At 46.3% G+C, this 72089-nt stretch overlaps 2 protein-coding genes and 1 pseudogene across 3 annotated transcripts in view; 1 reads left to right on the top strand and 2 right to left on the bottom strand.

Moving 5' to 3' along the window:
- The window catches only part of LOC144480765 (uncharacterized), an 11163-nt gene extending 10863 nt beyond the window's left edge, over positions 1 to 300 (top strand). Inside the window, exon 3 of the mRNA XM_078200341.1 lies at positions 1 to 300. This exon is cut by the window's left edge and continues 583 nt beyond it. The gene's annotated coding sequence lies outside the window, so the exon portion shown is untranslated.
- A 16750-nt stretch (positions 301 to 17050) lies between these two features.
- LOC144480931 (uncharacterized) lies at positions 17051 to 71677 on the bottom strand. Its single transcript, XM_078200555.1, has 2 exons — positions 70587 to 71677; positions 17051 to 18239 (listed from the first exon to the last, which is right to left on the bottom strand). Exons 1-2 carry the CDS (start codon positions 71675 to 71677, stop codon positions 17726 to 17728), a joined length of 1605 nt encoding a protein of 534 aa, XP_078056681.1. The 3' UTR covers positions 17051 to 17725.
- Positions 43739 to 44406, bottom strand: LOC144480849 (zinc finger protein 593 pseudogene; annotated as a pseudogene). The gene has a single exon (XR_013495718.1). The product of XR_013495718.1 is annotated as a zinc finger protein 593 pseudogene (transcript).
- Positions 71678 to 72089: the final 412 nt, after the last annotated feature.

Raw genomic sequence — 72089 nt, 5'->3', positions numbered from 1 at the left:
GAGCCTTAATTGAACTATAGTTAAAGGTTCAATAATGAGTTCGTAGTTATAGTGAAAGACTGAGTTTTATTTGCTGTCAAATGTAAAAGTTTAATTGCTGTGTATAAAGAATGTGCAATGAAGATAAATGTACTGACGAGGGATCTTCAAGCTCTGATTAGCCTCAACATTTGAAACTGTGTGAATAAGGGATTGTATAGAACCAGATAAAGGGATAGTATGGACCAATTCTATTGTATTCCTGATAATGACAGAAAGTGGGGCAAGTAATTGAGGATCCAATTAAAGAAATCTAGCGACAAAACTGCTTTGTTTCTTTATTATAACCATTACTTCTCCCTTTGCCTTTTGTTCCAGGACATTTTTGTTATTTAATCTCGCCCGCCCTCTAACCAATCCCTGACTTTCCCTTTTGTTCTACCTGCCCCTCCCCCCTTTCTCACCAGCATCAAACCCATCACATTTCTCCCTCTCTTTAGCTCTGAAGTAGAGTTACATTGGACATGAGTTACATTGAGGGCAGCATGGGGGCACTGTGGTTAGCACTGCTGCCTCACAGTGCCAGGGGCCCGGGTTTGAATCCTGGCTTGGGTCACTGTGTGGAGTTTGCACATTCTCCCCATGTCTGCGTGGGTTTCCTCCCACCATCCAAAGATGTGCAGGTTAGGTGCATTGGCCAGGCTAAATTCTCCTCCGTGTACCCAAACAGGCGCTGGAGTGTGGCGAGTAGGGGATTTTCGCAGTAACTTCATTGCAGTGTTAATGTAAGCCTACTTGTGACTAATAAATAAACTTTACATGAAATGTTAACTCTGTTTCTCTCTCCACAGATGCTGCCAGACCTGCTGCGTTTTTCCAGTTCTTTCTGTATTTATTTTAGATCTCCCTGCAGTGGTGAAAAACACTATTTACTATCCAGGATAAAATAAATGTCCTTCACCAGCTTTTGTGGGTCATTTCAGTTGAAATGTGCTCTCCCAGGCTCGAAGAGCATCAGCCCACTGGAAGCAAAGTTGTGAGACCAGCCAGTCCAGCAGAAAGAAACCCTCCGACCCTCCCACTTCACCCACTGTCAGAATGAACATGGTTCAGTCCTGGATGTGATTAACAGCAGCAATAACAGCAGAATCCCCAACCCCTGTGATCAGTTTTGAACTCGCTGGTGTGTCAGCAGGCTAGAATCTTAGAATCCCTACAGTACAGAAAGAGACCATTTGGCCCATCGAGTCTGCACCGACCACAATCCCACCCAGGCCCTACCCCCATATCCCTACATATTTACCCACTAATCCCTCTAGCCTACGCATCTCAGGCCACTAAGGGCAATTTTAGCTTGGCCAATCAACCTAACCCGCACATCTTTGGACTGAATGAATCCCTTCCCACACACACAGAGCAGGTGAATGGCCTCTCCCCAGTGTGAACTCGCTGGTGTGTCTGCAGGCTGGATAAGTCAGTGAATCCCTCTCCACAGTCAGAGCAGGTGAATGGCCTCTCCCCAGTGTAAAACGTGCTGGTGTCCCCATAGGTGGTATGACCTTCTAAACCTCTTTGTGCAGTGAGAGCAGCTGAAAAGTCTGTCCTCAGTGTGAATGCGCTGGTGGATCATTAGTTCCCGAGACCTTTTGAAGCTGCTCCCACAGTCAGAGCTTTTAAAGAGTCTCTCAGTGGTGTGAGTAACTTTGTGATCCAACATGTAGAACAACCGAGTGAATCCATTCCCCCACACAGAGCAGGTGAACGGTCTCTCCCCGGTGTGACTGCGTCGATGATTTTCCAGCTCTGATGGGACCCTGAATCCCTTCCCACAGTCCCCACATTTCCACGGTTTCTCCATGGTGGGGGTGTCCTTGTGACTCTCCAGGTTAAACAATCAGTTAAATCTCACACAGAACACGGGTACAGTCTCTCCCCGCTGTGAATGCTGCCATGTATTTTCAGGCTGTGTAACTGGTTAAAGCTGTTTCCGCACTCACTGCACTGGAACACTCTCAGGTGTGTGTGTGTGTCTCAGCACTTTTCCAGTCAAGCTGATGTTTAAAGTGTTCTGAAGCAGAAAGAACACAGAAACATTTCTCCTTCTGGATTCAAAGCCCGATGCTATTCATATCATGATGAATTGAGTGACTCCGTCAGATTTGACATGACATTTGGGTTGGGATTTCTGTCTGTAAATTCTCCCCTTCTGATATCCATAAAAGGAGTTTACAAAAGTCATCAGTGTCAGTCCAGGATAAAAATTCAGAACAGACAATTCTAGTTTCTATGGAACATTCTTTGCCCTCTCATTCCCTAAAAGCTGTGAATCTCCATCCCACACACTCTCCCTCCATTCTCCCTCTGCTGTATCTAATATTCACCCTCCCAATTCTCCTGAAGGTGCTGATTGAGGCTGATTGACAGATCCATGCTCGCTGCTTCCTGTCCTGGAGTGGAGATGCCGGCGTTGGACTGGGGTAAGCACACTAAGAAGTCTCACAACACCAGGTTAAAGTGCAACTGGTTTATTTGGTAGCAAATACCATAAGCTTTCGGAGCGCTGCCCCTTCGTCAGATGGAGTGGAAATCTACTCCATCTGACGAAGGGGCAGCGCTCCGAAAGCTTATGGTATTTGCTACCAAATAAACCTGTTGGACTTTAACCTGGTGTTGTGAGACTTCTTCCTGTCCTGGACACAGAGAGCTGGAAATCTCCATGCAGGCTGCCAGACAGATATATGTCTATCTGACTGGACTAACAATGTGTTTAATGGATAGGATTCCTTCAGTTGGTTAAGATAAAGGGGGTTGTGTTTGATGATGATCTTGAACTTGCTGCCTATGAGGTAGTCAAGCAGAGATGGTCAATAATTTCTAAATGAGATTGGATGGGTGCTGCAGGGTTACAGAATGGGAGCCACTCCAGACTGACAGAATTACTCGACAGAGAGTCAGCAAGGATTCGAGTTGCTGAATGGACTCCTGTGCTGTCTTGACAATGACTAGAAATAAGAGTAAATGTACTTTATTACAAAGCCATGAATAATCTATCTAATCTGTGCCATAAGAACATTAGACACATCTGTCTTCATAAAGTCAGTAAGAAGTCTCACAACATAAAGTCATACAATTTTACAGCATAGCAAGTGGCCCTTTGGCCCATCGCGTCTGTGCCACGTATTAAGCACCTATCCATTCCAATCCCATTTTCCAGCACTTGCTCCATAGCCTGGTGTGCTATCACGTTTCAATTACTCATCTAAATGCTTCTTAAATGTTGTGAAGGTCGTTGCCTCGACCAACCTTTCAGGCAGAGAGTTCCAGATCCCCACCACCCTCTCGGTGAAAATGTTTCTCTTCAAATCCTCTTTTTGTTTCCTGCCCCTTACCTTAAATCTTTGCCCCCTGGTTATGGACACGTCTGCTAAGGGAAAAGTTCCTTCCTATCTATGGCCTTGATTATTTTGGACACCTCAATCAAACCCCTTCCTGAGTCTTCTCTGCTCCAGGGAGAACAACTCCAGCCTGACCATCATCTCCTCATACCTGAAACACTCCAGCCAAGGCAAACACTCCTGGCAAATTTACTCTGCACCTTCTCTTGTTCAATCACATCCTTCCTATCATGTGGTGACCAGATTTGCACACAGTACTCTAGTTGTGTGCAGTTTGCACAACTCCATCATAACCCCCTTGTTCTTATGTTCTATGCCTCAGCTAATACAGGGAAGTATCCCATGTTCCTTCTATAGAAACATAGAAAAACTATAGCACAAAACAGGCCCTTCGGCCCCACAAGTTGTGCCGAACACATCCCTACCTTCTAGACCTACCTATAACCCTCCATCCTATTAAGCTCCATGTACTCATCCAGGAGTCTCTTAAAAGACCCTATTGAGTTTGCCTCCACCACCACTGACGGCAGCCGATTCCACTCGCCCACCACCCTCTGTGTGAAAACGTTACCCCTAACATCTCCCCTGTACATACCCCCCAGCACCCTAAACCTGTGTCCCCTCGTAGCAGACATTTCCACTCTGGAAAAAAGCCTCTGAGAGTCCACCCGATCTATGCCTCTCAACATCTTATACACCTCTATTAGGTCTCCTCTCATCCTTCGTCTCTCCAAGGAGAAAAGACCGAGCTCCCTCAGCCTATCCTCATAAGGCATGCCACTCAATCCAGGCAAGTCCTTGTAAATCTCCTCTGCACCCTTTCAATCTTTTCCACATTCTTCCTGTAATGAGGTGACCAGAACTGAGCACAGTACTCCAAGTGGGATCTGACGAGGTCGGGGTCTTAACCATCTCATCCATCAGTTCTGCTGTCTTCAGCATTCTATGAAGATGCACCCCAAGATCCTTCTGGTCCTCTGTACTTCCTCGGGTCCAACCATTCATTGTATATTTCCTCGTTAGTTCGCCCAAAACAATTACCTCATGCTTTCCAGGGTTAAATTCAATTTGCCATTGCTCTGCCCATCTAACCAGCCCGTACATCCTCCCGTAATCTAAGGCTTTGCTCCTCACTACTTATCACACCACCAATTTTGGTGAAAGCTGCAAAATTACTGATCAAAAGTCTGACGTGCACAATATTAATTTACTGTCCCCTTAAACGTCAGCCATCTCTTGGGGAAAACAGCCCTTTAATTGTGAACATTAGGAAAGAGACCAAATAAATGTGTCAAGCTGAGGGAGCAAAGGATGTCACTGTCTTTAAGAGAGAGAGAGAGACCTGGGCCAACCTTTCCAGAGTCTGCAGCCTCCCTGGATTCACTTCCTTTCCCTTCAGTTGCTGCAAGTCCCCAATTTCCCTCACAATGAGAAAAGAAATGGAAAGGGGGAGAAAAGAAAGTGTTTTATTCACAGCGATCGCAGTATGGTTGAATTTAAAATACAGATGGAGCGTGAGAAGGTAAAATCCAATACCAGTGTCTTGTGCTTAAACAAAGGAGACTATAAAGGGATGAGGGAGGAGTTGGCTAAGGTAGACTGGGAGCAAAAACTTTATGGTGGGACAATTGAGGAACAGTGGAGGATTTTCAAAGCGATCTTTCACAGTGCTCAGCAAAAGTATATACCAGTGATAAGGGAGGACTGTAGAAAAAGAGATCATCAGCCATGGATATCTAAGGAAATAAAGGAGGGTATCAAATTGAAAGAAAATGCACACAAAGTGGCAAAGATTAGTGGGAACCGAGAGGATTGGGAAATCTTTAAAGGTCAGCAGAAAGCCACGAAAAAAGCTATAAAGAAAGGTAAGATGGATTATGGGAGTAAACTAATTCAGAATATAAAAACAGATAGCAAAAGTTTCTATAAAACAAAAAAGAGTGGCTAAAGTAAACATTGGTCCTTTAGAGGATGAGAAGGGGGATGTAATAACTGGAAATGAGAAAATGGCTGAGGCATTGAACAGGTATTTTGTGTCGGTCTTCACAGTGGAAGACACAAATAACATGTCAAAAATTGATGACAGGAAGGCTATGGCAGGTGAGAACCTAGAAACTATCATTATCATGGAAGAGGTAGTGTTGGGCAAGTTAATGGGGGCTAAAGGTAGACAAGTCTCCTGGTCCTGATGGAATGCATCCCGGGGTACTAAAAGAGATGGCGAGAGAAATAGCAAATGCACTAGTGGTAATTTATCAAAATTCGCTGGACTCTGGGGTGGTTCCCGCAGATTGGAAAACAGCAAATGTGACGCCACTGTTTTAAAAAGGAGGTAGACAAAAGGCGGGTAACTATAGGCCGGTTAGCTTAACTTCTGTAGTAGGGAAAATGCTTGAAACTATTATCAAGGAAGAGATAGCGAGACATCTGGATATAAATTGTCCCATTGGTAAGACACAGCATGGGTTCATGAAAGGCAAGTCATGTTTGACTAATTTGGTGGAATTCTTTGAGAACATTACATGTGCAGTGGACAATGGGGAACCTGTGGATGTGGTGTATCTGGATTTCCAGAAGGCATTCGACAAGGTGCCACACCAAAGAATGCTACATAAGATAAAGGTGCACGGTGTTACGGGTAATGTATTAGCATGGATAGAGGATTGGTTAACTAACAGAAAGCAAAGAGTGGGGGTAAATGAGTGTTTTTCTGGTTGGCGATCAGTGACTAGTGGGGTGCCTCAGGGATCAGTGTTGGGACCGCAATTGATTATGATTTACATAGATGATTTGGCGTTGGGGACCAAGTGTAGTGTGTCAAAATTTGCAGATGACACTAAGATGGGTGGAAGAGCAAAGTGTGCAGAGGACGCTGAAAGTCTGCAAAGGGATATAGATAATCTAAGTGAGTGTGCGAGGGTCTGGCAGATGGAGTACAATGTTGGTAAATGTGAGGTCATCCATTTTGATAGGACTAACAGCAAAATGGACTATTATTTAAATGGTAATAAGTTGCAGCATGCTGCTGTCCAGAGGGACCTGGGTGTCCTTGTGCAGGAATCTCAAGGAGTTGGTTTGCAGGTGCAGCAGGTAATTAAGGAGGCAAATGGAATTTTGTCCTTCATTGCGAGAGGGATGGAGTTTAAAAACAGCGAGGTTATGTTGCAGCTGTATAAGGTGCTGGTGAGGCCACACCTGGAGTATTGTGTACAGTCTTGGTCCCCTTACTTGGGAAAGGATATATTGGCACTGGAGGGGGTGCAGAGGAGATTCATTAGGTTGATTCCAGAGTTGAGAGGGTTGGCTTATGAGGAGAGACTGAGTAGACTGGGGCTATCATTGGAATTCAGAAGAATAAGGGGAGATCTTATAGAAACATATAAGATTATGAAGGGAATAGATAAGATAGAAGCAGGGAAGTTGTTTCCACTGGCGGGTGAAACTAGAACTGGGGGGGGGCATAGCCTCAAAATAAGGGGAAGCAGATTTAGGACTGACTTGAGGAGGAACTTCTTCACACAAAGGGTTGTGAATCTGTGGAATTCCCTGCCCAGTGAAGCAGTTAAGGCTGCCTCATTGAATGTTTTTAAGGCAAGGATAGATAAATTTTTGAACAGTAAGGGAATTAAGGGTTCTGGTGAGCGGGAGGGTAAGTGGAGCTGAGTCCACAAAAAGATCAGCCATGATCTTATTGAATGGCGGAGCAGGCTCGAGGGGCCAGATGGCCTATTCCTGCTCCTAGTTCTTATGTTCTTATGTTGGAGGCAGGAGGAAGTTTGAGTCTGTCTGAAGCTCAATCTTTATTCAGACAGAGAGGATCAGCAGGTTTGCTGGGAAAAAATGGAAGCTCCATGCAGCCATTGACACAAGGCCTGGACTCTGATTGGCTGGAGCACCAGTGCCCATCCGGGTGTTGCCATTGGTCAATCTGCCGCATGTAGACAATGAGGGGGCGGAGCCCGGGCCCACGTGGGGGTGGGCGGGGCTTTGACCGCCAGCCGCGCTGAGCTGGTGTCCAATCCGCAGTGTGCTGCTTCTGTAACCAGTGATATTGCTGCCAATGGGACAGTGTGTGCTGGGAACGCCCCTCTGAGTCATTGTGACGGCACAATGGAGCCCTGCCTGAATCAGCCAATAGCAATCACTCTGCTCCGCGGTGACGTCTCCGGGTTCAGGCGCCGGGACCCGGGAGCCCCGCCCCCACCCATTGTTCCCCCAGTCTGTACATTCCACACATTGTTAGTCCAGTCAGACAGACATAGATCTGTCTGGCCGCCTGCATGGAGGTTTCCAGCTCTCTGTGTCCAGGACAGGAAGCAGTGAGCATGGATCTGTCAATCAGCCTCAATCAGCACCTTCAGGAGAATTGGGAGGGTGAATATTAGACACAGCAGAGTGAGAATGGAGGGAGAGTGTGTGGGATGGAGATTTACAGCTTTTGGGGAATGAGAGAGGAAAGAATGTTCATTGGAATCATAGAATTCCTCTATCTTATCAATCGTCCCTGAGCCTTCACAATAAATCCCTCTTCTCAGGACACTCTTATCTCTGACTTGTCTGTGCTACTGGCAGTCTCACAAAGCCGCTGCCTGTGTGCAGATATGAGAGGCCCTGCTCGGCAAGTTTGAAGCTCCATGATTATGGAATCCATAGAATCCCTGCACTGCAGAAGGAGGTAATTCAGTCCATTGAGTCTGCACTGACCACAATCCCACCCAGGCCCCATTCCCATAACCCCACATATTTATCCTGCTAATCCTCCTGACACTCGGGTCAATTTAGCATGGCCAATCAACCTAACCTGCATATCTTTGGACTGTGGGAGGAAACCGGAGCACCCGGAGGAAATCTATGCAGACACAGGGAGAACGTGCAAACTCCACACAGTGACCCGAGGCCAGAGTTGAACCCGGGTCCCTGGCGCTGTGAGGCAGTGCTAACCATTGTGCCACTGTGCCACCCAACTGTGCCTTTAATGACTGCTTCACATAATGGCTCATAACACTCAGTTTTGTTAACATAGTACATAAGGATATATAAATCAGAGTACAGGAATGAAATAGAGAATGTGGTGAACTGGTGGGATGACAATAATCTCTCCCTCAATGTCAACAAAATGAACGAGATTGTTATCGACTTCAGGAAGCGCAGTGGAGAACATACCCCTAGCTACATCAACGGGGACAAAGTAGAAATGGTCGAGAGCTTCAAGTTTTTAGGTGTCCAGATCACCAACAACCTTGGCACTTCGAGGGGGATCTACCGACTAAGGTAATATGGGCTGAAGTTAGAAATAGGAAAGGAGCGGTCACGTTGTTAGGAGTTTACTATAGTAATAGTAATAGAGATGTGGAGGAAGAAATTGCTGAGCAGATTATGGATATGTGTGGGGGTCACAGGGTAGTTGTCATGGGGGACTTTAACTTTCCAAATATTGATTGGAACTTTTGTAGGTCGAATAGTTCGGATGGGGCAGTTTTTGTGCAGTGTGTGCAGGAGGGTTTCCTGACACAATATGTGGATAGGCCGACAAGAGGTGAGGCCACATTGGATTTGGTACTGGGAAATGAACCGGGCCAAGTGTTAGATTTGGTTGTGGGAGAGCACTTTGGAGATAGTGACAACAATTCGGTGTCTTTTGTTATTGCAATGGAGAGGGATAGGGCCATATGGCAGGGCAAGGTTTATAATTGGGGGAGGGGTAATTTTGATGCGATTAGGCAAGAATTAGGGGGCATAAGATGGGAACAGAAACTGTCAGGGAAAGGAACTAATGAAAAGTGGAACTTTTTCAAGGAACAAATACTGTGTGTCCTTGATAAGTATGTCCCTGTCAGGCAGGGAGGAAATGGCCGAGTGAGGGAACCATGGTTCACAAAAGTGGTGGAATGTCTTGTAAAAAGGAAGAGGGAAGCTTATGTAGGGATGAGGAAACAAGGTTCAGATGGCTCGATTGAGGGTTACAAGTTAGCAAGGAATGAGCTGAAAAAGGGGCTTAGGAGAGCTAGGAGGGGACATGAGAAGTCCTTGGCGGGTTGGATCAAGGAAAACCCCAAGGCTTTTTACTCTTATGTGAGGAATAAAAGAATGACCAGGTTGAGGTTAGGGCCGGTCAAGGACAGTAGTGAGAACTTGCGTATGGAGTCAGTAGAGATAGGCGAGGTGATGAATGAATACTTTTCTTCAGTGTTCACCAAGGAGAAGGCCATGTTTTTGAGGAAGGGAAGGTGTTACAGGCTAATAGGCTGGAGGAAGGAGATGTTCGGAGGGAGGATGTACTGGCAGTTTTGAATAAACTTAAGGTCGATAAGTCCCCTGGGCCTGATGAAATATATCCTAGGATTCTTTGGGAGGCAAGGGATGAGATTGCAGAGCCTTTGGCTTTGATCTTTGGGTCCTCACTGTTCACAGGGATGGTCCTAGAGGACTGGAGAGTGGCGAATGTTGTTCCTCTGTTTAAGAAAGGGAATAGAAATGACCCTGGTAATTATAGGCCGGTTAGTCTTACTTTGGTGGTTGGTAAGTTGATGGAAAAGGTCCTTAGGGATGGGATTTACGACCATTTAGAAAGATGCGGATTAATCCGGGATAGTCAGCACGGATTCGTGAAGGGCAAGTCATGCCTCACAAATTTGATAGAATTTTTTGAGGAGGTAACTAAGTGTGTTGATGAAGGTAGGGCAGTTGATGTCATATACATGGATTTTAGTAAGGCGTTTGATAAGGTCCCCCATGGTCGGCTTATGATGAAAGTAAGGAGGTGTGGGATAGAGGAAAAATTGGCCGATTGGATAGGTAACTGGCTATCTGATCGAAGACAGAGGGTGGTGGTGGATGGAAAATTTTCAGACTGGAGGCAGGTTCCTAGCGGAGTGCCACAGGGATCAGTGCTTGGTCCTCAGCTATTTGTGATTTTTATTAATGACCTAGAGGCGGGGGCTGAAGGGTGGATCAGTAAATTTGCTGATGACACCAAGATTGGTGGAGTAGTGGATGAGGTGGAGGGCTGTTGTAGGCTGCAAAGAGACATTGATAGGATGCAGAGCTGAGCTGAAGAATGGCAGATGGAGTTTAACCCTGATAAATGTGAGGTGATTCATTTTGGTAGGACTAATTTAAATGTGGATTACAGGGTCAAAGGTAGGGTTCTGAAGACTGTGGTGGAACAGAGAGATCTTGGGGTCCATATCCACAGATCTCTGAAGGTTGCCACTCAAGTGGATAGAGCTGTGAAGAAGGCCTATCGTGTGTTAGCTTTTATTAACAGGGGGTTGGAGTTTAAGAGCCGTGGGGTTATGCTGCAACTGTACAGGACCTTGGTGAGACCACATTTGGAATATTGTGTGCAGTTCTGGTCACCTCACTATAAGAAGGATGTGGAAGCGCTGGAAAGAGTGCAGAGGAGATTTACCAGGATGCTGCCTGGTTTGGAGGGTAGGTCTTATGAGGAAAGGTTGAGGGAGCTAGGGCTGTTCTCTCTGGAGCGGAGGAGGTTGAGGGGAGACTTAATAGAGGTTTATAAAATGATGAAGGAGATAGATAGAGTGAACGTTCAAAGACTATTTCCTTGGGTGGATGGAGCTATTACAAGGGGGCATAACTATAGGGTTCGTGGTGGGAGATATAGGAAGGATGTCCGAGGTAGGTTCTTTACGCAGAGAGTGGTTGGGGTGTGGAATGGACTGCCTGCAGTGATAGTGGAGTCAGACACTTTAGGAACATTTAAGCGGTTATTGGATAGGCACATGGAGCACACCAGGATGGTAGGGAGTGGGATAGCTTGATCTTGGTTTCAGATAAAGCTCGGCACAACATCGTGGGCCGAAGGGCCTGTTCTGTACTGTACTGTTCTATGTTTTAACCTGTTCTGGTCCCCCCCATGCCGACACAATAGTTAAGAAAGCCCACCAACACCTCTACTTTCACAGAAGACTAAAGAAATTTGGCATGTCAGCTACAACTGTCACCAACTTTTACAAATGCACCAGAGAAAGCATTCTTTCTGGTTGTATCACAGCTTGGTATGGCTCCTGCTCTGCCCAAGACCGCAAGAAACTACAAACAGTCACGAAAGTAGCCCAGTCCCATCACACAAACCAGCCTCCCATCCATTGACTCTGTCTACACTTCCCGCTGCCTCGGCAAAGCAGCCAGCATAATTAAGGACCCCACGCACCCTGGACATTCTCTCTTCCACCTTCTTCCGTAGGCAAAAAGATACAAAAGTCTGAGGTCACGTACCAACCGACTCAAGAACAGCTTCTTACCTGCTAACATCAGACTTTTGAATGGACCTGCTTCATATTAAGTTGATCTTTCTCGACACCCTAGCTATGACTGTAACATTACATTCTGCACTCTCTCCTTTCCTTCTCTATGTACATTATGCTTTGCATAGAATGCAAGAAACAATGCTTTTCACTGTATACTAATACATGTGACAGTAATAAATCAACTTGTTGTGATGAACAAAGCATCGTAGCTGTGAGGGACAGCTCGGTGGATAGGATATTGGTATGTAGATAGGCTGGAAAATTGGGCGGGGATCCTGGATTCAGGATTCAATCCTGGACCGGGGAGCGGTGCGGGCTTGGAGGGCCGAAGGGCCTGTTCCTGTGCTGTATTGTTCTTTGTTCTTTGTTCAAATATACAATTGTGTAACAATGGCTGGCAGGTCAGATAACTGGTCAGAACTTTAAAAGTGGCCAAGAATGACCAAAAGAGTGGCACAGTGGTTAGCACTGCTGCCTCACAGCACCAGGGACCTGGGTTCGATTCCTGGCTTGGATCACTGTCTGTGTGGAGTTTGCATGTTCTCCCCGTGTCTGCGTGGGTTTCCTCCGGGTGCTCCAGTTTCCTCCCACAATCTGAAAGACGTGCTGGTTAGGTGCACTGACCGAACAGGTGCTGGAGTGTGGCGACTAGGGAATTTCACCTCACCTTCATTGCAGTGTTAATGTAAGCCTTACTTGTGACACTGATAAAAAGAACTTCTAAATTGAAGGAATAATTAGAGTATGAGAGAAAGGTGGCTTGAAGTATAAGACTGATAGTGAGAGTAGGTATTTGAAAAAAAGGTTAACAAATGGAGCTCTGGTCTTACAGAAAGTGACTCCAGGAATTAATAATGAAAAATAAGGAGATGGAACAAAGAACAATACAGCACAGGAACAGGCCCTTCGGCCCTCCAAGCCCGTGCCGCTCCCTGGTCCAAACTAGACCATTCTTTTGTATCCCTCCATTCCCACTCCGTTCATATGGCTATCTAGATAAGTCTTAAATGATCCCAGTGTGTCCGCCTCCACCACCTTGCCCGGCAGCGCATTCCAGGCCCCCACCACCCTCTGTGTAAAATACGTCCTTCTGATATCCGTGTTAAACCTCCCCCACCTCACCTTGAACCTATGACCCCTCGTGAACGTCACCACCGACCTGGGAAAAAGCCCACCGTTCACCCTATCTATGCCTTTCATAATTTTATACACCTCTATTAAGTCTCCCCTCATCCTCCGTCTTTCCAAGGAGAACAACCCCAGTTTACCCAATCTCTCCTCATAACTAAGCCCCTCCATACCAGGCAACATCCTGGTAAACCTCCTCTGTACTCTCTCTAAAGCCTCCACGTCCTTCTGGTAGTGTGGCGACCAGAACTGGACGCAGTATTCCAAATGTGGCCTAACCAACGTTCTATACAACTGCAACATCAGACCCCAACTTTTATACTCTATGCCCCATCCTATAAAGGCAAGATGGATTCAAGGCACCCTTCTCTGTCCTCTGGGAGCTGTTTATCTCCCTGTTCCCACACAGCAAGTCGTCTGTTCTCAGCTCTGCTACATTTCTACTGAAGTTTGGCCCCTTTTACACCTTTCAAATCAATAAAACATTTGGTCAATGAAGACCCAAACCACAATTTCTCATCCTGTCACCTGTCAACCATCCTTACCCAGAGTGTAATCACAACAGGATTAAAAACAGGAGAAGTGTAACAATCAAATTCAAAATCAATGCACAGCCAGTCAGGGAATTTAATTTAATGTTCACTAATTAGCAAGAAAACGTGAAGTAAGGGGTCCCCCAGGATTCTTACAGTCCACACCTTGAGGGGGAGGAGAACTCTCTCTCTGACCCCTCACTCAATTTCACTCTGTTATTTTCCAGTTCTGTTCTGGCCCCGCCTTGGGTAACATCTACTCGATCTTTTCTTCTCCTGAAGGAGTGCTGTGAGTTCTAGGTTACTACTCCATAAGGACAGATGCTTCAAGAAACGTAAGAACATAAGAAATAGGAGCAGGAGTAGGCCATCTAGCCCCTCGAGCCTGCCCCGCCATTCAATAAGATCATGGCTGATCTGAAGTGGATCAGTTCCACTTACCCGCCTGATCCCTATAATCCCTAATTCCCTTCCCGATCAGGAATCCATCTATCCGTGATTTAAACATATTCAACGAGGTAGCCTCCACCACTTCAGTGGGCAGAGAATTCCAGAGATTCACCACCCTCAGAGAAGAAGTTCCTCCTCAACTCTGTCCTAAACTGACCCCCCTTTATTTTGAGGCTGTGCCCTCTAGTTCTAGCTTCCTTTCTAAGTGGAAAGAATCTCTCCATCTCTACCCTATCCAGCCCCTTCATTATCTTATAGGTCTCTATAAGATATAAGAAACTATAATATAAGAAACAGATCAAGCATGGATGTAAAAGATTCGCCGCTATGACAGTTCTTACTCAGTGTTATTTCTTCCAAGTCCTTAAATATATTATCTCTTTTACTTGAATTTCGCTCACTTTGTGAGCATGTGCAGTGTGTTTAATTGGATCCTGATTGTTTTGAACTCACTTTCTCTCTGGAGTGTGTGTCAATACCTTGATGATGTCACAATGTTACATAGAACATTACAGCTCAGTACAGGCCCTTTGGCCCTCAATGTTGCGCCGACCAGTGGTACCAATCTAAAGCCCCTCTAATCTACACTATTCCAATATCATCCATATGTTTATCCAATAACCACTTGAACGCTCTCAACGTTGACGAGTCCACCACTGCTGCAGGCAGGGCATTCCACGCCCTTACTACTCTCTGAGTAAAGAACCTACTTCTAACATCTGTCCTATATCTCTCACCCCTCAATTGAAAGCTATGTCCCCTCGTGCTAGCCAACACCATCCGAGGAAAAAGGCTCTCACTGTCCACCCTATCTGATCATCTTGTATGCCTCTATTAAGTCACCTCTTAACCTTCTTCTCTCTAACGAAAACAACCTCAAGCCCCTCAGCCTTTCCTCATACGATTTTCCCACCATACCAGGCAACATCCTGGTAAATCTCCTCTGCACCCCTTCCGACACTTCCACATCTTTCCTATAATGCGGCGACCAGAACTGTACGCAATACTCCAAATGCGGCCGCACCAGAGTTTTGTACAGTTGCAGCATGACCTCCTGGCTCCGAAACTCAATCCCTCTCCCAATAAAAGCTAACACACCGTACGCCTTCTTAACAACCCTATCAACCTGGGTGCCAACTTTCAGGGATCTATGCACGTGGACACCCAGATCCCTCTGTTCCTCCACACTACCAAGTATCTTACCATTAGCCCAGTACTCTGTATTCCTGTTACTCCTTCCAAAGTGAATCACCTCACACTTTTTGTTGTCTCAATGGAACAAGCCGCGAGAGGTAGTAGTAGAGGCAGATACAATTTTCTCTTTTGAAACACGTTTAGACAGTCACACGGGTAAGATGGGTATAGAGGGACAAAACCGGGCAATTGGGACTAGCTTAGTGGTTAAAAAAAAGGGGTGGCATGGGCAAGATGGGCCGAAGGTCCTGTTGCCATGCTGTAACCATCTGTGACTCTAATCCCCCCTGCCACATTTCATCTCCTGCTGTATCTCAAGTAGCCGTGCGTGTTTGGGACCCGCTCTTCAATCCATCTCACTATGAGTTTAGACTTGCTGTTTTTCACATGTAACAAATCGCATCTGCACACTCACGTAGTAAAAATGGGATGTTGCTATTTATTGCAAAAGGATTGGAAGATAAAAGTAGAGAATTGTTGTTGCAATTGTATAGGGTGCTGAGACCACATTTGAAGAAGCGCGTCCAGGTTTGGTCTCCTTGTTTGAAGAATGATGCGGTGGCAATGGAGGCCGTTCAGTGGAGGTTCACCAGATTGATTCCGGGAACGGAGGACTTGCATTCGCAGGAGTTTAGAAGGCCGAGAGAGGATTTGATCGAGGTATATAAAATTTTTAAAAAGATAAAGTAAATGTAGACCAAATGTTTCCCTTTGGGGGCAATCTGGAACCAGAGGTCACAGGTCGAGGTTGGGAGGCGGTAGAGTTAAAACTGAGATGAGGAGGAACTACTTCTCGCAGAGGGTGTTGAATTTGTGGAACTCGCTGCCCCATAGCGCGGTGGAATCTGAATTATTGAATGGCTTCAAGAGGGAGATAGATATATTTACAATAAAAAAGGGCAAGAAGGGTATGGAGAACAGGTGGGGAGGTGGCTTTGAGACCAGGGAGAGATCAGCCATGATCTGATTGAACGACGGAGCAGGCTCGAAGGGTTGAATTTGCCTACTTCTGCTCCCAATTCCGATGTTCCTCACTCCGCTATCCCAAAATCATGTCACATATTCTTACTCTTGGTTATGCTAATGAAAAGAACAAAGAACAATACAGCACAGGAACAGGCCCTTCGGCCCTCCAAGCCCGCGCCGCTCCCCGGTCCAGGATTGAATCCTGAATTCAGGATCCCCGCCCAATTTTCCAGCCTATCTACATCCTAATATCCTATCCACCGAGCTGTCCCTCACAGCTACGATGCTTTGTTCATCACAACCTATTAACTCACCCCCACCCACCCATTCCAGACCATGTGATCTCCAGGGAGAGGCGAAAACCCAGAGTGAAAAACCCCAGGGCCAATATGGGGAAAATAAAATCTGGGAAATTCCTCTCCGACCCCCTGAGGCGATCGAAACGAGTCCAGGAGATCACACTGGCCCTGATCAGAAAATGCTTCCCACCCCTATTCATTTCCACTTCTGCTTTACGAGTCAAAAGATCAAAAGGAGTCTCTGTCTTTCTTATTTCCGATGTGGAGATGCCGGCGTTGGACTGGGGACACGAGGACGGCCTCAACCGGGATATTGGGTTCATGTCACACTATTTGTAACCCCCACAGAGTTTCACTGGCTGTCTTGTCTGGAGACAATACACATCATTTTAGCCTGTCTTGATGCTCTCTCCACTCACGTTGTTTTGTTTCTTAAAGACTTGATTAGTTGTAAGTATTCACATTCCAACCATTATTCATGTAAATTGAGTTTGTGTCTTTATATGCTCTGTTTGTGAACAGAATTCCCACTCACCTGAAGAAGGGGCTTGGAGCTCCGAAAGCTTGTGTGGCTTTTGCTACCAAATCAACCTATTGGACTTTAACCTGGTGTTGTTAAACTTCTTACTTTCTTATTTCCCCCTGTTATGATGCCGATATTTCATGTAGTGTCCGAGCTTTCAAATGTGGATTTCTTTAAAACAAAGTTCATGGACAAATATGTGAATATCCGCCAAGAGAAAGTGATCAATGTATTCATCCCATCGACACATTCCAGAGTTTCACTGGACTGTAGGTGGATACCAGATTGATATATTCCATTCAACCCACACCCAAGGTGAGTTATTCCAATTCCTTTATTGTCCAGGACAATATATTCACAATATCTTTCAAACAGAAATTAAACATTCCCATTTGATTTCAAGTATTAACATATTCTGTTAGTTTGTTCTTTATTGTCGATGTCAGGCTGGGGTTGTTCCCCTTGGAGCAAAGGGGGTTGAGGGGAGATTTGATAGAGGTGGACAAGATTCTGACAGGTTTAGATAAGGTGGACAAAGCAAAGCTGTTCCCATTAGCTGAAGGGACAAGGATGAGGGGGTCACAGAGTTAAGGTTTTGGGTCAAAGGTGCAGGGGGGGGATGAGAGGAAGAATATTTTGATGCAGCGAATGGTAATGACCTGGAACTCGCTGCCTACGAGGGTGGAGGAAGTGGAGACAATAAACAATTACAAAGGAAATTGGATGGGCATTTGGGAGAGTTTCAAACAGAATTAGTGACTCTTAACTTCCTCACACCCGGTCACTCTGTGATCCTTGTGAAATCTGAAACCAGGTATTCGCAACAAGACTCAAAGAGCATCAGCCCACTGGAGGCTGAGACCGGCCAGTCCAGCAGAAAGAAACCCTCTGACCCTCCCCATTGACCAACTGTGAGAATGAACAAAATGCAGTCCTGGATGTAATTGAGAGCAGAAACAATAACAGCAGAATCCAACCGCTGGAATCACTCATGAACTTGTTGGTGTCTTAGCAGGGCGGATGAAACTCTGAATCCTTTCCCACACACAAAGCAGGTGAACGGCCTCTCCCCAGTATGAAATCGCTGGTGTGTCCGCAGGTTGCATAACTGAGTGAATCCTTTCCCACACTGAGAGCAGGTAAACGGCCTCTCCCCAGTGTGAACGCGTTGGTGTGTCCGCAGGTTGGATAACTGAGTGAATCCCTTCCCACACTGAGAGCAGGTGAATGGTCTCTCCCCAGTGTGAACTCGCTGGTGTTTCCGCAGGTTGGATGACTGAGTGAATCCCTCTCCACACTGAGGGCAGGTGAATGGTCTCTCTCCAGTGTGAATTCGCTGGTGAGTCTGCAGGCTGGATGAATGACTGAATCCCTCTCCACACTGAGGGCAGGTGAACGGCCTCTCCCCAGTGTGAACTCGCTGGTGTGTCCGCAGGCTGGATAACTGAGTAAATCCCTCCCCACACTGAGAGCAGATGAACGGCCTCTCCCCAGTGTGGCTGCGCCGATGAGCTTCCAGCTCTGATGGGGATCTGTATCTCTTCCCACAGTCCGCACATTTCCATGGTTTCTCCATGGTGCAGGTGTCCTTGCCTCTCTCTTGGGTGGACAATCAGTTGAAGCCTCGTCCACACACAAAACACGGGTACAGTCTCTCCCTGCTGTGAATGGTGTGATATTTATTCAGGCTGTGTAACTGGTTAAAGCTCTTTAGTCCGTGCATTGGAACACTCTCACTCGAGTGTGGCAGCGTGTTGCTGCTTTTCCAGTCATACTGATGTTTGAAATCTTTTCAAATTGACAGACTGGACAATCATTTCTCCTTCTAGATTCAATGGCCGATGATATTCAGGTCCCAAGGAATATGACTCTTGACAGATCTGACGTGACGTTTGAGATTTCGGCCGGTGATTCCTCTTTCCATATCCTGTAAAACAAGTTTACAAAAGTCATCAGTGTCAGTGCAGGATAGAAATTCAGAACAGACAATTCTAGTTTCTATGGAACATTCTTTCCTCTCTCCAGACTCGAAACATTGGCTCTATTCTCTCTCCATCTGGGGGATAGCGTGGGAAATGATGCTGCGGTAGATCAGCCAATTCTCCATGAATGGTTGAGGCAGTTCGATGGGCTGAATGGCCAACTGCAGCTCCTGTTTCTTATGATGTGTGTGTGGTGGACAGAAAGCAGTGAGCATGGATCTGTCAATCAGCCTCAATCAGCACCTTCAGGAGAATTGGGAGGGTGAATATTAGATACAGCAGAGTGAGAATGGAGGGAGAGTGTGTGGGATGGAGATTTACAGCTTTTGGGGAATGAGAGAGGAAAGAATGTTCTTTAGAATCATAGAATTCTTACATCTTATCAACCGTCTCTGAGCCTTCACAATGAATCTCTCTTCTCAGGACACTCTTATCTCTGATTTGTCTGTACTGCTAACAGTCTCACAAAGCAGCTGCCTGTGTGTTGATACAAGAGGCAGTTTAATGCTCCATGACTGTGTCTTTAATCTGAATAGCTAGAGGAATGTGGTCAAGTCAGCTAAATCCCATGATCTTAGAAACCCTACAGCACAGAAAGAGGCCATTTGGCCCATCGAGTCTGCACCGACCACAATCCCACCCAGGCCCTACCCCCATATCCCTACATATTTACCCACTAATCCCTCTAACCTACGCATCCCAGGACACTAAAGGCAATTTTAGCATGGCCAATCAACCTAACCCGCACATCTTTGGACTGTGGGAGGAAACCGGAGCACCCGGAGGAAACCCACGCAGACACGAGGAGAGTGTGCAAACTCCTATTGTACCCACCTCTACTACTACCTGTGGCAGCTTGTTCCAGTCATCGAGGAATTCACTTGTTCCCGATTGCTTCCTTCTTTTATCTGACCAGAGACTCAATGTCCCTTGTAAGCCAGGGATCCCTATATTTACCATTCTTTCCCTGCATCCTGACAGGAAAAAGCTGCCCCTGGACTCTTGACATCACACTTTTAAAAACCTCCCATTTGCCAGTCATTCCTTTCCCTTCAAACAGACTCACCTCATCGACATCTGCCTAATACCCACAAAATTGGCCCTGCTCCAGTTTAGGGCTTGAACCTGTGGACCCCCACCCTATCTTTTTCCATAACTATTTTTAAACTAATGGTGTTTTGCTCAGAGTTTGCACCCTCCCTGGATTCACTTCCTTCCCCTTTAGTTCCTGCAAGTCAATTTCGCCCAGAATGAGAAAAGAAATGGAAAGAGGGAGAAAATAAAGTGTTTTTACTCACAGGATAAAAGCAAATTACTGCGGATGCTGGAATCTGAAACCAAAAGAGAAAATGCTGGAAAATCTCAAATCTTTGACAAAGGGTTGCCTGGACTCGAAGCGTCAGCTCTTTTGTCTCCTTACAGATGCTGCCAGACCTGCTGAGATTTTCCAGCATTTTCTCTTTTGATGTTTTACTCACAGATGCAGGAGGAAGTTTGTCTGAAACTCAATCTTCAGCCATCCACACAAAGCCCGCGCTCTGATTGGCTGGAGGACCAGAGTCCTTCCGGTCCTCCAGCTCTTCCCATTGGTCAGCATCTCAGCATGGGTGGGGTGGGCCCGCCCCCGGAACAATGCACAGCTTCCCCTCTCCCTTGGACATGCGCAGTCCAGTCCTGGGGGGAGGGGGAGATCACCGAGCAGCTTCTCGCTCTGGCTGGAGCCGCCAGCCGGGTTGCCTGGAAACCTTGGCTGGTGGAAGTGCAGGGGGAGGGGGAGGAGTGGGTGGGGGCGGGGCTCCCGCGTCCGCCCTTCCGGGCCTGCGCACTGGACCCCGGAGACGTAACAGAGGCGCAGACTGATTGCTATTGGCTGACTCATCCATTGTGATGTCACAATGCGGAAGTTGTCTAATAAGCTTCAGAGTGAAACTTCCTCCTCTGGGGCAACATCTGGGATGAAATCAATGTTTCCCCCTTTCCATTTCTTTTCTCTGCGTTTCCCCTGGACCAAACTGACATCCAGGAGCTCCCACACGCTGCAGCTGTGACACATCACCAGTCCTCCCATCTTTAATGTGTGCTCATAAACCATTTAATTATTTTATCCAATGATACATTTTACTTTTGATTTTATATATTTTATTAACCTTACCGCCAGTTGCTGTACGATTTTGATCCTTAGGCATAAAATAAACCTCAATCACTTCGCCGATATTCTCCAAAAATCTAGCTCCTTCTCCTGAAGAAGAGTACGCTCACTTCCCAAAGGCTGAGAATGTTAGAAAGCAAAAGGGCACCTCTTTCCCTAAGTCTCTTAATTACCCAACTCTTAGCATCCTATTCTAAGCTGCACTCAAGTGATGCCGTTTCAGAGCTGTTTCTGAGCTGTAGTTTCAATACAATACTCACAAACAAAAGAACAAAGAACAATACAGCACAGGAACAGGCCCTTCGGCCCTCCAAGCCCACGCCGCTCCCCGGTCCAGGATTGAATCCTGAATCCAGGATCCCCGCCCAATTTTCCAGCCTATCTACATCCTAATATCCTATCCACCGAGCTGTCCCTCACAGCTACGATGCTTTGTTCATCACAACCTATTAGCTCACCCCCACCCCCCCATTCCAGACCATGTGATCGCCAGGGAGAGGCGAAAACTTGCAGACATGGACATCAGGGCCTGTATGGGGCGGCACGGTAGCATAATGGTTAGCACTGATGCTTCACAGATTCCCGGCTTGGGTCACTGTCTGTGTGGAGTTTGCACATTCTCCTCGTGTCTGCGTGGGTTTTCTCCGGGTGCTCCGGTTTCCTCCCACAGTCCAAAAGATGTGCGGGTTAGGTTGATTGGCCATGCTAAAAAATTGCCCCTTCGTGTCCTGGGATGCGTAGGTTAGAGGGATTAGTGGGTAAAATATGTAGGGATATGGGAGTAGGGTCTGGGTGGGATTGTGGTCGGTGCAGACTCGATGGGCCGAATGGCCTCTTTCTGTACTGTAGGGTTTATATGGTTTCCAGGCCATCATCACACCATCATGATAGGGAGGATAGGGATGGCGTTGCCAACCATGTACATGATGAACAGATTCATGGGCAGCTGTTTTAGTGGGCCCAAGGCGATGTCCCAGCAGCGCTGAAAACAGAAAGCAAGCAGGGTATCAGTAAAGGGAACCGGTTTAGGGAGGCCATATACTGATCTTATACCCAGGCCTGGATAACACAATAAGCCCCTTTATCAAACAGGTTGCTGTGGTTCACCAAGGCACTTCACCACCACGGACAAACCAGGCGTTTTCAGCCACTCACCAAGGATACATTCAAATCTAACTTACTTTCTCGACCAGGATCCAGTCTGTTTCTTGGAGGCGGATGTCCAGTAGCTGTTTGTCCGAATATGCAACTGGGCACGTAGAGTCGCCACACTGTTGCTCACGGCTCCTGTAAGAAGAGGACAAATTGGTCACCTCGGCAACCCTTTCAAAACCTTTTTTAGAGTCTCTTCATTGGGAACCCCAATGTGGTGTCAATACTGCCAGCATGAACTAAAGCTTGGGCAAACATTGGACACACACTGCAGTCCACCGAACTGCCATGGGAATGGAGAGTTGCAGAATTGGATTGGCATCAATTGATAATCAGGGTGCCAATTCCCCTTACCCTCCATTAAGGGAAAATAGCGACAAATCAACAAATTGTAGCTTGAAAATGAACGGTGTGGAACATCAAGAGAGACCCAGTGCCCATTGCAGCACTGGGTCCTGGAAACGAGTAATCGTTCCTCCAACCACCACCGCAGTTGGCACCTAATCAGGTGGCGGGGCTGAAACCAAGATGGTGTCTCAGGGTCATGACCTGGGGAAAAGATGTCAAGTGGGGTCTGAGTGGTTTCTGGGGGATTTGAGGGGCTGCTTTGTGCTGAGGAACTAGGTGAGGGGTAAAGAGGCGTAGAAAAACCAGGGATTGGAAAGTTTTGGGTTGGTGCCACATCCCCGGGTCAATGTGCGGTGGCCTCCCCGCGGGAGAGGCGGGCTGGCCCGGCTTGCCTCCTACTCGAGCCCGCGGCTCCCCGCACGGCCTCCGTTCAGGTTGCTGCCGTTCAGGTTGAGCTCGAGGGTCCACTTGTGCCAGCGCGCGCAGTTGGCAAGCCCCGCCCCCTGCAGCCATAGCAACGCCGCCGACCGTTGACCATAAAATCTTTCAAAACGGATTCCGATCCGGAGAAGAACCCGCGCGCTTCCGTCAACAAGCCACGCCCGCTGCAATGCGCATGTGCGGTCCCAACCTCCTCAGCGTTCTGCGTACACCGCCGCCATCTTTCTGAGGGGCACATCGGCTCCTACTCCATCCACTCTCTGGTCAATTGCAGCAGATCTGCCCGCACAAAGATGGACACCATGCGATATCAGAGACATCATGTTGCTACATTTTCCCCCCTCACTAAAACGTCTTACACCGTATAAAATGTCAATGAAACCTAAAGGACCAGATTATCCTTCTCATTCTGTAACCAAAACCATAAGGATCCAATGCTAATGTGTTTCTCGGTAAGAAGTTTAACAACACCAGGTTAAAGTCCAACAGGTTTATTTGGTAGCAAAAGCCACACGTATTTCTCCACAGATGCTGCCAGACCTGCTGAGCTTATCCATCATTTCCTGTTTTTAATTTCACATTTCTGCAGTATTTTACATTCTGCCTTGAAGGGCTGACCCTTCCAGCCAGGTTACAACGGACGGAACAATATAGCATTGTGGCTTCCTCCAGGTAATGAGAACTGAAGGGTGAACAATTTGCAGATTTTGGTAAACAACAATGTTGCCATAAAGGTTGATCTGAATCACAATATCACTGATGCAACCTAGTGATGCCAATGAAATGATGGCAGTGATCTCATTGACGAGAGACAGTTTCAAACTTATGGAAAGAATACAGGTGGCACAGGGCAGCATGGTGGCACAGTGGTTAGCAGCGCCTCACAGCGCCAGGAACACAGGTTTAATTCCGGCCTCGGGTGACTGCCTGTGTGGCGTCTGAACATTCTTCCCGTGTATGCATGGATTTTCTCCTACAAGTCCAATGGTGTGCGGGTTAGTTTGATTGGCCATGCCAAATTGAGCCTAGTGTCAGGGGGATTAGCAGGATAAATATGTGGGGTTACGGGAATAGTGCCTGGGTGGGATTGTGGTCGGTGCAGACTCAATGGGCCGAATGGCCACCTTCTGCACTTTAGGGATTCTATGCTTCTAGGTGTTGAATATAAATGAACAGTTCAGTTTATCTTGCTCACTGTCACGAATCAGACTGAACCTTCTACTGAGGACATACAAGGGGAAGATTTTGTCTTGTCATCTTGTTAATGACATATCAAATAGAACAGGAAAATACATGGGCAGTGAATGTAATCTGACTTCTCTAATTGGAGCTGTCTTGTGAACACATTGTCCGGACACTATTTTCAGTAAAATACTGGAACTCTGCATATCTCCCTGCACAACACACTGCTCCATTCACCTTGTTCCATTTTTGTACGTGGTTCCATCTGATTCCTGTCACTGTGTCTCTCAGCTTTATTTCTTAGTTAAAGGAGCAATGTGTCAGATAACAGAGTTTCTCCTGTGAATATCCAGCTGGAATATTGGTTTTAAGGTTTTATTTATTAGTGTCGCAAGTAGCCTTACATTAACACTGCAATTAAGTTACTGTGAAAATCCCCTCGTGGCCACACTCCGGCGCCTGTTTGAGTACACTGAGGGAGAATTTAGCACGGCCAATGCACCCTAACCAGCTCGTCATTTGGACTGTGGGAGAAAACCGGAGCACCCGGAGGAAACTCACACAGACATGAAGAGAATGTGCAGACTCCACACAAACAGTGACCCAAGTTAGGAAATGAACCTGGGTCTCTGGCGCTGTGAGGCGTCGATGGCAGTCATGATGTGGAGATGCCGGCGTTGGACTGGGGTAAACACAGTAAGAAGTTTAACAACACCAGGTTAAAGTCCAACAGGTTTATTTGGTAGCAAAAGCCACACAAGCTTTTGAAGCTCTAAGCCCCTTCTTCAGGTAGGCAGTGCCAACCACTATGCTCCTGTGCTGAAGACAATCAGTTCCAAAACACAGTAAGCCTGCTTCTAAGACTACCTGGTGCAATAAACATCCAGCTTTTCCCAGCTAACTCCATTCCAAATCCCCATCTGTGTCGCAGATTTTAATGTGATTGTCCAATATAGAAAACTTGCATCTTTTAACCACTTTGAATTCGTACACCCTCTTCTTTCCCCCCAAACAGATTGTCTTTGAAATCAGCCGTTCCTGAATGATGACAGTATTAACCCTGTCTCTCACCTGTCCTAACCCTTCTGTCAGTTCATTTATTGAAACCACGGACTCTCCTTGTTTTAATGGTGGCATTCTTAAAAATTCATTCACACAATGTCACACAATACTGGCTGGGCCGGCATTCATTGCATATCACTGTTTCCCCTTGAATTCAGTGCATTTCAGAGGGCATCTTAAGAGTCAACCACATTGCTGTGGATCTGGAGTCACATATAGACCTGACCAGGTAAAGACGACAGATTGCCTTCCCTAAAGGACGTTAGTGAACCAGTTGGGTTTTTGCAACAATCGAAAATTCCAGATTTTTATTCAATTCAAATTCCCCTTCTTCCGTAGTGGGATTCAAACCTGAGTCTCTGGAAAATCCCTGGGACATTAAAAAAGATTCTATTTTGTAATTTTTCTTTGAACATTTCTCTTCACTGGATATAAACATTTTGAAAATGGATGAAGGTTGGATAGCTAACAGTTAATCATTATGAAGTAAGGGCATGAATTTTTTTGCTTTCCAATTGGCCAGGGAAAGCGGGTTGGGATGGATGTGTTGGCCAATTAATAGCTGGAGGCTGAGAAAAATAACGTGACGAAACCTCCAGGAATACATTTAATCATAGTTAGCAACACACGAGGAGAGAATGTTGTGAATTTCTATCCTGGACTGACTCTGCTTGTTCCTGTAAATTTACAGGTATTGAAAGTGGAGAATTGACAGGTGGAAAACTCACATCAAACATTGTGAAATGACAGAGTCACTCGATACCTCAGAACCTGAATATCATAGAAACCCTACAGTACAGAAAGAGGCCATTCGGCCCATCGAGTCTGCACCAACCACAATCCCACCCAGGCCCTACCCCCTTATCCCTACATATTTTACCCACTAATCTCTCTAATCTACGCATCCCAGGACACTAAGGGGCAATTTTAGCATGGCCAATCAACCTAACCCACACATCTTTGGACTGTGGGAGGAAACCGGAGCACCCGGAGGAAACCCACGCAGACACGAGGAGAATGTGCAAACTCCACACAGACAGTGACCCAAGCCGGGAATCGAACCCAGGCCCCTGGAGCTGTGAAGCAGCGGTGCTAACCACTGTGCTACCGTGCCGCCCCAACATATCAACAGCATCTGAATGTGGATGGTAACAGGCTTGTCTGATCTGTCTGTGAGAGCAGATTTCAGGTCTCAGTTTGACTGGAAAAGTCCTGAGATTCACAAACTCCGGTTAGACCACACCTGGAGAACTGTTCACACCTGGGCAACAAACCTTAGGAAGGACAGAATGGCCTTGGAGGGAGTGTAGCACAGATTTACCTGAGTGACATTTGAACTGCCCAGGTTAAATTACAAAGTGAGATTACAGGAAGTCATTATAGCACAGAGGAGGCCATTTGGCCCATTGAATCCTTACCATCTGTCTAGAGCAATCCAGTCCCATTCCCCTGCTCTATCCTCATATCTTTGAAGCTTTAGTTTCCTCTGATGCCTGTCCAATTTCCTTCTGAAGTTATTCATCGTGTCCATTTCCATCCCACTCATTGGCAGAAAGTTTTAGGTCATTACCACTTACTGTATAAAAACATTCTTCCTCACATATCCTGTACCTTTTACGTGTAAATTAGGAGCAGGAGTAGTCCAGTCAGTCTCGCTCCTCAACTTCACATCTCTGCCTACCCCTGATAATGTTCCACCTCCTTGCTTATCAAGAATCTAGTAAGAGTTTTAACAACACCAGGTTAAAGTCCAACAGGTTTATTTGGTAGCAAATACCATTAGCTTTCGGAGCGCTGCTCCTTCGTCAGATGGAGTGGAAATGTGCTCTCAAACAGTGCACAGAGACACAAAACCAAGTTACAGAATACTGATTAGAATGCGAATCTCTACAGCCAGCCAGGTCTTAAAGATACAGACAATGTGGGTGGAGGGAGCATTAAGCACAGGTTAAAGAGATGTGTATTGTCTCCAGACAGGATAGCCTGCAAGTCCAGGAGGCAAGCTGTGGGGGTTACTGATAATGTGACATAAATCCAACATCCCGGTTTAGGCCGTCCTCATGTGTGCGGAACTTGGCTATCAGTTTCTGCTCAGCGACTCTGCGCTGTCGTGTGTCGTGAAGGCTGCCTGAGTGCCGCTGAGCAGAATCTGATAGCCAAGTTCCGCACACATGAGGACGGCCTAAACCGGGATGTTGGATTTATGTCACATTATCAGTAACGCCCACAGCTTGCCTCCTGGACTTGCGGGCTGTCCTGTCTGGAGACAATACACATCTCTTTAACCTGTGCTTAATGCTCCCTCCACCCACATTGTCTGTATCTTTAAGACCTGGTTGGCTGTAGGGATTCGCATTTTAATCAGTATTCTGTAACTTGATTTTGTGTCTCTGTATGCCCTGTTTGAGAGCACATTTCCACTCCATCTGACGAAGGAGCAGCGCTCCGAAAGCTAATGGTATTTGCTGCCAAATAAACCTGTTGGACTTTAACCTGGTGTTGTTAAAACTCTTACTGTGTTCACCCCAGTCCAACGCCGGCATCTCCATATCAAGAATCTATCCAGCTTTGCCTTAACAATATTCAGGGACTCTGCCTCAACCAGCTGTTCAGAAAGAATGTTCCAAAGTCTCACAATCCTTTGAGGGAAAAAAACTCCTCTCTAATTTAGATGGGTGACCCCTTACTTTGTGGTGCCTTGTTTAAAATTCTCCCACAAGAGGAATTGTCCTTTCCACATCCACCCTGTCAAGTCCCCTCAGGATCTTATATGGTTCAATCAAGGTTTTACCCAAAACCTTAAATTTGTGTTCCCCTTAGTCTTTGTACGATCAGCAAATGGAAACAGATTTCTTTATCCACCTGATCGAAACCTGTCAGAATCTGGTGTACCTGTATCAAATCTCTCCATAACCTCCTTTGCTGGAAACATTCTGGTAAATCTCCTCTGCACCTTCTCAAGGACCTTTATATCCTTCTTAAAGAGTGGTGACCAGAGCTTTATAAATATTCAGAATAACTTCCCTGTTTTTATATCAATATCCCTCTTTATGAAGCTCGGGGTCAAATTTGCTTTGCTAACTGCTCTCTTCATATGTCTTGTAGCTATACAAAATCCCTCTCCTTCACCTCTTTCTCTCTCCTCCCCTAGAGACCAGTTGGGTTTTTGTGACAATCCAGCAGTTTTCGTGGTCACGTTTTCCTCGTGCCAACTCCATAAATTACCAGATTCATTTAGATGAATTTCACAACCTGCCTTTGTGTTTTTGTGGGCTCTCACTCCATTTTGTCTGTTTCAAATCCATTTCACAGGGTATTAGAAGGGGAGGACTTGCAGCTGAGAAGCCGATGGAGTGGCTCAAGTTATCGTAACCTTGATATCATCAAATTTCAAACGTGGAAGGGAAAAGCACCGTTCACAGCGGAGAGAAACTGTACACATGTTCTGTGTGTGGATGAGGCTTCAGTCGACCATCTCCTTGTCAAAATACAAGTGCAGTCACCCCAGGGAGAAACAGTGGGAATGTGGTGACTGTGGCAAGGGGTTTGTTTCCCCGTCCAAGCTGGAAGCTCATCGGCGTGGCCGCACTGGGGAGAGGCCATTCACCTGCCCCACGTGTGGGAAGTGATTCACTCAGTCATCCTCTCTGTCCAAACACCAGCGAGTCGGCTCCAGCGAGAGACCATCCACCTGCTCCGAGTGTGGGAAGGGATTCACTATTTCAGCCCACCTGCTGAGTCACCAGCGAGTTCACACTGACGAGTGACCTTTCAAATGTTGCCGGGACTTGAGAAGCTGAGTTACAGAGAGAGATTGAATAGGTTGGGACTTTATTCCCTGGAGCGTAGAAGATTGAGGGGAGATTTGATAGAGGTGTATGAGATTTTGATGGGTATAGATAGAGTGAATGCAAGCAGGCGTTTTCCGCTGAGGCTAGGGGAGAAAGAAAACCAGAGGGCATGGGTTAAGGGTGAAAGGAGAAAAGTTTAAAGGGAATATTAGGGGGGGCTTCTTCACGCAGAGAGTGGTGGGAGTGTGGAATGAGCTGCCGGATAAAGTGGTAAATGCATTTTTAACATTTAAGAAAAACTTGTACGGGTTCATGGATGAGAGGGGTGTGGAGGGATATGGTCCAAGTGCAGGTCAGTGGGACGCGGCAAAAAATGGTTCGGCACAGACAAGAAGGGCCAAAAGGCCTGTTTCTGAGCTGTCGTTTTCTATGGTTCTAAATGTCCAAACTGTGGGAAGTGCTGTAAAAGTTCTGGGGAACTGATGTCCCATCAATGTGTTCACACTGATGAGAGACCGTTCAGTTGCTCTCACTGCGGGTCAATGTTCAGACAATCATCTCAACTCATTGTACATGAACCAATTCACACTCTGCGGGGGAAAACCGTTCAGGTGCTCTCACTGTGGGACTGGGTTCAGGCACTCATCCTGAAGAAGGGAAAGGGTTAATGTTTTTTTGTACTCAATGTATTTTGTACCTAAAAGGTTGAACTTTGTACCTGGAATGTATCACAAACATAACCCTTCCTTATGGCTAGTCTCCCCTTTGTTTATATTGCTCCTGGTAGTAGTATAAGCCATTTGTTCATGGTTCCCTTGCTTGTTTATATCATTCTGATAAAACAGACAGTTAAATGTAAATATTGGGTGGTAAGTCTTACATTTCCCGTAGGCTTGTCTCTGATTTAAACAAAGGAACCAGCTACCAAATGGTAGAGTGCGAGAATGGCCGTTTGAAGGAGGACTCCCACTGGGACAGCTGCAATCGCACACAGTCACTTCAAAGGAAAGGCCGCGGGAAGAGCAGGGGGACCAGAGGTTGCATCTTGACAACAACGACCAGGAGAATTGTGCTTTACGACCCAAGGATACCAGATAGTCTCTAACCATAAACCAGAGTGTATCAGAAGCTGTTAAAGGAACTATAATTTATGATCAAGGACTGTTAACTGGACTTTGCTTCATGACTTGTATTGGGAACCCTGATGTATAAAGGTCCACGCTTCTTGTGTTCAGGGAGAACTTTGGCTTCCGCTTTCAAGGGGTCAGGTTCTCCCACAAGCTTCTGAGAATAAAGCCTTACTCTATTTTGACTCATACCAGCCTCAAGAGGTATTTTTACCGACTTCACATCCTAACTCACTCTACACCAGCGAGTTCACACTAGGGAGAGACCGTTCACCTACACTGACTGTGGGAAGGGATTCACTCAGTCATCTGTCCTGCTGAGACACCAGCGAATTCACTCTGGAGAGAGGCCATTTACCTGCTGAGTGTGGGAAGGGATTCACTGCCTTGTCTATCCTGCTGAGACACCAGCGAGTTCACACTGATAAGAAAACTTCTAAATGCCCAGACTGCAAGAAGTGCTCCAAAAACTCTGAGAAACTCATGCCCCATCAACATGTCCGCGCTGTGAAGAGAGACCATTCCAGTGCTCTCACTGTGGGACTGGGTTCAGGTGATGATCTCACCTCACTGTACAGAATTCACACTGGGGAGAGGCAGTTACCTGTTCTGAGTGTGGGAAGGGATTCACAACTTTATCCCACCTGCTACAACACCAGAGAGTTCACAAGTAACTACAGTCATTGTATTTTGGTGTTAAACACAGTCAGGGCAGAATCATCTCCTACAGGGTCTGTTTACTCTGGGAATAAACTCCAGCCACTTGCAGAAGCTAATATTTTGGCTAAAATAAGCAAATCAGCTTTGTGTTAAACTGTGTTGAATCTTTTTAATAGCTACAACACAATTTAGATCCTTTTTAAGGGCTCTCCCTCTCCCTTGTCTCCTCCATCCTCACCTCCTGGAGTATAAGGACACAGAAGTTATGCTGCAGCTATACAAAACTCTCGCTAGACCCCACTTGGGGTACTGTAATGCAGATTTTAGCACCATGCCTTAAGGAAGGATATATTGGCCTTGGAGGGAGTGCAGCATAGGTTTGCAAGAATTGTACCTGGACTTCAGGTGTTATGTTATGAGGAGAGATTATATAAATTAAACCTATTTTCTCAGAATTTGGACGGTTTAGGGGTGACCTGATGAAGTCTTCAAATACTAACAGGAAAAGACAGGGTAGACAAAGATAAACTATTTCTACTGGCTGGAGATTCTATAACTAGGGGGCATAGTCTATAAATTAGGGCCAGACCGTTCAGGAGAGATGCTAGGAAGCACTTTAAGGCTGATAGAGGTTTCATAGAAACCCTACAGTACAGAAAGAGGCCATTCGGCCCATCGAGTCTGCACCGACCACAATCCCACCCAGGCCCTACCCCCATATCCCTACATATTTACCCACTTATCCCTCTAACCTACACATCTCAGGACACTAAGGGGCAATTTTTAGCATGGCCGATCAACCTAACCCGCACATCTTTGGACTGTGGGAGGAAACCGGAGCACCCGGAGGAAACCCACACAGACACGAGGAGAATGTGCAAACTCCACACAGATGGCGACCCGAGCTGGGAAATCGAACCCAGGTCCCTGGAGCTGTGAAGCAGCAGTGCTAACCACTGTGCTACCGTGCCGCCCCTTGAGTTTCGAACTCTCTTCCACAAAAGACAGTTGATGCTAGATCAGTTGCTATCTTTAAATCGGGGATAGATACATTTTTGTTGAACAGAGGTGTTAAGAGATATGGGCGAAAGGCCGGTATATGGAGTTAGGCTACAGATCAGCCATGATCTCATTTAATGGAGCAATAGGCGTGTTGCTAAATGGCCTACTCCTGTTCCTATGTGCGTACGTGGGGGGAGATTCGACCTAAATTGTGTTAGAAATGGAAAAACCTATAAAAACCTCAATCCCCCTGTTAAAGTTAAGGCCACATCAGATAAAGAAAAAGTGGGTTTCTCAAACACCGCAGAAATTAAACTAACAGAAGGAAACAACAGACACCGGTTAGCAAAGGTTTCTTCAAACCAACACAGACAGATAGATACAGACACTCCCCACACCGACATTCACACCAACAACCAACATACACGAACTGACACTGATTCACGTGTACACCAACACACACACACCCAATGACGCTCTCACACGTTGACACACTCACAAACATAGTGCACCCAATTACTGATGGTTGAAGCCACAATTCAATTGCAGCATGTGAGACTGAGGGGGAAAAAAAGCAACAGGGGGCAGAATTTTACCCGCCCATTGGAGCGCTATCAATTAGGCAAAAGACGACTTGTGTGCCAATACAACTGCAGGCTTTTATTCATTACAGAACTAGGAGCATATCCTAACAGATAACCGACCTGTGGTGAACCATAGTTGGTTACCACTATGGGTACTGAACCATAGATGGTCAGCACTATGGGGGTTTGTAGATATGTTACTGTTGTCACTGTTGGGGTTAGGGTTGGGCTGTTCTACCTGTTGATATTGTTCTGTGGTACGCTCCAGTTGGCTCCGCCTACCTGGAGAAGTATAAAGGTCACTGCACTGCCTGGTGACCCTTTAGTCTGGGATTGTATTGTATATAGTGAGCTCCATTCTTGTCAGTAATAAAAGCCTTTTATTTCCCGGGTACAATCTAGCCTCCCGAGTGATTTAATCGCGCATCACGACCCGAACTGAACAAGGGGGAGGAAACAGCCACCTTTCTGAGGGGAATGAGGGGTGTTGACTATGAGGAGAGACTGAGCAGATTGGGTTTGTACTCGTTGGAATTTAGAAGGCCGAGGGGGGATCTTATAGAGACCTATAAGATAATGAAGGGGCTGGATAGGGTAGAGATGGAGAGATTCTTTCTACTTAGAAAGGAAACTAGAACTAGAGGGCACAGCCTCAAAATAAAGGGGGGTCAGTTTAGGACAGAGTTGAGGAGGAATTTCTTCTCTCAGAGGGTGGTGAATCTCTGGAATTCTCTGAAGTGGTGGAGGCTACCTCATTGAATATGTTTAAATCACGGATAGATGGATTCCTGATCGGTGAGGGAATTAGGGGTTATGGGGATGAGGCGGGTAAGTGGAACTGATCCACTTCAGATCAGCCATGATCTTATTGAATGGCGGGGCAGGCTCGAGGGGCTAGATGGCCTACTCCTGCTCCTATTTCTTATGTTCTTAAGTTCTTATCTTATGTTCTTATACTAGGTGACAAGGAGAGGAGCCGACAGGGGATGTGTCCAGGCATGACAAACACAACAACGGTGGGCCAGACAGGACAAAGGCACAACTGTAGTCCACCACATTCACCCCTCCTTTAAAAAAAAACGGGGTGAAGCGGAAACAATGTCACAAGTTCAGACGAACCGGTGGCTTGATCCGCCGTCGCGATGGTCGTAGTGCAGGTTGCAGAGTCGTCCGAGCAGGGAGCGGTTTCAGCCCAGGCTCCATACGGTGAGCGTCGAGAGACGGCGCCAGGTGGTGTGAGGCCGAACCATCCATCGTCCCGTCCAGTAGTCGGGTACTGCGTGGCGACGGCACCGGCGACTCAAGCGAGCTGTACATAGGGGTGAGGGGAGTGAGCTGTGGCCCTGGTGGTGTATGGAGAACAGAGGGAACTGGGGCTGGGAGGGGGGGTGGAGGGACGTAGTGGGCTCTGAGCGCACAATATAGGAGACTGGGACTGAAGGGCGGGGGGGGGTGTAGCGGTCTCTGAGCGCACAACACAAGGGACTTGGGCAGTGGGGCGGAGGGACATGGTGGCCTCAGGGGCACCTGCGGGTGCCAAGTCACGGACAGAGACTGTGTCCTCCCGCCCATCAGGGTACGCCACATAAGCGTATTGAGGATTTGTGGTGAACCATCGTTGGTTCCCACTAGATAGTACTGAGCCAGGGTCTGGCCAGTACTACGAGTATGTATATATGTTGCTGTTGGGGTTAGGGATGGGTTGTTCTACTTGTTGCTGTTGGGGTTAGGGTAGGGCTGTTACACCTGTATTATAGTTATCATGGTACATCCCAGTCGGACTCCGCCTCCTGGGAGAGGTATAAAGGTCACTGCTCTGTCTGGGACCCCTCAGTCTGGGATCGTGTACCATATATGGTAGCTTCGTTGTAATAGTAAATAAAATTGATGCGCGTTATCACACACGAGGCTTGAGATGCTCAAGGAAATAAAGGCTTTTATTTACTGTTACAACGAAGCTACCATGTATAGTACACGATCCCAGACTGAGGGGTCCCAGACAGAGCAGTGACCTTTATACCTCTCCCAGGAGGCGGAGCCCGACTGGGATGTACCACAATAACTATAATACAAGGTGTAACAGCCCAACCCTAACCCCAACAGCAACAAGTAGAACAACCCATCCCTAACCCCAACAGCAACATATATACATACTTGTAGTACTGGCCAGACCCTGGCTCAGTACTATCTAGTGGGAACCAACGATGGTTCACCACAGGATTAGCATGTAGCAATTGGACCCTCTCGACCAAGGGGTCTGCCTTATGGGTCCGGACATGTTTCCGAAGCAGAACGGGCCCAGGGTACATCAGCCAGTGGTCAAAACTATCAGAAGCGCCGACCTCTTGAGGGTCCAAGGTTAATCTGTCAGGCTTCAAAAGCTGCTCCATATCGGTCAAAGGTAATGAATAAAATTGAAACGCTATCAATTAGGCAAAAGACTACTTGTGTGCCAATACAACTGTAGGCTTTTATTCATTACAGAACTAGGAGCATATCCTAACAGATAACCGACCCGAACTGAACAAGGGGGAGGAAACAGCCACCTTTATACTGGGTGACAAGGGGGAGGAGCCGGCAAGGGATGTGTCCAGGCATGACAAACACACAACGGTGGGCCAGACAGGACAAAGGCGCAACTGTAGTCCACCAGACGCATCCTCCCAGGGTTCATATGATCCCACCTGAGGCCAACGGAGATTGATGTTCTCCGAGCCTCGTCTGCCCCCAGAATCGGGGGGGGGGGCGTGCCGGTAAAACTCCGACCATTGAATTCAAGGAAATTGTAGGACATGTAAACACTGAAACGTCCTGAAGGCATTAGAAAATTCCAACACAGGAAAACCTGCCCTCAGCACATTCACACTGGGGAGAGGCCATTCAGCTGCTCTCACTGCTCAAGAACTTTAGAAGGTCGTCCAACCTGTGGAAGCACCAGCGAGTTCACAGCGGGGAGAGGCCATTCACCTGCTCTGTGTGTGGGAAGGGATTCACTCAGTCTTCCGCCCTGCGGACACACAAAGTCACTCACACCCAGGAGCGACCCTTACAATGTTCTGACTGTGGGAGTGATTTCAAACACTCTGGAGATCTGGTGTCCCACCAGCGCATTCACACTGAGGAGAGATCGTTCAGCTGCTCTTGTGTGTGGAAAGGGATTCACTCGGCCAACCCACCTGAAGAGTCACCAGCGAGTTCACACCGGGGAGAGGCCGTTCACCTGCTCTCAGTGTGGGAAGGGATTCACTCGGTCATCCTACCTGCAGACACACCAGCGAGTTCACACTGGGGAGAGACCGTTCACCTGCTCCCAGTGTGGGAAGGGATTCAGTCTTTCATCCCACCTGCTGAGACACCAACAAGTTCACGAGTGATTCCAGGGGTTGGATTCTGCTGTTATTGTTTCTGCTCTCAATTACATCCAGGACTGCATTTTGTTCATTCTCACAGTTGGTCAATGGGGAGGGTCGGAGAGTTTCTTTCTGCTGGACTGGCCGGTCTCGTGACTTTGCTTCCAGTGGGCTGATGCTCTTTGAGCCTGGGAGAGCACATTTCCACACGAAATGGCTGGACTTGCAGATAGTGAGGAACATTGTCAGAGGCTACAGACGGATATAGATAGGCTGGAAATTTGGGCAAAGAAATGGCAGATGGAGTTCAATCCAGATAAATGCGAGGTGATGTATTTTGGTAGAACTAACGTAGGGGGGAGCTATACGATAAATGGCAGAACCATAAAGGGTGTAGATACACAGAGGGACCTGGGTGTGCAAGTCCACAGATCCTTGAAGGTGACGTCACAGGTGGAGAAGGTAGTAAATAAGGCATATGGCATGCTTGCCTTTATAGGACGGGGCATAGAGTATAAAAGTTGGGGTCTGATGTTGCAGTTGTATAGAACGTTGGTTCGGCCGCATTTGGAATACTGCGTCCAGTTCTGGTCGCCACACTACCAGAAGGACGTGGAGGCTTTGGAGAGAGTGCAGAGGAGGTTTACCAGGATGTTGCCTGGTATGGAAGGGCTTAGTTATGAGGAGAGATTGGGTAAACCGGGGTTGTTCTCACTGGAAAGACGGAGGATGAGGGGTGACCTAATAGAGGTGTTTAAAATTATGAAAGGCATAGATAGGGTGAACGGTGGGAAGCTTTTTCCCAGGTCGGTGGTGACGTTCACGAGGGGTCATAGGTTCAAGGTGAGGGGGGGTGGGGGGAGGTTTAACACGGATATCAGAAGGACGTATTTTACACAGAGGGTGGTGGGGGCCTGGAATGCGCTGCCGGGCAAGGTGGTGGAGGCGGACACACTGGGAACGTTTTAAGACTTATCTAGATAGCCACATGAACGGAGTGGGAATGGAGGGATACAAAAGAATGGTTTAGTTTGGACCAGGGAGCGGCGCGGGCTTGGAGGGCCGAAGGGCCTGTTCCTGTGCTGTATTGTTCTTTGTTCTTAAAAACTGATGAAGGACATTTATTTTATCCTGGATAGTAAATAGTGTTTTTCCTCCTCTATTGGTAGATCTAAAATAAATACAGACAGAACTACAAAAGCACAGCAGGTCTGGCAGCTTCTGTGGCGAGAGAAACAGAGCTAATGTTTCACGTCGAATGTAACTCTACTTCAGAACTAAAGAGAGGGGGAAATGTGATGGGTTTGATGCTGGTGAGAAAGGGGGGAGGGGCAGGTAGAACAAAAGGGAAAGTCAGGGATTGGTTAGAGGGCGGGTGCGATTAAATGGCAAAAATATCCTGGAACAGAAGGCAAAGGGAGAGGTAATGGTTGTAATAAAGAAACAAAGCATTGGTCCAGAGTAAGTGTTAATGGCAGAATAAAGGACAGCTCTGTCTGGAAGCAAAAAAAACATGAAAACAAGATGCGGACTGGCACTCGGCAAAACAAAAGAGTAGATTGATGCACTGTAGGAAAAATGGATTAGAGGATTTGACAGACTCTTGAACAGAAAGTGAATCCCTCAAAAAATATCTCGTATAAATGTCTTTGTTCTCCATGTCCGTTGACCCGAGTGCAAGGGTCAACATTTGGCTTCCCTGGGTGGACATGGTTAAGCGATTGACTTTATGTTACACTGTGTCTGAATCACAGCGGGGCCAGATCAATAGGAGAGTTATAGAAAGCTGCACTGGGAGGCCAGACCCCTGAAAGAAACGGCATGTAAGCAAGTTAAGAACTATGCAGGTTCAAAATCAAACTCCACAGAGACGGGCAGTGATAGAATGTCATCAGGAAAAGAGGAACAGAGTTCCATGAAGTTTGACTGGGGAGCTGAGGGCTCCATCATGATGTTTATAGCAGAACAGATTGTAGATAGTAAATCATAGAATCCTTACAGTCCAGAAAAAGGCCATTCGGCCCATCAAATCTGCTCCGACTCTCTCTTACAGAGTCCTTAGCCAGGCCCTTTTCCCCCACCCAATCCCCATAACCCCACACATTTACCACGGCTAATCGATTTGACCTACACATCTTGGGACACTAAGAGTGAATTTAGCATTGCAAATCCACCTATCATAGAATCATAGAAACCCTCCAGTACAGAAAGAGGCCATTCGGCCCATCGAGTCTGCACCGACCACAATCCCACCCAGGCCCTACCCCCATATCCCTACATATTTTACCCGCTAATCCCTCTAACCTATGCATCTCAGGACACTAAGGGAAAATGTTAGCATGGCCAATCAACCTAACCCGCACATCTTTGGACATCTAACCTGGACATCTTTGGTCTGTGGTTAGAAACTGGAGCACCCGGAGGAAGCCCGCACAGACACAGGGAGCATGCGCAAATTCCACACAGTCATCCAAGTCTGGAATTGAACCCGGGTCCCTGGCGCTGTGAGGCAGCAGGGCTGAACACTGTGCTACCGTGCCACCCTATAGTTGAGGCCAAAATGTCTGATTTCAAGAAGAAATTAGATATAGCTCGAGGGCTAAAGGGATCAAGGGATATGGCAGGAAGGGGGGAATCAGGATCTTGAATTCGATGATCAGCCAAGATCAAGATGAATGGAGGAGCAGGCTCAAAGGGCCGAATGGCCTACTCCTGCTTCTAGTTTCTATGTTTCTATCCACCCTGCCAGTGTTCAGTCCAGTGGCACAGTGGTTAGCACTACTGCCTCACAAAAGCAAATACAACAATGGCTTTGCAACATGCTACAATGTGACTGACAGCTTGACACGGAGATCCCTCGGCCTTTTGGCTAAGATCAAGTGTGGTCTGGTGATGCTGCACTTGGTTGAGGCCATTGGGTTGCATTTAAGCTTCATTTTCATATGAAGCAATTTTTAAAAGCGGCATCTCGGCCTGGCTAGGATGCAAATGAGATCAAGCCTTGGGGGCGGAGACGTCTGCCTACTCCAATCAGCTTGGCTCATGTAGATCAGGCCCAGGACAGGGTAGAGGATTGCATGCCCTGTCTTGTCAGCCTGGATCGGAAATGTCTCAACTTGTTGAGACTCTGAATTGGACTTGATTTGATTGAATTGGAAAAGTACAAAAAAAACAAGGGCACCAGGACCAAACGATACCCTGGGAGGTGGAGAAGAATGTGACGCAGATTACGAGTGGGTCCTTGATAGGTTTTCTAAAGAGATTCAGAAAGGAAATAGCGAGTTGGAAAAAGTTCAGAATAAGTTAATTTACAGTTACATTGGAAACCTGTGTGCCTTATAGCTGAGTACAAAATATAAAGAGTTCAGGGAACTGGTGGATAAGTTGCAGAATGGAGTTGATTGCTGGCAGGAAAGCATGTTTGCCCTGGGCAATTGGGAACAGTGGGAAGATGATAGGGTGAGTGGAGCTCAGAAAAATCTACTGCTGGAACAAAATGTTGATTTACAGTCAGAAAATATCGGATCAAGTGAAGGGTTAGAAGATGCCGTGAGGACTTTGAGGAAGTTCATTTCAGCCACATAGTGACACCTCCCCTGAAGCAGACGACTCCTTAGCTAAAATCAAACAACCTGAGACACAAATCTGTCACCAGTGAGGAGATGTAGTTGTTGTCTCCAAAACCAGGGCCACTGAAAGCACTCCCCGCTCTCCTCTGCCTCTCCTGTGTGATAAGGGAATGCAGGTGTGTGAGGTTAGCCATGACTTCTGCACCGTCTTGATCCACAAACCTTACTCCAAGTTTGTTTGCCCAGTTGAGGGAATACTGTACATTTAAGATATAATTATTAAAGCAGGGTGTCGCTTGCGAGCATCATAGATTTGAAGAATTAGTTTGGAAAGGGAATAACTATTTAATTTGAACTGCCGTGAGTTTCAGTTTGAAATAAATTCAGACTGTACTAAAATGTGAAAGGAATGTATTTGGGTTTGAAATTAAGCTGTTCAAGGTTAGAATTGTGAAGGCCAATTTGCTCCCAAAACATAAAGATAAGGTTGCAGTTTGGCAGCAAACCAGTTCCAACTTTCCGAAACATTTAAGTTAAAATTATTGAGATTCTGTTAACAACACATTTCACAAAGTATTTCTTTCAACTTTGATTAAGTAGCAAATATTGGAGAATGGAAATTGGTGTTTAAAAAAAGGACAGACAAAAGAGATGAAATTTGAGCAAAATTGAAGAAAATAACACATGTTTCCTCTGCCCACTCCCCGCCTCTCTCGGTTCCACAGAGAAGTTAACCCTTTCAGCAGACAATTGATTTTTATAAATCTCCACACAGCCTTTGTTTTGTAATGTAACCTGTGATTGGACACATTAACTCACTGGGATCCTGGTCAGAGCCAGACGGAGTGTTTGTGTTTTTTTTAAACAGGTGGTGATGGTTTCCAGCTCCGAGCGAAGGCAGCAGTTTTGAGAATTAAAGCAGAGAATAAAAGACTTTACCTTCCAGAAAACCTGCTTTGGATATTGGAATTGATAAATATCTGACATGAGTTGCTATTTCAAGCATTTAAAATGGAAATTACCTGTTTAAGGGAAAGAACAAAGTTGATAATGCCCGGAATCAAACACAAATTTGGGAGAGGCGCACTGGCACAGTGGTTAGCACTGCTGTCTCACAGTGCGAGGGACACTGGTTCGATTCCCGGCTTGGGTCACTGTCTGTGCTGAGTCTGCACGTTGTCTGCGTGGGTTTCCTCCGGGTGCTCCAGTTTCCTCCCACAGTCAAAAACACAGACATGCTGGTTAGGTGCATTGGCCATGCAAAATGTTTCCTCTGTACCCAAACAGGCGCCGGAGTGTGGCGACTGGCAGATTTTAGCAGCAACTTCATTGCGGTGTGAATGTAGGCTGATTTACGATTAATGGATAAACTTTAACTTCAGATGTTCTTAAAGTTTTTAAAGTTTATTTATTAGTGTGACACGTGGACTTACACTAACACTGCAAGGAGGCATAACTATAGGGTTCGTGGTGGGAGATATAGGAAGGATATCAGAGGTAGGTTCTTTACGCAGAGAGTGGTTGGGGTGTGGAATGGACTGCCTGCAGTGATAGTGGAGTCAGACACTTTAGGAACATTTAAGTGGTTATTGGATAGGCACATGGAGCACACCAGGATGATAGGGAGTGGGATAGCTTGATCTTGGTTTCAGATAAAGCTCGGCACAACATCATGGGCTGAAGGGCCTGTTCTGTGCTGTACTGTTCTATAAGTTACTGTGAAATGTTCGGTTTTTGATTAAAGATCTGCGAATAGTTCACGTTTTAAATGTTTTTTTTTCATGTTTTCATGCGTTTATTAACAGGGGGTTTGAGTTTAAGAGCTGTGGGGTTATGCTGCAACTGTACAGGACCTTGGTGAGACCACATTTGGAATATTGTGTGCAGTTCTGGTCACCTCACTATAAGAAGGATGTGGAAGCGCTGGAAGAGTGCAGAGGAGATTTACCAGGATGCTGCCTGGTTTGGAGGGTAGGTCTTATGAGGAAAGGTTGAGGGAGCTAGGGCTGTTCTCTCTGGAGCGGAGGAGGCTGAGGGGAGACTTAATAGAGGTTTATAAGATGATGAGGGGGATAGATAGAGTGGACGTTCAGAGACTATTTCCTCGGGTGAATGTAGCTAATACTAGGGGGCATAACTATAAGGTTTGTGGTGGGAGATATAGGAGGGATGTCCGAGGTAGGTTCTTTACTCAGAGAGTGGTTGGGGTGTGGAATGGACTGCCTGCAGTGATAGTGGAGTCGGACACTTTAGGAACTTTCAAGCGGTTATTGGATAGGCACATGGAGCACACCAGGATGATAGGGAGTGGGATAGCTTGATCTTGGTTTCAGATAAAGCTCGGCACAACATTGGGGGCCGAAGGGCCTGTTCTGTGCTGTACTGTTCTGTGAGGGGAATGAGGTGACAGCTTTCTCTTGGAGATATTGTGTCTTTGTGAACTTTTGAGGGAACTCAATTTGATAATCTGGCCACCATCTGAGACATTGGGACTGTACAGGAGGAAATAAGCCAAATATTTTGAGATGGTAAACCCCTTTGGCCCTGGCTTTTGACTTTCTTTTGAAGTTTCCAGCAGAATTATTGAATGGTGCATCCTTTGAAAGGCAGTGGAATTCAGGATGATGGTTGGTAAAATACGCAGCACCATCGCGACAGACCTGATAAACCTTCCACAGATACAAAACAAGGATTTGTGGGAGAGGGCAGAGAGATGCCAGCAAGCAGGACCAAAGAACACTGTCTGGGTAATAACCACATGAGAGTCAACATTTAACAGGTAGGGAAATGTGTGAAGATGGATTATGAATGTGAGACTCCAACAGAGAATTAAAGAAGGAATTGGAACACCGATATGAGATTGCAGAAGTGGTTTGTAAATTGTGAATAGAACCATAGAACCATAGAACATTACAGCTCAGAAACAGGCCTTTTGGCCCTTCTTGTCTGTGCCGAGCCATTTTTTGCCTAGTCCCACTGACCTGCACTTGGACCATATCCCTCCACACCCCTCTCATCCATGAACCCGTCCAAGTTTTTCTTAAATGCTAAAAGTGACCCCGCATTTACCACTTTATCCGGCAGCTCATTCCACACTCCCACCACTCTCTGCGTGAAGAAGCCCCCCCCTAATATTCCCTTTAAACTTTTCTCCTTTCACCCTTAACCCATGCCCTCTGGTTTTTTTCTCCCCTCGCCTCAGCGGAAAAAGCCTGCTTGCATTCACTCTATCTATACCCATCAAAATCTTACACACCTCTATCAAATCTCCCCTCAATCTTCTCCGCTCCAGGGAATAAAGTCCCAACCTATTCAATCTCTCTCTGTAACTCAGCTTCTCAAGTCCTGGCAACATCCTTGTGAACCTTCTCTGCACTCTTTCAACCTTATTTACATCCTTCCTGTAAATAGGTGACCAAAACTGTACACAATACTCCAAATTCGGCCTCACCAATGCCTTATATAACCTTACCATAACACTCCAACTTTTATATTCGATACTCCGATTTATAAAGACCAATGTACCAAAGGCACTCTTTACGACCCTATCCACCTGTGACGTCACTTTTAGGGAATTCTGTACCTGTATTCCCAGATCCCTCTGTTCAACTGCACTCTTCAGAGTCCTACCATTTACCCTGTACGTTCTACTTTGGTTTGTCCTTCCAATGTGCAATATCTCACACTTGTCTGCGTTAAATTCCATTTGCCATTTTTCAGCCCATTTTTCTAGTTGGTCCAAATCCCTCTGCAAGCTTTGAAAACCTTCCTCACTGTACACTACACCTCCAATCTTTGTATCAATCTTTGAATGAATTAACATCCGAGAGTACACGGTGCAGCTGCACTGATGAATGAAGGGCAGCATGGCGGCACAGTGGTTAGCACTGCTGCCTCATAGCGCCAGGGACCCAGGTTCAATTCCGGCCTCGGGTGACTGTGGAATTTGCACATTCTCCCCGTGTCTGCGTGGGGTTTGCACTTTCTCCCTTTGTCTGTGTGTGGGTTTCCTCTGGGTGCTCCGGTTTCCTCCCACAGTCCAAAGATGTGTGAGATAGGTGGATTGGCCACACTAAATTACGCCTTAGTGTCAGGGGGACGAGCAGGGTAAGTAAGTGTGGTTATAGGGATAGGACCTGCATGGGATTGTGGTCTGTGCAGACTCAACTGAGCATCAAACCTGCAGAGTCACACCATGGAGAAACCATGGAAATGTGGAAACTGTAGGATGGGATGTCGATGCCCCCTACGCTGAAAATTCATCAATGAATTCACACTGAGCAGAGACCATACACCTGCTTTGAGTGAGGGAAGGGATTCACTCAGTCATTCAAACTGCTGAAACACCAGCAAGTTCATATTGGGGAACAGGCCATACAGCTGCTCGCAGTATGGGAAGGGATTTCAGCGTTCCGAAAGCTAGTGTGGCTTTTGCTACCAAATAAACCTGTTGGACTTTAACCTGGTGTTGTGAAACTTCTTACTGTAATAACAAGGTGAACAGAACCTCCCCGCTTTTCAATTCTATCCTTCTAGATGGCACCCTATACATGGGCCCCACACTTTAGGAAAGATGTGAAGTTCTTTTTTTTTTCTCATTGCAATTTCTTTATTGCTGAGAGCAGTTTTTACAGCCCGTACAAATACAATCCTATCAAAAGATAAAGTTACCAGTTTGAAGTGTATTTTTGAAGGCATGATGAACAGTTGCATCGATAAGATCAAAACCAAAGACATTTTTTCAGATGGTAAAAATTATACAAACTCTGAACAATATTAGAAGAGCTTTTTTGGAAAAAAGAGACAATCTCATCTTTTTTTATAAGATCAAATTATGATATTTTCATTTCTTCCTCTATTGGCTGTGTCTCAACTTTGACTTTCTTTGCTGGTATATAGGAGCCCATTCTGGCTGCTCTCTCCGCTTCTTCCTGTGTGTATGGTTCTTCACTCAGCTGTTTTAGCCTTCGTTTGTGAACTTTTGTTTTAAAATGCTCTTTAAGGCTTCTCTGATCAATGAAGTACCGCGCACAGTGTAAGCAATAGAATTGTGCATTTCCAATGGCATCATAATCAACTTCCTGGTGTAACAATTTGTCTGCATTTCCAGGTTTCATATCTTCATAAATCTGGTCTAAATCTTTTGTTCGCCTTTTCGTTTTCCATTGCTTTGATATACTTTTCTTTTTGTCGCTGTTGTGATTGCGTATCCTCTTCGACCGAGTCATTTCCGCCAATGATCCGGAGCTTCGCCGCCTCCCGCCGGAAACAAAGTAGGGTGCAGAGGAGATTTACAAGAATGGCTCCAGGGATGAGGGACTTCAGTGAGTTGGAGAGACTGGAGCAGCTGAAATTTCTCTTGTTGACCCTCAGACTAGGGTATCAACCAACGTGGCGGACAATGAAATGCTGACACAGAATATTTTGTATAACTCAATCTTCATTAAGGTTAAAGAAAAACATTCAATGAACATCAACTATTCTTTCCTTAACTTGACGGAAAGCCAATTACCTTCAAACACTCAATAAACATTTGAACTGCCTTTTTACTCAACACTTGCTAAAATGCTGATCAAAACAGAAAACTCACAGCTTGAACTCAAATACTACCCAGTGCAAGGTGAGGCAAGTTGATCAGGCTCCCTGCCGATGGGCTTTTGTTGCAATATCTCTGAGTCCCGGACTCAGGGGACCTTTCTTTGTGTGTTGGTTGATAGGGGTCTCGTTGGCTAAGATGTGCTTTCAGTCACATATTCACAGAACAGGCACTAATCGATCACTGTCTTTTAGTCACTGAGGCTGAGGGAGTCGTGCCTCTTTCAGGGGGTGGTATTTCTCTCAGGAGCACAACACACAGGAGTTTGTGTTCACTCAATGTCTGTTCGAGGCAGAACAACAGCCACCATCCAATCAGCTCCTGTGCCTGTTCTTCGCTGCAGAACCCCTTCAGCCTGCTGCTCCCACAGTCCTGAGCCTGATACAGAGTTAGCTCTTTGAACCATCAGCCTTTGCTGCTGCCTTCATTTGCTTTATGGATACCCATCAGGTCACACTCTCTTTGGATCCGTCAGGAATTGGGTTCGGGAATGGGACCATTCAGCCCATTAAGTCCATGCTGGCTCCCTGTGAATCAAACCATTGCCCTGTTCTATCCCTGTAGGTTTCAACCAGAGGATGGTGAATCTGTGGAACTCATTGCCACAGAGGTCTGTGGAGGTCAGGTCATTGAGTGTCTTTGAGACAGAGATAGATAGGTTCTTGATCAATAACGGGATCAAGGGTTAGGGGGGAGAAGGCAGGAGAATGAGGATGAGAATCATATCAGCCATGATCGAATGGTGGATCGATGGGCCAAATGGCCTAATTCTACTCCTACATCTTATGGTCTAATTGATCATTATCTTTTAGTCACGAAGGCTGAGGGAGTCGTGCCTCTCTCAGGGGGTGGCATTTCTCTCAGGAGCACGACACACAGGGATCTATGTTCACTCAATATCTGCTCGAGGCAGAACGACAGCCACCATCCAATGAGCTCCTGTACCCGTTCCTCACTGCAGAACCCCTTCAGCCTGCTGCTCCCACAGTCCTGAGCCTGATACAGAGTTAGCTCTTTTAACCATCAGCCTTTGCTGCTGCCTTCATTTGCTTTATGGCTACCCATCAGGTGACACTCTCTTTAGATCAGTCAGGAATTAGGGTCGGGAATGGGGTCATTCGGCCCATTAAGTCCATGCTAGTTCCCTGTGAATCCAACCATTGTCCCATTCTATCCATGAACCCCTGTAGGTTTGTTTCCCTCAAGTGCCCATCCAATTTCCTTTTGGAAACATTCCATTATCCCTGCTTCTCCCCGCTCATACGAAGTGGTTCCAGGTATTTACCTCCTTCGTCAAATGCAAATGAGTCCCAGAGCAGAGAAGGAGGCCATTCCACCCATTGTACCCATGATATCCCTTTGAACAAGCTCTTCCGTTAATCCCATATTTCATTTCGAATCTGTCCAGTTCCCTTTTGAAAGATGCAGTTTAATTTTCTTCCTGCACCATTTTCAGGCAGTGAATTCCAAATCAAAATCGTTCTGTTTTAAAACAAATAATTTCACGATATATTGTGTTTGGATTTTCACGGGGGATTTGGAAACGGAGTGAAAGACATGGTTGTTACTCAAAATTAAGACTCAGTCTTTATTAATGATCTCCATGAGCGGACTGAGTGTGATATATCCAAGTTTGGGGACTATTTCTAAAAAGAAATTACATTTCTACAGCTCCTTGCATGACCACAAGATCTTGGCAAGTGTTTTACAGCCAAGTTCTTTTGAAGCGTGGTCACTGTTGTGATGTGGAAAACTGTAGGGGTGCCTCAGAAATGAAAATGATCACTTTCATCTCTAATCACAGTTAAAAGTAACAAGGTCAAGGAAGCCATGTTAAACTCCAACATGTGATGAGATCTTTATATAATAGAGCTAAACGCCTCTAGACACTGCTGAGCAAGTAGAAGTTGTCCAAACTAAGGAATTCTTCAATCATTTTGATAAGCTAGAGGACATTATATTCTGTTAAAGTCTGGCTCAGGAATGAGGCTGATTGTTCAACCTGATCAAGATTAGTAAGAAAAAAACCTATTTTCATTCACAAAGTGTATTTTTAAATCAGTGTATCTGGTATTAACTGTTGTGGGGTTCTCTGGAGGCTAGGTATCGCCAAAAACTTCAGCCAATACAAAGACTCATGTGCCCCAGTTAAAGACATATCTTTATTAACCAACATCGATGGGAGAGTGAGCATTGGGCAGTCCAATGCCTTACGACAAGAGAAGGCTTTGATCATTCCAACACCACTCTGAGGTTACAATAGATCAGACAGGCCAATTATACCTTTCCTCGGGTTTACATTTCCTGCCTTCTGTTAGTTATGAACCAGTCAGTTTCAATACAAATCAGTCACAATTAATACCTGTCATATACTTTAGCCAATTGCATTTACCCTTTGACCTCATGGGGTGTCATTGGTCTGTAAATTACAGATGCTTCCTCCCTCTGTTGCTCAGCAACACCTGATGCTTGGCCACAAAGGTCCAAGTTAAGGTTCTCACCAACTCTTGCTTAAGTCAATAGCCAGGCCAGACAGATGTACATTCTTCTGTCTGTAAAGGCCTACCTTATCTGGACAACATGAACAATCCTATTCATAAGGACTCCGAAAAGGCCTGCTTTATTTGCATGATATGAACTACCCTATTCATGAAGGGGTTGAGAAGATCTTGCTGCTAGTAACTGTTATTGATAAGAATTTACACATTCTGTAGTTTCATTGTCCGAAAGATTGTGGTTCGTCTCAATATACTTTTACCCCATTAGGCTTTGCGGCAACCTGCCTTTGGCTAAAGTGTACAGATTTCTTTAACGTACAGCTAAAATACACTTTTAAAGATCCAAAATACATGTTTAAATCAGACATACTTGTCCAAATCTCATACTCAGTTAAATCTCTTACTGTATTTATATGTGTCTTATGTAGACTGTTCCCCTGTTGGCTTGTAAACCTAATCTAAGTTCATTTCACTTATTGTTAGTATTTTATTAGTAACTTAAACCCCTGGTTATTTGAAATCTTTCTAACCTACCGGGAATTTCCCCAACATGAACCAAATGTATTAATTAAAGATTACTGTAATAATTAGCTACCAGTCAGAAACAGATGATTGAATGAGTGGTGAGCCTTAATTGAATTGTAGTTAAAGGATCAATAATGAGTTAGTGTGGACGGAGAAAGCACGGCTGCAGCAATGATTTAACAACAATAATGGCAATAGTAGCGTTAAAATAGCTATTCTGGCTGAGAGCTATGCATGCTGGGAATTTTGGTTAACTTATAGATTAAAACCAGATGCAGGTCGTAATGAGGTTCTGGTCTGGGAGCTGTGATCTGAAGCTTCCTGTGTTGGTCAGATCAAGGAAGTTGTTTGCATTGACCCAGATATTGAGTCTCCGATTTATGGCTGCTATGTATGGGACATGTCAAATGAGCTAGGCATCATGGCGTCATTCAAAAGTAATTTCACTGGATGTTTGAGCCATGTGATCAGTTCCTGGTGACACAATTGGCTAGATGACAGAGAATCTTCCGGAAGCAAGTGGAGAATTGTGGATAAAAAAACACGTGAGTTCTTTGTTTGATAACCCGAAGAGACCAACCTCACAAGAAGAAGACTTGTACCCTGAAGGATGCTTCGGAGAGAACAATGAGATAGATTCTACATCGAGGATATTTCTTGGCCAAGGTTTTCCTAAACTCGGGAGTATCTATTTTTAGTGAAATAATTTAAATTGATGTTCAGTTGAAGTGCAGTTTAAGAATTAAAGTTCAGTTGAAACTTGATGTTCAGTTAAAGTTCAGTGAAGAGTTAATGAGTTGCAACTGTTTGTTTGAGTTGGTGCTTGAAGTGTTAAATAAAGAAATAATTGAATTACTGTCTTTGATTGTCTCTTTAAACTGGAATGCTTGGAAGGTGTTTAAATCAAAGCTGTATAACAGTAGTTATAGGGAAAGACTGAGTTTTATTTGCTGTGAAATGTAAAAGTTTGATTGTTGTGTATGTAAAAATTGTGCAATGAAGATAAATGTACTGGTGAGAGAGATCTTCAAGCTCTGATTAGCCTCAACATTTGAAACTGTGTCAATAAGGGATTGTACAGAATCAGATAAAGGGATAGTATAGACCAATTCTATTGTTTTGTTTCTGTACAACAACCATTACTTCTCCCTTTGCCTTTTAGGATATTTTTGATATTTAATCTCACTCGCCCTCAAACCAATCCCTGACTTTCCCTTTTGTTCTACCTGACTCTCTCCCCATTCTCACCAGCATCAAACCCATCACATTTCTCCCTCTCTTTAGTTCTGAAGTAGAGTTACATTGGACGTGAAATGTTAACTCTGTTTATCGCTCCACAGATGCTGCCAGACCTGCTGCGTTTTTCCAGTTCTTTCTGCATTGTTTTAGATCTACCTGTAGTGCAGGGAAAAACACTATTGACTATCTGTGGTGAACCATAGATGGTTACCACTATGGGTACTGAACCATAGATGGTCAGCACTATGGGTACTTGTACATATGTTACTGTTGTCACTGTTGGGGTTAGGGTTGGGGTGTTCTACCTGTTGGTATTGTTCTGTGGTACACTCCGGTTGGCTCCGCCTAGCTATAGGAGTATAAAGGTCACTGCACTGCCTGGTGACCCTTTAGTCTGGGATTGTATTGTTATATAGTATGCTCCATTCTTGTTACTAATAAAAGCCTTTATTTCCTGGGTACGATTCAGCCTCCCAAGTGATTTAATCGCGCATCACTATCCAGGATAAAATAAATGTCCTTCATCAGCTTTTGTGGATCATTACAGTGGAAATGTGCTCTCCCAGGCTCAAAGAGCATCAACTCATTGGAAGCAAAATAGTGAGACTGGCCAGTCCAGCAGAAAGAAACCCTCCGCCCCTCCCACTTTATCAAATGTTTTACTTTACCCTCCCACTTTACCAAATTTGGGGAGGTGATGGCCGAGTGGTATTATCGCTAGACTATGAGTCCAGAAACTCAGCTAATGTTCTGGGGACTCGGGTTCGAATCCCGCCACGGCAGATGGTGAAATTTGAATTCCATAAAAAATATCTGGAATTAAGAATCTATTGATGGCCATGAAACCATTGTCGGAAAAACCCATCTGGTTCACTAAAGTCCTTTCGGGAAGGAAATCTGCCGTCCTTACCTGGTCTGACCTACATGTGACTCCAGAGCCACAGCAATGTGGTTGACTCTCAGCTGCCCTCGGGCAACTAGGGATGGGCAATAAATGCTGGCCAGCCAGTGATCCCCATGTCCCATGAATGAATAAAATAATTGTCAGAATGAACATGGTTCAGTCCTGGATGTGGTTAACAGCAGCAATAACAGCAGAATCCAACCCCTGTCATCACTGGTGAACTCGCTGGTGTGTCTGCAAGTTGGATGATGTAGTGAATCCCTTCTCACACTGAGAGCAGGTAAATGGCCTCTCCCCCATGTGAACACGCTTATGCAGGCTGGATAACTGTGTGAATCCCTCCCCACATATGGTGCAGGTGAACAGTCTCTCGTTGGTGTGAACTCGTTGGTGTACGCGCAGTTGGGATGCCCTTCTAAACTTCTTTGTGCAGTGAGAGCAGCTGAACGGTCTCTCCTCAGTGTGAATGCGTTGGTGGGAAATCAGTTCTCCAGAGCTTTTGAAGCCACTCCCACAGTCAGAACATTTAAAGGGTCTCTCCTGGGTGTGAGTGACTTTGTGTCTCTGCAGTGTGGATGAATCAGTGAATCCCTTCCCACACACAGAGCAGGTGAACGGCCTCTCCCCAGTGTGAACTCGCTGGTGTCTCTGCAGGCTGGATGATCTTCTAAATATCTTTGAGCAGTGAGAGCAGCTGAATGGTCTCTTCCCAGTGTGAATGCGCTGGTGGGACACCAGATCTCTCGTGCGTTTGAAGCCGCTCCCACAGTCAGAGCATTTAAAGGGTCTCTCGTTGCTGTGAGTGAGATTGTGATTCAGCAGGTGGGATGAGTGAGCGAATCCCTTCTCACACACAGAGCAGGTGAATGGTCTCTCCCCGGTGTGAACTCGATGGTGTTTCCGCAGGCTGGACGGCCATTTAAATCTCTTTGTGCAGTGAGAGCAGCTGAACGGTCTCTCCTCAGTGTGAATGCGCTGGTGGGACACCAGATCCTGGGAGCTTTTGAAGGCAAACCCACAGTCAGAGCATTTAAAGGGTCTCTCATTGGTGTGAGTGACTTTGTGACTCAGCAGGTGGGATAACTGAATGTATCCCTTCCCACACACAGAGCAGGTGAACGGCCTCTCCCCGGTGTGACTGCGTCGATGGGTTTCCAGCTCAGATGGGGATCTGAATCCCTTCCCACAGTCCCCACATTTCCACGGTTTCTCCATGGTGCGGGTGTCCTTGTGACTCTCCAGGTTAAACAATCAGTTAAATCTCACACAGATCACGGGTACAGTCTCTCCCCGCTGTGAACGCTGCCATGTATTTTCAGGCTGTGTAACTGGTTAAAGCTCTTCCCACACTCACTGCACTGGAACACACTCACTCAGCTGTGCGCTTCCGCACTGAGCCCGCGCTCCGATTGGCTGGAGGACCAGAGTCCTTCCGGTCCTCCAGCTCTTCCCATTGGTCAGTATCTCAGCATGCAAGGGCCAGGGGGCGGGCGCTGCCCCGCACATGCGCAGCTTACCCTCTCCCTTGGACTCGCGCAGTCCCGGGCTGGGGGGGGATCACTGAGCGGCTTCTCGCTCTGGCCGGAGCCTGGAACAAGGGAATGCCGGTGTGTGAGGTTAACCATGACTGCTGCACCGTCATGATCCACAACCCATTCATCCAAGTTTGTTTGCTCAGTTGGGGGAATACCGTACATTTGAGTCTTAATTGTTAAAGCAATTTGCAAGCATCATAGATTTGAAGAATTAGTTTGGAAAGGCAATGAAAATTAATTTAATTTTAATTGCAGTGAGTTTCTGTTTGAAGTAAATTCAAACTGTACTAAAATGTGAAAGGAATGTATTTGGGTTTGAAATTAAGCTGTCCAAGGTTAGAATTGTGAAGGCCAATTTGCTCCCAAAACATAAAGATGAGGCTGCAGTTTGGCAGCAAACCAGTTCCAACTTTCCTAAACACTTGAGTTAAAATTGTTGAGATTCGGTCAACAACACATTTCACAAAGTGTTTCTTTAAATTTTGATTAAATAGCAAATATTGGAAATTGAAATTGGAGTTTACAAAAAAAGGATCGACCAAAGAGATGAAATTTGAGCAAACTTGAAGAAAATAACACGAGAGAAGTTTTTTAAATTACGTAAGTTGGCACAATTGCCAAGTTTCCTCTGCCCACTCCCCGCCTCTCTCGGTTCCACAGAGAAGTTAACCCTTTCAGCAGACAGTTGATTTTTATAAATCTCCACACAGCCTTTTTCATAATGTGACCTATGATTGGACATATTAACTCACTGGGATCTTGGCCAGAGCCAGATGGACGGTTTGTGCTTTTAAACAGGTGATGATAGTTTCCAGCTCCGACTGAAGTCAGCAGTTTTGAGAATGAAAGCAGAAAATAAAAGACTTTATCTTTCAGAAAACTACCAAGCCTGCTTTTGATATTGGAATTGATAAACATCTGACATAAGTTGCTATTTCAAGCATTTAAAATGACAATCACCTGATGTTTAAGGGAAAGAACAAACTTGATAATGCCTGGAATCAAACAGAAATGTTCTTAAAGTTTTTCAAGTTTATTTATTAGTGTCACAGGTGTACTGACATTAACGTTGCAATGAAGTTACTGTGAAATGTTCGGTTTCTGTTTAAAGATATTATGAGAATATTTCATGTTTTAGAACATAGAACAGTACAGCACAGTACAGGCCCTTCGGCCCACGATGTTGTGCCGAGCTTTATCTGAAACCAAGATCAAGCTATCCCACTCCCTATCATCCTGGTGTGCTCCATGTGCCTATCCAATAACCGCTTAAATGTTCCTAACGTGTCCGACTCCACTATCACTGCAGGCAGTCCATTCCACACCCCAACCACTCTCTGCATAAAGAACCTACCTCTGATATCCTTCCTATATCTCCCACCATGAACCCTATAGTTATGCCCCCTTGTAATAGCTCCATCCACCCAAGGAAATAGTCTTTGAACGTTCACTCTATCGCCTTCATCATTTTATAAACCTCTATTAAGTCTCCCCTCAGCCTCCTCCGCTCCAGAGAGAACAGCCCTAGCTCCCTCAACCTTTCCTCATAAGACCTACCCTCCAAACCAGGCAGCATCCTGGTAAATCTCCTCTGCACTCTTTCCAGCACTTCCACATCCTTCTTATAGTGAGGTGACCAGAACTGCACACAATATTCCAAATGTGGTCTCACCAAGGTCCTGTATAGTTGCAGCATAACCCCACGGCTCTTAAACTCCAACCCCCTGTTAATAAAAGCTAACACACTATAGGCCTTCTTCACAGCTCTATCCACTTGAGTGGCAACCTTCAGAGATCTGTGGACATGGACCCCAAGATCTCTCTGTTCCTCCACAGTCTTCAGAACCCTACCTTTGACCCTGTAATCCACATTTAAATTAGTCCTACCAAAATGAATTCAACTGTGAAGATTCTCCGGAACGCCTGAAAGTGTAGGTTAAAGGAATGCATACATTGGGGTATTGATGAACATCAATAAAAGGGAAGTATAGACGAGGTGAATGAGGTGACAGCTTTCTTTTTGAGATTATTGTGTCTATGAACTTTTTGAGAGAACTCAATTTGATAATCTGACCACCATCTGAGACATTGAGACTGTACAAGGGGAAATAAGCAAATATTTAGAGATGGAGAACCCCTTTGACCCTGACTTTTGACTTTCTTTTGCAGAATTGTTGAATGGTGCATCCTTTGACAGACAGTGGAATCCAGGATGATGATTGGTAAAATACAAGCACCATCCCTATAGACCTGATAAACCTTCCACAAATAAAATACAATGATTTGTGGGAGAGGGCAGAGAGATGCCAATAAGCAAGACAAAGAACAATACAGCACAGGAACAGGCCCTTCGGCCCTCCATGCCCGTGCCGCTCCCTGGTCCAAACTAGACCATTCTTTTGTATCCCTCCATTCCCACTCCGTTCATGTGGCTATCTAGATAAGTCTTAAACGTTCCCAGTGTGTCTGCCTCCACCACCTTGCGCGGCAGCGCATTCCAGGCCCTCACCACCCTCTGTGTAAAATACGTCCTTCTGATATCCGTGTTAAACCTCCCCCCACCCCCTCTCACCTTGAACCTATGACCCCTCATGAATGTCACCACTGATCTGGGAAAAAACTCCCCACTGTTCACCCTATCTATGCCTTTCATAATTTTATACACCTCTATTAGGTCACCCCTCATCCTCTGTCTTTCCAGTGAGAACAACCCCAGTTTACCCAATCTCTCCTCATAACTAAGCCCTTCCATACCAGGCAACATCCTGGTAAACCTCCTCTGCACTCTCTCCAAAGCCTCCACGTCCTTCTGGTAGTGTGGCAACCAGAACTGGACGCAGTATTCCAAATGCGGCCGAACCAACGTTCTATACAACTGCAACATCAGACCCCAACTTTTATACTCTATGCCCCGTCCTATAAAGGCAAGCATGCCATATGCCTTATTCACTACCTTCTCCACCTGTGATGTCACCTTCGAGGATCTGTGGACTTGCACACCCAGGTTCCTCTGCGCATCTACACCCTTTATGGTTCTGCCATTTATCGTATAGCTCCTCCCTACGTTAGTTCTACCAAAATGCATCGCTTTGCATTTATCTGGATTGAACTCCATCTGCCATTTCTTTGCCCAAATTTCCAGCCTATCTATATCCTTCTGTAGCCTCTGACAATGTTCCTCACTATCTGCAAGTCCAGCCATTTTCGTGTCGTCCGCAAACTTACTGATCACCCCAGTTACACCTTCTTCCAAAAGAACACTAGTTAATAACAACATGAGAGACAACATTTAACAGGTTGGGAAATGTGTGAAGATGGCATTTTAAGGTGAGACTCCAACAGAGGATTGAAGATGGAATTGGAACACTGGTGTGTGATTGCAGAAGTGGTTTGTAAATTGGGAATGAACTAACAGTACATGGTGCAGCTGCACTGAAGAATAAAGGGTGGCACAGTGGTTATCACTGCTGCCTCACAGTGCCAGGGACCTGGGTTCAAGTCCGGCCTCAGGTGATTATGCAAACTCCACCCAGACATTCTCTCTGTGGTTTCCTCCGGGTGCTCCGGTTTATTCCTACACTCCAAAGATGTGCAGGTTAAGTTGATTGGCCATCGTAAATTGCCTCTTAGCATCGGGGGGGGGACGAGGGGGGGACAATAAGTGTTGTTATGCAGATAGCACCTGGATTGCATTGTGGTCTGTGCAGACTCGATGGGCCAAATGGGCTCCTTCTGCACTGCAATGATTCTATGATTCCAATGGGACTTAGCTATTTGACAAACAGCTTGACATGAAATGGTTAATATGACCTGAAGAGTAAGAAATCATTTTGAAATGATCAAGGCAATGACTGATATTCCACAGAGAAACTGACTGCAAGACCAAATAAAAGTAAAAGGGATTTTGGATTGGGACAAATAAAGTTAAGGGAGAAATAATACTTAATAAGAATTAATTACAAGATGGATACAGGTCAAGGGACAACTTGAAAATGTTTTTAAGCCTATGCAATTTATACAGCAATTATATGTTATCACTGCTTTTATATCCAATTATACAGCTTCAATTATATCTAAAAATAAGTTGTGAGAGGAAGATTGTAAAGGGAAAGGAAGTTGATACCTCGGCCAATGAGCAAAAGGGGGGAAGTGTCAGAGTGAATTAATAGATTTAGTAAAAGGGGCGATAGACGTAATACTCCTGCATTAGAATAAAATCGCATGAGACCATAAGATATAGGAGCAGAATTAGGCCATTCGGCCCATTGAGTCTGCTCCGCCATTCAATCATGGCTGATTTGCGGGTTAGGTTGATTGGCCAGGTTAAAAAAATTGCCCCTTAGAGCCCTGAGATGTGTAGGTTAGAGGGATAAGTGGGTAAAATATATGGGGGTAGGGCCTGGGTGGGATTGTGGTCGGTGCAGACTCGATGGGCCGAATGGCCTCCTTCTGCACTGTATGGATTCTATTCTATGATATTTTTCTCATCCCCATTCTCCTGCCTTTTTCCCATATACCGCTGATCCCCTTATCAATCAAGAACCTATCTGTCTCTGTCTTAAAGACACTCAATGACCCGGCCTCCACAGCCTTCTGCAGCAAAGAGTTCCACAGCTTCACCACTCTCTGGCTGAAGAAATTCCTCCTCATCTCTGTTTTAAAGGATCGTCCCTTCAGCCTGAGGTTGTGCCCTCTGGTTCTAATTTTTCCTACTTTTGGAAACCTCCTCTCCACGTCCACTCTATCCAGGCCTCGCAGTATCCCGTAAGTTTCAATAAGATTCCCCCCTCATCCTTCTAAACTCCGAGTACAGACCCAGAGCCTTCAACCATTCCTCATATGACAAGCTTTTCATTCCAGGGATCATTCTTGTGAACCTCCCCTGGACCCTTTCCAAGGCCAGCACATCCTTCCTTAGATATGGGGTCCAAAACCGCTCTCAATACTCCAACTGGGTCTGACCAGAGCCTTATAAAGCCTCAGAAGTACATCCCTGCTCTTGTATTCTAACCTTCTCAACATGAATGCTAACATTGCATCTGCCTTCCTAACTGCTGACTGAACCTCTACGTTAACCTTAAGAGAATCTTGAACAATGATTCCCAAGTGCCTTCGTGTTTCTGATTTCCTTAGAATTTTCCCATTTAGAAAATAGTCTATTCCTCCTTCCAAAGTGCATAACCTCACACTTTTCCACATTGTATTCCATCTGCCACTTCTTTGCCCACTCTCCTAACCTGTCCAAGTCCTTCTGCAGCCCCCTGCTTCCTCAATACTACCTGTCCCTCTCCATATCTTTGTATCATCTGCAAACTTAGCAACAGTGCCTTCAGTTCCTTCCTCCAAATCATTAATGTATATTGTGAAAACATGTTAGTCAAATGCTCTACATCAAGGTTCTAATATCAGCAAGGTTGTTTGAGGAACAAACAGTTGCCAGATTACAAACAAGACTTTGGGTGAAGTTTTAATAATAAACCTACAGAGGTAAGATAGGAATTTTTGAACGAAAATTCCTATCTTGCCTCCGTAGGTTAATGAAGAATGTTCTCTCCAAGGGGAGAGGGGTGGGAGGTTGCATGGGTGGAAAGGGATGGGGAAGGTGGGGGTGGAAGGTGAGGGGAGGGTGGAAGGTGAGGTGAGGGGAGGGTGGGGTGGAATGGGGAGCAGTGGAGAGGCTGGTGGGGGGGGGGGGAGGGGTGGTCCGAGGGGGATGGGTGGTTGGGGGAAGGGGACGATGGGGGGAGAGGGGTAGTTGAGGGAAGGGGGACAGGGTAATGAGAGGGGGAGATGGTGAGAGGGATGGAGGGGGGAAGGTAGGGGGAGATGGGGAAGGGAGACGGCGTGAGGTGGATGGGAAGGCGGAGAGGGGGTTGGGGAAGGGCGTGTTGGGTGGGGCATATGTCAATTTAAGGAATAAAGTCCCAGGAGTTTGGAGGCTAAATCTTTCCATCTGAAGTTAACAAACTAAGGAGACAAACTAAGGTTTCCAAAAGTAGGAAAAACTAAGGAAACATCCCAATCACTTCCCACATGTACTTAGTGTCAACGTGGGGTCACTGCGCCTCCCTGTTCCCTCCTCCCCAACCACCACCCACTCCCCATGCCAGTCTCAGGAGTTTGGAGACTGGGCTCTGGATGCGTAATGGCGGCCGCAGCTCCCACACTCCCCCACGCTGGGGAAACCTCTATCTGCCCCGTGGGCGGCGACCAGGGACTGCGCAGGAACAACGGAGAGGGTCAGCGGCGCATGTGCGGGGGAGAGCCCGACCCCTCCCCATGAATTTCAGGCTGAGGTGTTGACCAATGGGAAGAGCTGGAGGACCGGAAGGACTCTGGTCCTCCAGCCAATCAGAGCGCGGGTTTTGTGTGAATGAAGATTGAGCTTCAGATTGAAACTTCCTCCTGTTTGTTTTCCTCAAAAACCTTTTATTGATGTTCTGTTTGCACTTCAGTCCCACGCTCCTGATCTACGGACACCCAGTGCGGAGAGGGGAGGGTTGGGATGGCGACCTCCTCGTGAACCTGGGCCTGGCGAAACGCGCCATTTACCGGTCCAGGCAGCGGGCGATCGAGGGGGCCGTCCATTCTGACTGTCTTCCCCTCTAGCGCGGCTATGTTCGCGGCCAGGTGTCCCTGGAGAGGGAGCATGCGGTGTCCACGGGCGAGGTTGATGCCTTCCGCGCCCGTTGGGCACCGCAGGGGTTGAGGTGCGTTATTGACCCTAATAATCACATTTTAATTTGATGTTTTTAAGTTTCCTTTGCACTTTGATTTCTGTTCGGGCTGTTCCCCCTCCTTTTTGGGGAGCTGCCCCTTTTACTTTGTCCTGACTTAATTTGAGTTTGTTTATTTGGTTTGACCTTAAAAGAGGTCAACACCTGTGAGTAAAACACTTTCTTTTCTCCCTCTTTCCACTTCTTTTCTCATTCTGGGGGAAATTGGGGACTTGCAGCAACTGAAGGGAAAGGAAGTGAATCCAGGGAGGCTGCAGACTCTGGAAAGGTTGGCCCAGGTCTCTCTCTCTCTTAAAGACATTGACATCCTTTGCTCCCTCAGCTAGACACACTTATTTGTCTGGCTAAAAGGATGGTCTCTTTCCTAATGTTGACAAATAAAGGGCTGGTTTCCCCAGGAGGTGGCTGACATTTAAGGGGACAGTAAATTAATATGGGACAGAGATATGTCCAGTGTTGTTATATGGTACCCAGATTAGATATGTTATTTATGGTTCTGTAAAGTATATTTATTATTTTTAGTCTTATAACATAGCTGCAGTAGTATATTACATATTTCCAGTCAGTCATTACAGCACTGAAGATAAAAGCCAATAGCTGCAGATGCTGGAATCTAAATCAAAAAACAGAAAAATGTCCATTCTGAATTTCTATCCTGTGCTGACAGTGATCATTTCTGTAAATTCCTTTTTCAGGATATCAGAAGATGAGGAGACAGAAATTTCAGAACAGATTTCACTTCAAGACCTCAAGGAACTACAAAAGGTCGTGAATGTAGCCCAATCCATCACGCAAACTAGCCTCCCATCCATTGACTCTGTCTACACTTCCTGCAGCCTCGGGAAAAGCAGCCAGCATAATTAAGGACCCCACGCACCCCGGACATTCTCTCTTCCTCCACCTTCCTCCAGGGCGGCACGGTAGCACAGTGGTTAGCACTGCTGCCTCACAGCTCCAGGGTCCCGGGTTCGATTCCCGGCTCGGGTCACTGTCTGTGTGGAGTTTGCACATTCTCCTTGTGTCTGCGTGGGTTTCCTCCGGGTGCTCTGGTTTCTTCCAACAGTCATGATGTGGAGATGCCGGCGTTGGACTGGGGTAAACACAGTAAGAAGTTTAACAACACCAGGTTAAAGTCCAACAGGTTTATTTGGTAGCAAAAGCCACACAAGCTTTCGAGGCTCTTCTTCAGGTGAGTGGGAATTCTGTTCACAAACAGAATTTATAAAGACACAGACTCAATTTACATGAATAATGGTTGGAATGCGAATACTTACAACTAATCCAGTCTTTAAGAAACAAAACAATGGGAGTGGAGAGAGCATCAAGACAGGCTAAAAAGATGTGTATTGTCTCCAGACAAGACAGCCAGTGAAACTCTGCAGGTCCACGCAACTGTGGGAGTTACAAATAGTGTGACATGAACCCAATATCCCAGTTGAGGCCGTCCCCACACCCCCACTTCTTGCCTTCAAACAACCGCACAACCTCAAACAGACCATTGTCCGCAGCAAACTACCCAGCTTTCAGGAGAACAGTGACCAAGACACCACACAACCCTGCCACAACAACCTCTGCAAGACGTGCCGGATCATCGACACAGATGCCATCATCTCACGTGAGAACACCATCCACCAGGTACACGGTACATACTCTTGCAACTCGGCCAACGTTGTCTACCTGATACGCTGCAAGAAAGGATGTCCCGAGGCATGGTACATTGGGGAAACTATGCAGACGCTGCGACAACGGATGAATGAACACCGCTCGACAATCACCAGGCAAGACTGTTCTCTTCCTGTTGGGGAGCACTTCAGCGGTCATGGGCATTCGGCCTCTGATATTCGGGTAAGCGTTCTCCAAGGCGGCCTTCGCGACACACGACAGCGCAGAGTCGCTGAGCAGAAACTGATAGCCAAGTTCTGCACACACAAGGACGGCCTCAACCGGGATATTGGGTTCATGTCACACTATTTGTAACTCCCACAGTTGCGTGGACCTGCAGAGTTTCACTGGCTGTCTTGTCTGGAGACAATACACATCTTTTTAGCCTGTCTTGATGCTCTCTCCACTCCCATTGTTTTGTTTCTTAAAGACTGGATTAGTTGTAAGTATTCGCATTCCAACCATTATTCATGTAAATTGAGTCTGTGTCTTTATAAGTTCTGTTTGTGAACAGAATTCCCACTCACCTGAAGAAGGGGCTTAGAGCCTCGAAAGCTTGTGTGGCTTTTGCTACCAAATAAACCTGTTGGACTTTAACCTGGTGTTGTTAAACTTCTTACTGTGTTCCTCCAACAGTCCAAAGATGTGCGGGTTAGGTTGATTGGCCAGGTTAAAAAAATTGCCCCTTAGAGTCCTGGGATGCGTAGGTTAGAGGGATTAGCGGGTAAAATATGTGGGGGTCGGGCCTGGGTGGGATTGTGGTCGGTGCAGACTCGATGGGCCAAATGGCCTCCTTCTGCACTGTAGGGTTTCTATGATTTCCGTCGGGAGAAAGGTACAAAAGTTTGAGGTCACGTACCAACTGACTCAAGAACACCTTCTTCCCTGCTGCTGCCATCAGACTTTTGAATGAACCTACCTCGCATCAAGTTGATCTTCCTCTCCACCCTAGCTATGACTGTAACGCTATATTCTGCACTCTCTCCTTTCCTTCTCTATGAATGGTATGTTTTGTCCGTATAGCGCGCAAGAAACAATACTTTTCACTTTATGCTAATACATGTGACAATAATAAATCAAATCAAGATTAGTTGATAAATTGGGATCTGAATGTTATCGGCTGTTTGTCTGTCCTGTCTGCTGCTAGAGTTTTTAAACCTCAGTGTGACTCAAAATGCTCTGATATGCACACAGAGTGTTCCAGTGCATAGACTGTGGAAAGACCAATTAGCCTGAAAAAACATTGCACCAATGACCACAGGGAGAGAGTCTGTGTGTGGACGAGATTTCAACTGACCGTCAATACTGGAGAGCCACAAGGACACCGGCACCACAGAGAAACCGTGGAAATGTGCGGACTGTGGGAAGGGATTTAAAACCCCGTTTGAGCTGGAAATGCATCGGCGCAGGGAGAGGCTGTTCGCTTGTACAGAGTGTGGCAAGTGATTCAGCCAACCTGCTGAGACACCAGCAAGCTCAGACCAGGGAGAGGCCATTCACCTGCTGCGTGTGTGGGAAGGGTTTCAGTCGGTCATCCAACCTGCAAACTCAACGAGCGGGTTCACACTGGAGAGAGACCGTTCACCTGCTCTGAATGTGGGAAGGGATTCACTCGGTTATCCCATTTGCAGACGCACCAGCGACTTCACCCCGGGGAGAGGCCATTCAGCTGCTCCCAGTGTGGGAAGGGATTTACGAATTCATCCAATCTGCAGACACACCAGCGGATTCACACTGGGGAGAGGCCGTTCACTTGTTCTCAGTGCGGGAAAGGATTCACTGCATTATCCCACTTGCTCGCACACCAGCTGGTTCACACTGGGGAGAAGCCATTCATCACAGGGCAGCACGGTAGCACAGTGGTTAGCACTGCTGCTTCACAGCTCCAGGGTCCCGGGTTCGATTCCCGGCTTGGGTCACTGTCTGTGTGGAGTTTGCACATTCTCCTCGTGTCTGCGTGGGTTTCCTCCGGGTGCTCCGGTTTCCTCCCACAGTCCAAAGATGTGTGGGTTAGGTTGATTGGCCATGCTAAAATTGCCCCTTAGTGTCCTGAGATGCATAGTTTGGAGGGATTAGCGGGTAAATGTGTGGGGATAAGGGAGTAGGGCCTGGGTGGGATTGTGGTCGGTGCAGACTCGATGGGCCAAATGGCCTCTTTCTGCACTGTAGGGTTTCTATGTTTTCTATGATTTCTATGATCTGCTCTGATTGCGGAAAGGGATTCGCTCAGTTCTCCAAGCTGCTGATACACCAGCGAATTCATACCGGGGAGAGGCCTTTCACCTGCTCTGCATGTGGGAAAGGATTCACTCAGTCATCCATCCTGCTGAGACACCAGCAAATTCACAGTGAAGAGAAACCTGTTATGTGTGTGAGAAGGGATTCGGAGATTCATCCACTCTGCTCAAACACCAGCAAGTTCACACCAGGGAGAGGCCATTCCTTTGCTGTCAATGCAGGAAGGGATTCACTCAGTCATCTAGCCTGCTCACACACCAGAGAGTTCACTCTGGGGAGAGACCATTCACCTGCTGTGTGTGTGGGAAAGGATTCACTCAGTCAGGCAACCTGCAGACACACCAGAGAATTCACAATCGGGTTACAAGGATCGGATTCTGCTGTCCGTCGATTCCCTGACACCTTTGAGAGCAAACCAGTCAGTGCCAATGCCCCATTCTATTCCTAAACCCTTGCAAATTTGGTTCCCCCAAATGTCCATCCAATTTCCTTTTGAAACTCATCATCGTCTTAATATCCAACCCCCTCACAGGCAGCGAGTTCCAGGTCATTACCATTCACTGCATCAAAATATTCTTGCTCACAACACCTCCCCACAAAATCCCTGACCCAAAACCTTAAATCTGCGTCCCCCTTGTCCCATCAGCGAATGGGATCAGCTTTTCTTTGTCCACCTTATCTAAACCTGTCAGAATCTTGTCCACCTCTATCAAATCTCCCTTCAAACTCCTTTGCTCCAAGGGGAACAACCCCAGCCTGACATTGACAGTAAAGAACAAACTAACAATACGTTAATCATAAAAACCCTACATGCAGAAAGAGGCCATTCGGCCCATCGAGTCTGCACCGACCACAATCCCACCCAGGCCCTATCCCCATATCCCTACATATTTTACCCGCTAATCCCTCTAACCTACGCATCCCAGGACACTAAGGGGCGATTTTAGCATGGCCAATTAACCTAACCCGCACATCTTTGGACTGTGGGAGGAAACCGGAGCACCCGGAGGAAACCCACGCAGACACAGGAAGAATGTGCAAACTCCACACAGACAGTGACCCGAGCCGGGAATCGAACCCGGGACCCTGGCGCTGTGAAGCAGCAGTGCTAACCACTGTGCTACCGTGCCGCCCTGAAATCAAATGGGAATGTTCAATTTCTGTGTACTGTAAGAGTGAATTAATGGATTTGGTAAATGGGGGGATAGATTTAACCCTCCCCCCTTTCATTAGAGTAAAATCTGGTTAAATACTGATACCTCAAGGTGCTGACATCAGCAGGATTTGTCAGCAAGGTTGTTTACTTTCTAGAAAAAAGACTTCCTAACAAGCTTTTGAGTGAAGATTTAATAACTATTAGGTAAGATTGGTTTAAAATTTCAATGTTCTGTGTATTGAATAACTATGTAAGCTGTCTGTATCTGTGACTTGGAGCTGAGAGTTGTATTAGGATGCTGTCTCTGTGATTACTGTGTTAGAGAGCTTTGTAAGAAGTCTCACAACACCAGGTGAAAGTCCAACAGGTTTATTTGGTAGCAAATACCATAAGCTTTCGGAGCGCTGCCCCTTCGTCAGATGGAGTGAAAATCTGTTCTCCAACAGTGCACAGAGACACAGAAATCAAGTTACAGAATACTAATTAGAATGCAAATCTCTACAGCCAGCCAGGTCTTAAAGGTACAGATAATGAAGGAACATTAAACACAGGTTTAGAGAGCTTTGTCAGAGCTGTGACTTTGAGCTGTGAAAGCTGTATCACTGTTGGGTGCTTCTCCAGGGCTTTCTCTGGGTTGTTCCTTCCAGGCTTGAATCATGAATAAACAATTGTCGCCTGTTCCTGGGTCTCCTGTGGTTAGTTGGAAAAAATACGTCACAACAGCACATTAAAGGAATTAGACTCCCCTTGGCTGTGGTTAAGTGGTATATATCAATCTGGTGTTCACCTACATTCCAGTGAAAGAAAGGAATGTGTTGATGAGATGAATAAGTTGATTGCTTTCTCTGGGAGATATTTACATCCTTGTCCATGAACTTTGTTTCAAAGAAAACCACGTTTGAAAGCCCGGCCACTACATGAAATATCAGCACCATAACAGGGGAAGATAAGAAAGACAGACACTCACTTTGATCTTTTCATCCGCGCCTCTGAGTTAAGAATGTGTGACATGATTTTGGGACACCGGAGTGAGTGTGCAGATGTGAATTGTTACATGTGAAAAATAGCAAGTCTAAATTCATGGTGAGATGGAGTGAAGAGCGGGTCCCAAACACACACAGCTACTTGAGACACAGCAGGAGATGAAATGGTGAATGTGGCCAGGGGATTGAGGGCGGCATGGTAGCACAGTGGTTAGCACTGCTGCTTCACAGCTCCAGGGTCCCGGGTTCGATTCCCGGCTCGGGTCACTGTCTGTGTGGAGTTTGCACATTCTCCTCGTGTCTGCGTGGGTTTCCTCCGGGTACTCCGGTTTCCTCCCACAGTCCAAAGATGTGCAGGTTAGGTTGATTGGCCAGGTTAAAAATTGCCCCTTAGAGTCCTGGGATGCGTAGGTTAGAGGGATTAGTGGTTAAAATATGTGGGTGGGATTGTGGTCGGTGCAGACTCGATGGGCCGAATGGCCTCCTTCTGCACTGTAGGGTTTCTATGATTTCTATGAACATTGTGACATCATCAAGGCATTGACACACACTCCAGAGAGAAACTGAGTTCAAAACAATCAGGGTCCAATTAAACACACTGCACATGCTCACAAAGTGAGGAAAGTTAAAGTAAGATGGATAATATTATGGATTCGAACAATTAAGGGCTTGGGAGAAATAATACTGAGTAAGAACTGTCCATAAGTTGGACAGGGGTAAAGAGAGAGCTGGAGAATCTTTCACATCCATGCTTGATCTGTTGCTTGAAGCATCTGTCCTTATGTACAAGTAACCTAGAACTCACAGTGCTCCTTCAGGAGAGGACAAGATCGAGTAGATGTTACCCAAGCCAGAACAGAACTGGAAAAATTGAAATTGAGGGTCGGAGAAAGTTCTCCCCCCCCCCCCTCAAGGTGTGGACTGTAAGAATCCTGGGGGACCCCCAACTTTGGGTTTTCTTGCTAATTAGTGAACATTAAATTAAATTCTCTGACTGGCTGTGGATTTATTTTGAATTTGATTGTTACACTTCTCCTGTTTTTATTCCTGTTGTGATTACACTCTGGGTAAGGATGGTTGACAGGTGACAGGAGGGGAAATTGTGGTTTGGGTCTTCATTGACCAAATGTTTTATTGATCCGAAAGGTGTAAAAGGGGCCAAACTTCAGCAGAAATCCAGCAGAGCTGAGAACAGACGACTTGCTGTGTGGGAGCAGGGAGATAAACAGCTCCCAGAGGACAGAGAAAACAGGAGTGCCTTGAATCCTGGATGACACCTGGGTGTCAAGGCCCCCATGTTTTCACTGCTTGGCATGGGAATGCTGACTCCCTGTACCAGGGACGGAGCGTGGGAAGACAATTGTTTGAGAGTTTGACGTGGCTTGGGCAGGTACAGATGGTTCAATAACAGATTTTGTAATTGGTCCGTTCAAATGTTAGCTGGGCAACGATTGGGTTAAATCAGTCTCCATAGACTTTGTGATGTAAAAAAGTATAAGAAGGGATTCCCCGAGCACAGAGATTTGTCGAGGTTTTACATATTGCATTGACTGGTGCCATGGCATCTGGGGCAGAGCAGGGAGCGTTTCCGTGGAGATGCTGCTTCTACCCAGAGTGTAATGGTAATGCTGCTGCACTTTGATACGACTGCTCAGACATTAGCCTGTGTCAGCTCTTATTGATACTGAATAAAATCTAACCACTGTCACCAATAAGGGTTATCACTGGGAATCATTTCAGAGCTTGGGAAAAGGGGAGAAAGGGTTAATTGACATCGCTGTGTCAAAAATAAAATCTCAGCTCCCCTTCTGGCTCCTTTGCCAATTACCTTAGAGGGACTCACTTTCTGTTAAAGAGCCTGCCAACCCCTCTCACCCACTTTCCCGAAAGTGCATCAATCTCATCAGGAAAAGTCCAGAACAATCAAATATTTTTACTGATAAAAGTTTATTAATGAAACAGAACATGGTTAAAAACAAACAGAAAATGACTTGAGGATCAAAGACAACCAGAGCAAAAGGATGTTCACAATGTTCTGGACACAAATGGTTTCTCTTCAGCTGCTCTGTACCCTGTCCCTGTGACTCCACGCTTTGGACACAGGGACACTGAACCCCAGGGGTCACGTCACCATCAGCCCCGGTCACCCCCCTCCCGAGACCTGATTAGTTGGAGGCCCATTTCCCAGCCAGTCTTCCAGCGCCTTCCTGCCTCTCTATTAGTGCGACACCCAGGGCAGTTTCCCAACTGGGGCACAGGCTCTGCTATTCGCAGCTAAATTCAGCCCTCAGCTCCGTTGCCTGGCTGTCACTGACACGAGCAACAGAGAGACAGAAAGGTGCCCCAGGCTCAAATGGGAAGTCGAAACTTGTGGCTCTAAACCAACACTTCAACATTTGTCATCAAATCCATGTTATTTATACTGGGAGTTTTATGATGAGATTAATTGAAGTGTTCGGGTTAGTCAGTAAGCTCGAGAAGCACTGATTCCAGAATGTTCAATACTTCTGTCTTGAATCGCAAAAGCTTCTCACTTTATCCCCTTCCTGAACTGAATTCCATCATCCTGAGCAGCTGTGGGTGTCACCTCTCTGTGTAAACTCCTGCCCCTTTTTATAAGGCTCTCTCATTCCTTATTGTGGGTCAATTCTTTAATTTAAAGCATTTAAAGGGTGTGTGACTTTGTGTCTGTGCAGGCTGAATAACTGAGTAAATCCTTTTGCACACACCAAGTAGGTGAATGGTTCCTCCCCACTGTGAACTCGCTGATGCACCTGCAGGTTGGAGAACCTTCTAAACCTCTTTGTGCAGTGAGAGCAGCTGAACCGTCTCTCCTCAGTGTGAACTCGCTGGTGGGACATCAGATCTCCTGAGCTTTTGAAACTACTTCCAGAGTCAGAGCATCTGAAAAGCCTCAGATTGGTGTGGGTGAGATTGTGTCTCAGCAGGATGGATAACTGAGTGAATCCCTTCCCACACACAGAGCAGCTGAACGGCCTCTCCCCGGTGTGAATGCGCTGGTGGATCATCAGTTCCCGAAAGCTTTTGAAGCCACTTCCGGTCAGAGCATTTAAAGGGTCTCTCATTGGCATGAGCGATTTTGTGACTCAGCAGGATGGGTGAAGTACTGAATCCCTTCCCACACTGAGAGCAGATGAATGGTCTCTCCCCAGTGTGAACTCGCTGGTGCACCTGCAGTTTGGATAACCTTCTAAATCTCTTTGTGCAGTGAGAGCAGCTGAACGGTCTGTCCTCAGTGTGAACGCGCTGGCGGGACACCAGATCCTGAGACTTTTTGAATCCGCTCCCACAGTTGAGGCATTTAAAGGGTCGCTCATTGGTGTGAGTGAGATTATGCCTCAGCAGGATGGCTGAGTGAATCCCTTCCCACACACAGAGCAGGTGAACGGCCTCTCCCCGGTGTGACTGCGTCGATGAATTTCCAGCCACGATGGGACCCTGAATCCCTTCCCACAGTCCCCACATTTCCACGGTTTCTCCATGGTGCGGGTGTCCTTGTGACTCTCCAGGTTAAACAATCAGTTAAATCTCACACAGATCACGGGTACAGTCTCTCCCCGCTGTGAATGCTGCCATGTGGTTTATATGGATTTTAGCAAGGCGTTCGGTAAGGTCCCCCATGCAAGGCTTCTCGAAAAAGTGAGAGGGCATGGGATCCAAGGGGCTGCTGCTCTGTGGATCCAGAACTGGCTTGCCCAAAGGAGGCAGAGAGTGGGTATAGATGGGTCATTTTCTAAATGGAGGTCGGTCACCAGTGGTGTGCCCCAGGAATCTGTTCTGGGACCCTTGCTGTTTGTCATTTTCATAAATGACCTGGATGAGGAAGTGGAGGGATGGGTTGGTAAGTTTGCCGACGACACGAAGGTTGGTGGGGTTGTGGATAGTCTGGAGGGATGTCAGAAGTTACAGAGGGACATAGATAGGATGCAAGACTGGGCGGACAAGTGGCAGATGGACTTCAACCCAGATAAATGCGTCGTGGTCCATTTTGGTCGGTCAAATGGGATGAAGGAGTACAATATAAAGGGAAAGACTCTTTGTACTGTAGAGGATCAGAAGGACCTTGGGGTCCGGGTCCATAGGACTCTAAAATCGGCCCCGCAGGTGGAGGAGGTGGTTAAGAAGGCGTATGGTGTGCTGGCCTTTATCAATCGAGGGATTGAGTTTAGGAGTCCGGGGATAATGATGCAGCTATATAAGACCCTCGTCAGACCCCACTTGGAGTACTGTGCTCAGTTCTGGTCGCCTCTTTACAGGAAGGATGTGGAAAGGATTGAAAGGGTGCAGAGGAGATTTACAAGGATATTGCCTGGATTGAGTGGCATGCCTTATGAGGATAGGCTGAGGGAGCTCGGTCTTTTCTCCTTGGAGAGACGTAGGATGAGAGGAGACCTAATAGAGGTATATAAGATATTGGGAGGCACAGATCGGGTGGACTCTCAGAGGCTTTTTCCCAGGGTGGAAATGTCTGCTACGAGAGGACACAGGTTTAAGGTGCTGGGGGGTAGGTACAGGGGAGATGTTAGGGGGAAGTTTTTCACACAGAGAGTGGTGGGCGAATGGAATCGGCTGCCGTCAGTGGTGGTGGAGGCGAACTCAATAGGTTCTTTTAAGAGACTCCTGGATGAGTACATGGGACTTAATAGGATGGAGGGTTATAGGTAGGCCTAGAAGGTAGGGATGTGTTTGGCACAACTTGTGGGCCGAAGGGCCTGTTTGTGCTGTAGTTTTTCTATGTTTCTATGATGTATTTTCAGGCTGTGTAACTGGTTAAAGCTCTTTCCACACTCAGTGCACTGGAACACACTCACTCGGGTGTGTGTGTGTCTCTGTGCTTTTCTAGTCACGCTGATAATTAAAGTCTTCTGAAGCAGACAGAACAGAGAGGTAATATTCAGATCCCAATGGCTTGAGTGACTCGTCAGATGCTGATGTGTTGTTTGTTCTTTGCTCTGCCACTCATCTTAATGTCATCTGCGATTCATCTACATTTTGCTTCTGTTAGATGATGACTTGTCGTTAGCAATCCGAAAGTTTATGCTCAGGTAATTTCAGCAAATCAGGAACCGGTATCGAACATAGAACATTACAGCGCAGTACAGGCCCTTCGGCCCTCGATGTTGCGCCGACCAGTGGAACCAATCTAAAGCCCCTCTAATCTACACTATTCCAATATCATCCATATGTTTATCCAATAACCACTTGAACGCTCTCAACGTTGACGAGTCCACCACTGCTGCAGGCAGGGCATTCCACCCCTTACTACTCTCTGAGTAAAGAACCTACCTCTGACATCTGTCCTATATCTCTCACCCCTCAATTGAAAGCTATGTCCCCTTGTGCTAGCCAACACCATCTGAGGAAAAAGGCTCTCACTATCCACCCTATCTAATCCTCTGATCATCTTGTATGCCTCTATTAAGTCACCTCTTAACCTTCTTCTCTCCAACGAAAACAACCTCAAGCCCCTCAGCCTTTCCTCATACGATTTTCCCACCATACCAGGCAACATCCTGGTAAATCTCCTCTGCACCCTTTCCAACACTTCCACATCTTTCCTATAATACGGCGACCAGAACTGTACGCAATACTCCAAATGCGGCCGCACCAGAGTTTTGTACAGTTGCAGCATGACCTCCTGGCTCCGAAACTCAATCCCTCTACCAATAAAAGCTAACACTCCGTACGCCTTCTTAACAACCCTATCAACCTGGGTGCCAACTTTCAGGGATCTGTGCACATGGACACCCATATCTCTCTGTTCATCCACACTACCAAGTATCTTACCATTAGCCCAGTACTCTGTATTCCTGTTACTCCTTCCAAAGTGAATCACCTCACACTTTTCCGCATTAAACTCCATTTGCCACCTCTCAGCGCAGCTCTGCAGCTTATCTAATCAGCTTATCAAATCAATTTTCTTGCAAGTGTCTCCGCAACTGCTCACTTTCCTTTTTCAGCCCTGGTGAAATTTCTATCTGTAAACAAAAGTTCATTAGCTCTATCCTAAATAAACACTATGTGACTAAAATAAGTAATTATCCTGCTCTCCCAAAATCTGAGCTGGATTACCGCCAAACATACAGACTGTCTGGAGAATAATGCTGAATTTTAAATATTCCCCGTAAGTATAAAAAAAACGCATATATTTATATCATCACATTTGAAACCAGGTATTCACAAAAAGGCTCAAAGAGCATCAGCCCACTTGAGGCAAAGCTGTGAGACCGGCCAGTCCAGCAGAAAGAAACTCTTCAACCCTCCCACTTCACCAACTGTCAGATTGAACATGGTTCAGTCCAGGATGTGATTAACAGCAGCAATAACAGCAGAATCCAACCCCCTGTCATCACTTGTGAACTTGCTGGTGTCTCAACAGATGCGATGAATTACTGAATCCCTTCCCACACACAGAGCAGGTGAATGGCCTCTCCCCAGTGTGAACTCGCTGGTGAGACTGCAGGTTGGATGCATGAGTAAATCCCTTCCCACACGTAGAGCAGGTGAATGGCTTCACCCCAGTGTGAACTCGTTGGTGTGACTGCAGGTTGGACAACTGAGTAAATCCCTTCCCACACTGAGAGCAGGCGAATGGCCTCTCCCCGGTATGAACCCGCTGGTGTCTCCGCAGGGCAGATGCATGACTGAATCCCTTTTCACACTGAGAACAGGTGAACGGTCTCTCCCCGGTATGAACTTGCTGGTGTGTCTGCAGGTTGGATAATCGAGTGAATCCCTTCCCACACTGAGAGCAGGTGAACGGCCTCTCTCCAGTGTGAACTCGCTGGTGTATCAGGAGGGAGGATGAATCTCTGAACCCCTTTCCACACTGAGGGCAGGTGAACAGTCTCTCCCCAGTGTGAACTCGCTGGTGCTTCTGCAGGCTGGGTAACCGAGTGAATCCCTTCCCACACTGAGAGCAGATGAATGGCCTCTCCCCAGTGTGAACTCGCTGGTGTGTCAGCAGGGTGGATGAATCTCTGAATCCCTTTCCACACTGAGAGCAGGTGAATGGCCTCTCCCCAGTGTGAACTCGCTGGTGTGATTGCAGGGTCGATGCATGACTGAATCCCTTCCCACACTGAGAGCAGGTGAATGGCCACTCCCTAGGGTGAATTCGCTGGTGTTTGTGTAGGCTGGATAACTGAGTGAATCCCTTCCCACATTGACAGCAGGTAAATGGCCTTTCCCCAGTGTGAACTGGCTGGTGTGACTGCAGGGTGGATGAATCCCTGAAACCCTTCCCACACCGAGAGCAGGTGAAAGGCCTCTCCCCAGTGTGAATTCGCTGGTGTGTTTTCAGAGTGAATGACCGAGTGAATCCCTTCCCGCACTGAGTGCAGGTGAACGGCCTCTCCCCAGTGTGGCTGCGCCGATGAGCTTCCAGTACACACGGGAATCTATATCTCTTCCCACAATCTCCACATTTCCACGGTTTTTCCATGTTTTGAGTCTCCTTGTATCTCTGCAAGTCAGGCAATCAGTTGAAGCCTCGACCACACACACAGGACACGGTTATAGTCTCTCCCCGCAGTGAATTGGGTGATATTTATTCAGGACTGGTTAAAGCTCTTCCCACACTCAGTGCACTGGAACACTCTCACTTGGGTGTGTGTGTGTGTCTCGCTGGTTTTCCAATCACGCTGATTTTAAAGTCTTCTGCAGCAGACAGAACAGAGAAACATTTCTTCTTCTAGATTCAAAGGCTGATGATATTTAGATCCCGATGAATTGAGTGACTCTGTCAGATGTTGATGTGATGTTTGGTTTGAGAATTCTGTCTGTAAATCCTCACTTTCTGATATCTGTGAAAGGAATTTACAAAATTCATCACAGTCAGTACAGGATACAAATTC

This window comes from Mustelus asterias, chromosome 30 (assembly GCF_964213995.1).
Source record: "Mustelus asterias chromosome 30, sMusAst1.hap1.1, whole genome shotgun sequence".
In the NCBI taxonomy this organism is placed as follows: domain Eukaryota; kingdom Metazoa; phylum Chordata; class Chondrichthyes; order Carcharhiniformes; family Triakidae; genus Mustelus; species Mustelus asterias.
This window is presented reverse-complemented; position numbering and strand designations above follow the sequence as displayed.

Coding starts and splice junctions, on each gene's coding strand:
- LOC144480931 (XM_078200555.1), bottom strand. CDS start 71,677: ATGGAAAAACCGTGGAAATGTGGAGATTGTGGGAAGAGATATAGATTC. Junction 18,240..70,586: donor AGACACCAGCAAGTTCACAA/GTGATGACAGGG, acceptor TCATCGGCGCAG/CCACACTGGGGAGAGGCCGT.